Genomic DNA, 64,021 nt, shown 5'->3' with positions numbered 1-64,021 from the left:
ATGCTTAGATCTTTAATATTATGCAACGAATTTTGATGCGATTTTTTAATAGATAACACATCCTTAACTATATTTAGTATCAAGATTGCCCGTACGAAGTCGGGTCGGGTTGTCAGTTTTCACTAAAAACGAAATCAAAAATTATAATATCATAAGAGAGAGATACAGCAAAAGGGAAGGAGACGGAAAGATCGCCTGGAGATATAAGGCTTTTTCTTTAGCGACGGTTTTTCCCAGTTCACTCAAGCGTAAAGCGTGTTATAGAACTTTGTTCCAAAAACATTCATTTAGACTATATTAACGGTACCACGGCACTTCCTACTTAATCGAAGACAACGTAATTAAAATGTTGAATGAAATACATACATAAATATGTGTCGCCAAATCAAATCAAATTCATTTATATAATATAGAAGTATTACAGTCACTTATTGTTTGTCAAATTAAATTCTACCGCCCGTTCGGAAAAAAGTACCCTTGATAAGAACCGGCGCAATAAACTAAGTGGGATTAATTTTTTTATTATTTTCAACCGCCTTCAAAAAAAGGAGTAGGTTCTCAATTCGACCCATATGTTTTTTTCTATGTTTGTTACGCGATAACTCTGCCAATTATGAACCGATTTGAACAAATCTATTTTCTGTGTGTAGGTAATACCTCAAGGGTGGTCCCATTTAAATTTAATAATAAAAAAACAACCCCTAAGGGTGGAAAATTGGGGACGAACTTATTTATACGCAATATCTCCGCCGATTATAAACCAATTTTAACTATTATTTTTTTTTTGAATAGGTATTATAAAAAGGGTGGTTTCATGCGAATTTGAAGAAAGTATTTCACTTCCAACGCATTTGAAGTAGGTTTTTTTTTAAGTTAATTATCAAATCTATGTCAATATTATAAATGTGAAAGTAGCTCTGTCCGTCTGTCACTCTTTCGCGACCAAACCGCTGAACCGAATATCATGAAATTTGGTGTGAAGCAAAATTAAACTTCAAGGACACAGGCTACTTTTTGCCTGACACATGACAACCAACGCCTTAAAAAGCAAGCGAAGCCGCGGGCGACTACTACTATTAATCGTATAAAAGCCAGCAACGCAAGCGTCCCTGCATTGCAGATGACCATAGGCGGTGGTAATCCCTGCTCGTTTTTCACCTATAACATAAAAAAATATGGAAAGAGGTCACTAGGACGTTATAGTCTCAGTCCCAATACCAACCATAAACTCACTTATATAATAGATTTTGGCACACAAACACACACATGCTTCACAGACGTTTTGAGCTCGCATTGGATGTCGTGAGGAAAAAGAAAAAGAAATGTACCATCATACTCCATACAATGTAGAACCATTGTGTCATGTATGGTTTAGTATAGGGCTTAAAGTAACAGCCTGTAAATTCCCACTGCCTCCTCTTCCATTAAGGAGAGGGTTTGGAACATATTCCACCAATGAAAAAGTTCCAATGCTGGTTGGTGGAATGTACATGTGAGAGAATTTCGAAGAAATTAGACACATGCAGGTTTCCTCGCGATGTTTGCCTTCACCACAGAGCATGAGATGAATTATAAATAAAAATTAAGCTCATATATAAGATGCACGATTGCACGCGTTCTAACCACTGGGCCATCTCAGTTCTAGTATAGGGTTTAGTATAGCTAAATGGCATGGAATCAAATGCCAACTGATTCATATTAATTTCAGATGAGTTGTAACACAAATTAAATACAAGGAAATTTATTGGAATTTAATTCCTGGCATAACGGTTCCATTCGATATTCAAAAAGTAATTTTGATAATAATCTGTATAAATCACACTATCTCAGTGGAACAAATGACGAGTTACACATTCTCGCCTCATTAATTTGGGTCCAGCACAAATTTGCTTGCCTGTTCCAACCCTCGCCTAAAATAATTACCCTCTGTCGGCACCCGGCTAGCGCTACGAGATTTACAACGCAAGAGGTTTAAATGTGAAACTAAAATTAGGCCTGTATTAAGAAAGTTTTAGTGTTATTTTTTAGTGTATAATTTAAGTGAAATTCTTAGTTTAAAAGCCACTAAGCCGTTTCGGTTCAGGTCATCTCGAATCAGCTGTGCATTGGAGTAGGGTATTTGTCAATTATTATTGTAATCAGTGTTTGCCTACTGCATGTGAACTATATGTACCACAGGTTACAATACAGACAATTGACTTCACCAGTCAAACAGCCTAGTGTGAATAGACGATTGAAAGTACTTTTACGTATCTATTTGAATGAAATGTGATTGGTTTTACATTTTTTTGATTTGTCTATCAACAGATAGCCATTGGATTAATGTGATTATGTGTCATATACTAACTGTCATCGGCTGAACGGAGTATTAAGTGAATAATGCTATAGCGCCTTCTAGCGAGGAATTACAAATAAACACATCCTTTAAGAAATTACGGTGAATATACATCAGCGGTTAAACAAGAATAGAGATACAGTATTTATATAAAAGATTTATGTATTGAATACAAAATTATTGTTTCAAAATGTAGTCGCTTTTTGTTATCAGAAACGACGAGTCTAAACGTTGTATTGACGTCGAGAACATGGCTTTGGGATAATGCCAGCTAGACTGTTATGTCGGAAACCAAGCCGGTATATCAAAGTGTTTTAAACCAAATTTATATTATTTCGGGGAAAGTTCTTAGAACGGTATTTCAGTTCTTGAATATGATAATAATTATTATTATGTAATACGAATATTTCCATACTTCCTTTATATATAAAGTATGCATGTGCATGTAAATCGTCGTGTCAAATTAACGAATACATAAGGTCATATGATATTACAATTTATTACGTTTGTGTAAAGATAATATTCACATAAGAAATAAATATTGATAATTTGGGATATAGTACTTAATTCGAATGTGTGTTCCGGTTCGAAAGGTGAGTGAACCAGTGAAACTACAGCCACAAGGGACATTATATCTTAGTTCCCAAGGTTTTTGACGATTTAAGGAATAGTTAATATTTCTTACAGCGTCATTGTCTATGGGTAACTTACCATCAGGTGGCCCATATGCTCGTCCGCCAACTTATAACATAAAAAAACAAATACCCTTAATTGGTAATTGACAAAATTTGCTGAATGCTCGACGTAAAATACCCGTAGTTGTTCGAATGTCTGCTTCTCTGCTTATATTGTCTGGTCCAGGGAAAAGGGCAATAACACAACCAATTTTCCATTTTATGACCTTATATGTAAATGTTGAAATAAATGCTGAGTTTCTTGTCGGTTCTTCTGTGCTGTAAAAGCCTACTTTAATAAGGTATATTTTAATTTTATATAGCCCGGCTAAACACGGATGAAAAGCTGATACTAAATATCTTGAAAATTCAACGATTACAGCTCTTTTGTCATAAGATAATGCAAACATGTTTACTTTAGAGGTTACTCTTGAAACAGTGATATTTAATTGTGTGAAAATCTAACCCTCTAATCTAAGCCTGTGACGTTGAAAGTTTTACCCGACGATTTATCAATGGTCATTGCGAAATATATCTTTACCGGAAATTGTAGGCGTTTAATTCGGAACTGTAAATCAGATGGTATCAGGGGTGTTCGGGGAATCAATACATCTTTATCGTCACCACATCCGGTGAGAATCGTGCGGTCTATTTTACAAGTTTTTAGTGATTTTTCCAATGTTTTGATGGATTCAGCTTTCTTACTAAAATAACAGGACCACCAATATCAATACTATTTGTGGGATTTAAAGAATTAAAAGGTCTGCAGGAAAATGAACAGATACTTCCAATTCGAGATCAGTACCAAGTAGTATATTTACGCCCGTGCCGCCTGAAAAAAACTCTAGAGCAAAAATGTATTATAGTAATTTATTGCTGTAGATTATAGCTGTGGCACGTATGCGTGCGTGGATATGCGTGCGTTCGTGTTTTTATGTGTGTGTGTGTGTCTGTCTCTGTTTGTGTGTGTGTGTGTGTGTGTGTGTGTGTGTGTAATTTAGACTCGTTCGTGTAAGTTTTGGGTACTATACCACTCGCTGTTATTTACCGTAATTTCCATGAACCACCAATATTTGTTGCCTGTTAATGTTTTGATATTACTGTTGGAAGAAAAATTAAACATTCCTAACCTCTAGTGCCACTTAAATTGGTAACTAAATTATTATGTCCCTTCTACCTGTAATTTCGCTGAGTCACTTACTCATAAACCGCATACACCAACACTTAGCATTGCTGTTTGACCGTAAGATAACCGAGGTTTTGGTATTACAGAGATAAGTTTCCAAAAAGTCCTATAACCTAGTTGACAGTGGTTTCGCCAATAGTTAACGTTTACTTCTTTTTATGAAGCTTTAAGAACTGTAAGAACTATTAACAATTCCATCCATGCATGCATCATAAATCTTGAGACCTAATATAACATGTCATTTATGAAGGTTGTTATATTGGCTTAATCGAACCTTTTGGAGGTTCCCCGAAAACCCCAAAACACGAACAGTCAGTATCGGCGGTAGAATTTACGTATCCTTTATACAATTGGAAAATAGCCTACAACCATGAAGTCTGATTTAATTGCCGTCAATTATTAAATAAAATAATCTATTAAAAGCAAAAATGTATTTAAATTTTCAGTTCACTCGGTTGTATACAATTGGCTTAAAATCCACAAGCTGGTTAATCGTTTCTAGAATTTATAACAATAAGATTATTAAGGACTAAGAAGCCATAATACATGAAACAAACGCTTAATCCAACCAAATAAAAGTCACTTTGGCTATGAATATCATAAAACCGAATCAAGGCAGACACGTGCCGAGAAAGCCGGTTAAAAGCGGCTCGAACCAGCTAAAACCGGCTCTTACCGGTGGGCGAGCGGTGGTATACCGGCTTAAGGGATTCGTCGAATGATTCACGAGCCACTGAAAATAGTAATATACTGTAATAACAACGAAATAGGGCAACAGGATAAACGTAATGTAGGCAGGATTTTTGTTATTACACATAAGCTTTTATTCAGATTTCATCTATATTCTTTAAGGGAGGATTATGTTATTAAAACAATTGCTTAATAGTAATTGAAACATGTGCATGGGAATAATAATGCACGCGTCAACAGTGCAATGGTGTACAAGCCTCCTAGCGAAGTAACAAGCTGCAGAATCGATTCTGACCCCTTCGCCTATTGTCATCCCACACAAGTGATAAGCTTAAAAGGAGGGTTCAATAGGATTATTAGTAATTCCTTAATTGCGATATGCTTTTATTAAAAAAATATACAACACTTTTGCTAGATGGTGAATTTATAGGAGTCGAGATGGCCCAGTGGTGAGAACGCGTGCATCTTAACCGATGATTGCGGGTTCCAACCCAGGCAAGCACCGCTGTTTCATGTGCTTAATTTGTCTTTATAATTCATCTCGTACTCAGCGGTGAAGGAAAACATCGTGAGGAAACCTGCATGTGACAAATTTCATAGAAATTCTGCCACATGTGCATTCCACCAACCCGCATTGGAACAGCGTGGTGGAATATGTTCCAAACCTTCTCCTCAAAGGGAGAGGAGGCCTTAGCCTAGCAGTGGGAAAGGACAGGCTGTTGTTGTTGTTGTTGATCTAAAATTGAAAGGTCTTTAAATTTTTATTTCATTTTCACCAACATGTGCTTAAAAGATACACTCTTTGAAATTATAATTGATATCAGCCAGGTTGGATGTAATAAGGATAGGAAAACAAGGTTCTAAATTATGACGGATATCTCTTAAAGGACAACTATTTCCCAATTTTTTTTTTCAGAAAATTTGATTAGCATGTCAAACTAACTAACGAAATATCCAAATATGAACACAAAAATAAGTAAAAAAAGAATAGGTTTTGTTGTTTCTGTTTCAAAGATAACCAATAGGCCTCCAACTATAATAGCCTGTCGTAAAATTTTCTATCAGTGAATATAATGCACAGGAAAATGTAACTCTTTTCACGTTGAAAAATGTCTTTAGACCAGAATGTACTATCAAATATATCTAATGAAAGAAACTTGGTCGACTCGACCGCTGGATTTCTACTATTTTATTACAAGCATTTCGAATGTGGTATTATACAAGCAAACACGTTCATTACAGATTTTGATTTATTTCAGTGATTACTGATTACATATTAATATAATAACATATAATAGCTTAACCTATTGATTCTAAAAAAATCATTTCCAATACCATCTTATCTAGTTATTAAATTTTTTTGATTAATCCGTTAAAAAGTACCAATTAAGTTAATTATTAGCTTAAATTAAACATGAATATTAAATATAGAGTCCTTGTTGGAGATACAATCTGAAACAAATGTAACTGTGTATTTAATACCCATCTAGGAGTTAGACGAGTGACGTACTCGTCTGATATTCATAAAAAAAAAATATCTTTGGTTTACAATCAAGGTTAACAAAAAACTTAGTAAATAAAATGATTTATAGATTAAAAACGATACACTCAACAAATAATACACGAACGATCGTCTTATAAATGGTCTGAACGAAGAGGCTATCATTCTGAATGCGTTCGAACAAACAACTTTGACATCGCGCAATATCATACGGGATTCCTTATATTTATTATCTAGAACATTTTTAAATAAACTCGTTACATTTTTAATTTATTATAACTACGGCTAATTCTCTGAATTGCAAATTTTATCGTATAAGTTAACAAACAACTTTTTGATTGATTTTTCCTTTTAATTTATCACTAAAACTACGAATTACGCTCTAATTTCCTATTTTAAAAACTATTCTTGACTAAGAGAGGACAGTTTTAATGAAACTTATAAATGAAAGAGATGAGAGATATGGTTCAGATAAGTTGAAGAGAGATGAAGCGATAGACGTTGATAGTGAACATTAGGAAGGATATAATGAAATCGAAATGAGCCTCTATGCACTGGTTATGGGAGTCGAGAAGTTAATTCGCGATTCAAACTTTATTGTCGGTATTAGCAACATTTCTTCGGATAAACGACAATGAGAAGCATCTAAACAAACGGGAAGTACTCACAGCCAGAATGATTTATCATAGTTCATGTCTAGATATGGTAAGGAGAAAGGGACTTTTTTTTAATAAGTTTTAGTTTAAATTTTAGTTTTAATTTTAATCTATAAATAACTACAGTGCTTTAGTTTAAATTTTCTATTTAATCAAAATTAGGATTAGATGCAATCCTTTTTTAATGGAATGATAGATTAATAGCACTACATGAGATTAATTTTGCTACAGCCCTTCATGATTAATTACAATACCTCCGAAACGACGGAGATGAAAGTTTTAATCGCGAAGATTTTTCAATAGCGTTTCAAATCCAAATCTTAGATATATTTTAGAAGAAGTTTATTTTGGTAACTACGATAGACGCGTTAGTGAGTAATTTTCATGAAAGGTAAAGTTTAATTCATTTTAAATTTTGAATTATTACTAAGCTATCCAAGTGCTAGATTTAAAATTGTAGTCAATAGATTTATTTATCTAAATTTTAAATGTCAGGGAAGGGATAATGATTTATATAAATACATATTTAAATAAAACAGCTATAATACTAAAGGAGTTTATAAAGAAGGAGTTTTTAAGTAATTAACTTATATAATAAGATATAATGAGGAGCGTAGAAGATAAGACGCTAAGATTTATTTTATAGAAGCATTACAAGATAACGGCACCGCGGAATGTACCTGATTTTATAAAAAATTATCCTAAATAAACTTATCGTTAGTTTTCGAACGAGATTATGTTGCTTTTAATCCATGATAGTTACCTTAATATTAATTTTTCAATGCGCTACGTTTAACATTTCATTTTAATTCATCGTCTACGATTCCTTTATTGCCAATACCTAATTATAATTCCTGATAGTTTAGCCTTATTTCTGTGATCCAGCAAATAGATGTTAAGTTGTGATGTGCGATATTACCCTATATTTTTAATTATCTTTATTAAATATTACATAATAATTTAAATATCAAGATTCACGAGCTCAATGAATCTTCACATTTAAGTATCGTATTTTAATAACTAAATCGCGATGGCAAAGTTTTTGTTCTTGTTTAAGGAATTGGAAAAATTTGTTAGTTATAAAACTAACCGAAGCAGGAGAAACGAGTTTAGCATACTTAGGTCGTTTAAAATCAGAATCCAAAGCGGATCCACGCAAATATCTAAGAGGAAGTTGCTTTGCTTTGCGTGGAAGTACTAGGATTCCGCAAATCGTTTGCTTTCGTTTCGACCATTTATAAGAATCGCTCGTATAATTAAATTATAATCACATTTAACACGAAAGTAAAATACGTCGGTATGAACATACGTTTTTAAGTTTAAATTTACAATTTTTACTCGTCCAACATTTTACTTTTCATTTTTATCCTCTACCGATAGATTCGACCGAACGTTACTTTACTAGAAATACAAAATTTAACGTATTTACAACCATTTTTTTTAAATCTTTTAACAAAACATTCATAAGTACATACTTGCTTCGCGCACAGTCTAAATGTACACTCTTTACAATATTAGCGTTACGAGGACTAGATTTAATTGGGGAACAAAAACCGTGTACTGAAAACGTCGGAATACGATTCTACAGTTTTGGCGCGGCGTACTTCGTACGTCCGGTGGACTTGTTACTATGGTACTATTTTTGATTCTTCATATTGTCTGGCAGTTGCATTTACTCAATATCAATCGGAAACCTTCGATTTCCCTTGTTCAATATTATTTCCCATTACCAGCAATAAGTCGATGGTTGGACCAGACCAGCTAATTACTCGTGCCAAAACGTATGTCTTTTTAGAATTTTTTGGTGATATTTTTTATTTGTTTACTTAGATTACACGATTACATGATGATGCATTTTCCTTTTTCAGCCCAAGGGTTGTTTTTCTTGTCAGGGGCATGTATGAGAGGATCATTCTTCTCGTTTTCCTCTACGTATTCTCTCATCCTGAAACAAAATAAAATTTTAATTGTAACAATCATTTAGAATTTCATTCAAAGTATTATATACCATAAATTATAAATTTCCTATGTTTTACTGAGTATTATTTTAAGCGGAAAGTAGGTAATACTGACAAATTTACCACCTGGTAATAAGGGGTCAAAACCGGTCAGAGAAATTCGTGCTAAAATAATTCCTTACATCGGCAATGCGCCACTATTCTTGGGATCTAATAATTTATGTTCCTTGTGCCTGAGATCACGTTGGCTCACTTACCCGAATCAAAATACAACTATACTATGTAGTGCTGTTTAAGGGTAGATTAAGTGACGATTTTCTACGTACCTACCCAAACTAGCTTTGATGTATGTTAACTGATTTTCATGGCTATATTAAGTAGCCAAAAGTGGTATACATTTCCATTATTCTCTAAATACGCCACGCGCTAATGCATGTGGGCGATTACACGTGAATGAAGCAATCGATTCCATTGCGTAATAAATCACGTCCTATAAGTTTTATAATGGCGTCAATGATCTACGCAAAGTTCGCGAAGATATTTATGGCGTCACCTAAATTTTGAATGTTTTGTAAACGTCCGCCTCAAATATTTTTCTTGATTTTAAAATGGGTCTGTTTATTTTCATAAAATGCCTATTTTCCAAATTTAAATTCGATTTCATAGCAACAAACTTACTAGTCAAACTGAAAACTATCACCGATTTGGAAAAGCACCAGAGCAATGGTTACAAGTGGAAGAAAGCAGTGAATTCTTATTTTTGTTGAGTTTTTGACACAGGTACTCGTCCTTACTAGTAACTTACTAGGTTTTGATTCCTAACCTATACATTGATGTATATAGTACAATACACTTATCTTTACTGGATAACATATATTAATAAATTCATGTATTGTCCGATTTTTCTTCATATTGTGAAAATAAGGGAACTAATTATGCTCTTCGTCTTATTCCGTATGAGTGAAGTAAAGAGTAAGACATCTAGTAAAATCGATTTAAGAATCTCAGAATGTGAGAATAAACAATAGTTTTCATCATTGAAATTGATTTAATAGCATTAGCGCCAATTTCTTAAGCCCTTTTCGTGACGGACGTAATATAGCTCGCATGCACGCAAGATTGTTTTGTAGCACACCACGTGTGCATTTTATTTAGAAATAAATTTCGAAGAAATCCTGCAGAAAATTGGTACCTCTTTTATTTATTGCACTTCCTTTTTCGAAATTTAAAATTAAAATCGTTATTATATTAAAAAATATCGCTTTCAAGTTTTCTTTTAAGAAGGATTTATGCTCTTTATTCGAATTTACTTTAAAAATATAATAAATTTCTTAAGCGACGTTACTCACATGTAATACTACTAACTAATACTCGGCATATAATAAGAACCGATAGTACTGTCCATATGAAATGAGGATCTTCATGAGATCTGGCAGGTCAGGATATCAATCCGTGTTAGTGAGCATAGTGTAGCATCTTTCCTAATAGAGAATATAATAATGGAGGACATAATTGCCAAAATTTTAAAAACAATTACATGAAAATTAATTGATTCATTTATTAATCGATAATCATCGTTATAGCAATCTATTAACTTGTAATCATAATAATACTCAAAATCACATTCGAATTAGGCATTGCTTAAATTTTTTTTTATGGTATAGGATGGCGGACAAGCCTATAACTATTCTTACATTGTCAATGTGCCACCAACCTTGGGAACTAAGATGTTATGTCCCTTGTGCCTGTAGTTACACTGGCTCACTCACCCTTCAAACCGGAACACAACAATATTGTTGTTTGGCGGTAGAATAACTGATGAGTGGATGGTACCTACCCAGACGGGCTTGCACAAAGCCTTACCACCATGAAAATAATAAATGACACAATACGATAGTTTTATTATTTCCTGACCACTTACGACGAAATGATTTGTCAGTTCTAGACAATCACAACATGAAGTAAAGCATATAGTCTGTTACATTTGATTCGGATATTTTGAAAAGATATATGAGATTTTGTCGCCCAAAAATTGAATCATGTTTCCGATTTTGAACCCGTTTCGTTTACGATTACTATGGTGTATTACTGGGCTATATCGGCTTACGTAATTGCATGCTATCTGTAATGTATTTCAATACACTCCAATGTATTTTATGACGAAATTGGATTAACAAGAACAATTTTCCAAATGGCTCGGTAATGGGTACAACGTACATCAATTCGAAGACATTTTTGTACAGTGAATAATTTATGAAAGGGTGGAACGATATCTTTTAAGAAATGTTTTCGTGAATGCTCCAGGTTTTTAAGGAGATTGAATGTTTTTTGGTAACAAATGACTCTTCGCGAGACTATTTATAAAATGAAAAGCAAATGGCTTTTATTTTTAAATGTATGAAATAGTGCTTTTATTTTGGCTTTAGGTTTTTGGCATTTTTCATGATATAATTAGACAGACGGGAAACGGGGTACCCTAATGGTAGATCGTTATCAATGCTCTCAGACACTGGTGCCACTTTTTTTTTCGGAAACTGTCAATATTTGTGTATTTATGTAAGACTGGCCCGCTCGGCTTCGCAAAGGTGGACATAAGATATTTTTATACATATTTGTAACTTTTATTTATATTTATTTTGATTAATTAATATATTTAAATATCTTTTATTATTGAAATGAAAACTCCCTGAGGGCTAGATTTTTTCCGACATGTTTAAAAATGTCGTTCTATTTCAACTTATTCACACAAAAACCTTAATAATTTCTAAACCTAAACCTTCCTCATAAACCACTCTACGTATTAGTGAAAACCGCATTAAAATCCGTTCAGTTCTTTTGAAGTTTATTGCAAACATACTGACAGACAGACGCGGCGTTGGGTGGATATGTAGTACAATATAGGTACACAAAGGTAAAAAGAAAAAAAACATAAGATAAGTTACACAAGACACGAATCTAGGAGAATACAGATAAAAATATTAAATCCGATTCTAAATTCAAATTATTTTTATGAGTAATAAAAAGATTTTAATACTTTAATTTTGAAATTCTTATCTATCACAGGCCGATCATATAAGATTAAACTAGTAGTATCTATTTATAAAGACCAGATACTGAGTGTATTGTGTCGCCATCTGTTATTTGTTTGTTTAATCTAAGTCCAGCTGTACAAGCAGATAATTTGCTAACACAGACGCGTCTATAATAACAAACGCTTACTGAGCCGCCATCAAACTATTCCTTCGATTTAAGCACTTTTATAACCCAACCTAAATTAATATTCAAATCTTGATTTATTCAAAGGTTGATTCTAAATTCTTATATAAACCCTTAACATATGGCCCTGGCATATTTTTTTATTTGTAACATTTCAACGGTACAGGGCATTTAAGACCTCGTATGGAAGGTATCATAATACAGATACGGGGCTTATTCGACCCCGTAACGCTTAAGATACGAAAACTCGATGTGATGTGATGCTGTGATTTGATCGAATTTTATTTCTTCAGAGCGGTACGTGGTCAATGAGAAGGGTCTCATTGACCACGTACCGCTCTGAACTCTATGGTGTACCTACTTAATACAGGGGTATTAAGTAGGCACACCATAGCAGTCTGTTTTCAATAGGCATCATATAAATATATCACTTTCCTGCATTATATCGAATACGGCCCCGACACAACAGAGAAACAACTTGGTGGTAGGGCTCTGTGCAAGCCCGTCTGGGTAGGTACCATCCACTCATCAGTTATTCTACCGCCAAATAACAGTACTCAGTATTGTTGTGTACCGGTTTGAAAGGTGCGTGAGCCAGTGTAACTACAGGCACAAAGGACATGACATCTTAGTTCCCAAGGTTGGTGGCACATTGACGATGCTAAACTCATGCAGGTTGCATGTGTCTAATTTCATCGAAATTCTGCTACATGTACATTCCACCAACCCGCATTGGAACAGCGTGGTGGAATATGTTCCAAACCCTCTCCTTATTGGCAGAGGAAAGATTAGCCCAGCAGTGGGTAATTTACAGGCTGTTACTTTACTTTACTACTTTTATAGCATAATGGCAAGCCTCCTAATTTCTCAAGGGTGCAATTCATTAATAAAGAAAACGCGACGCGAATTAATTAGATATATGTATTTCATAAATGAGAAATATGAATATTATGTTTAAGGTACTTATTATAATTTAATTAAAAACATAGATTATTACTGTTAATTTTAACTAGCAACACTGACTTTTTATTGCTACGATTTTTTTCGTTGCACAATATTTGGAATTGGTGATATATTCTTAAGTATTATTTTGAACGAGTCATTTACAAATTTATCTATATATATAGGAATGTACTCAGTAGACAGACTCATGTACACACGGACCATTCTGTAGCCACATTTTTGATATCTTTTAAGGCTTAGCCAGCGTTAGCCAAGTGAGTGTACAAAGACTATGATTTTGACAAAACTGTATAAAATATTTATAAATACCGTTTAATGCACCTTTTAATAGTTTAGAAGATTTTTACTTTACTTGACTTTATTTTATACTGAACCGATTTTGTTGTGCTACATGTAATAAATCTATGTTATGTATTTTAAATGTTTGGGTAACTCTGTCTGACTGTCGCTCTTTCACGACCAAACCGCTAACTGAATTTGGTAAAATTTGGTATGAAGTTGAAGAACCGAAACTCTAAGAAAGGACATAGTCTACTCTAGACTCTGGATTTTACCTGACACGTGACAACCAACACCCTAAAACACAAGCGAAACCGCGGGATACTAGTCGAAACATAAAATATATACCTCATTAAAATTTTTACAACCACTTTTAGAATAGAATAGAATAAGCTTTATTCGGGAACACACACATTTACAAATTAAAGAAATACAAAAGATAAAAATAAAAAAAAATAGTAACAAATTTAACAGGCAAAACAAACGTATCATGCAATTATTAAATAAAGAAATACCTACAACAATGAAGAGAAAAGGAAAGAAAACATGATTATATAAAAAAACTAATAATAAAAAAAAAACGAGAATTAATAGTTATCTATCTTTAATGGTGCAATGTCCCCGAAAAGGAATGTCCCTCAGTTATTGTTGGAGTTTTGCTCCAAAACTGGTTTTCAGTGACATCCATTTCTATTTTGAATTGTCATTTTACGAAACTATATTAAATGACGCTACAACCGGTTCAGAATGTAAATTCCACCGAGAAGAACCGGAAAGAAACTCATTGTATGTTAATGAATACATATTAGTGACTAATAACAAGTTATTGTAATTATACATATATAACTTGTAGAAACTTGTTACTGGAACATCTTAGGTAGTCTTAGGAAATCCAATCAAGGTGTTTGAAACATCGTAATAAGTTTGAGGTACACCAGTCTATAATAATCAGATTAATTCGATAATCTATTCAAGATAGATTGTCGAATTAATAATTAAAGCCTCAAGGCTTTAATAAGAGGAGTGTTCTACAGGAGGTAAAGTTAGACCGTAATATACATAATTGAAGTTCTTTGGAAAATATATCAATTTTTATATTTTGTTAATGAAACTTAGGGAATTGTCTGAAAAACAGCTGAGAAAAAGGCTCCGAACTGTTTTGTTTTTTTCTTTTTTTATATATAAATTTAAATAATTGCATTTGGAATCAAACAGTTGCAATTTTTTTTTTTCGCTAAAAAAAGTAGAAATATTTGTTGTAGGTATTGTTGTGCTCCATTGTGTTGGTGGCGCATTGACGATGTAAGGAATAGTTCATATTTTTTACAGTGTCTTTGTCATGGGTGATGGTGACCGCTTACCATCAGGTGGCCCATATGCTTGTCCGCCAACCGATTCCATAAAAATAAATAAATAAAATCAAAATCGAGTACAGCGACCTTAATATACTGTTAAAAATAAAAATATATATATAACATAACGTATAAAATAACATTTATTACATGAAGATTTATTTTACTCAAAGCAACAATATCATATATTTCCCGATCAACCAAACGAGAACGTGTTTTTGTAGTAGTAACGACACCCCAAGGAGTTCGAATTTACGGAAATGTGGTTTCAAATTGGAAATTAAATTGAGCCCTGTGTATATCAACTTTACTCCGAAGTTGATTTAGGATAAATAATGGAGTTGGATTCAGATAATTCAATAAAAACACCATAAAACCACTGATCTGTTTATATTGTCAGGAGATTAATAAAAAGAACTGTTATCATTGACTCCCTTCGGTATTCAGCTGTTTAAAATTTTGGACAAGATTAAATAGAGATTCTTGTCGGTTGTTCTCGGTAGAATCTGCGTCTAACCGATAATAGGTTTAGGTTTATTATAATTCTGGAAAGTGACGGTTCAAAAGTGATTGTAAAATACTTAGGTAAAGATTATATTGATTTTGGTTCAAAGTGAGCAGGGTTCACTGAGACATCCAAAGCATATTTGTGTTCATAATTTATCTTTAAACCTGTATCTCTAGAATGAAATACTGTTATTTAAATAACAATGGTTTGTACATGAATGATTTTATGGAGTAGCGAATAAGCAGTCATCACCGCCTATAATATTGACGCCGTAATAATTTTTTTACCATTTCTAATAACGCCAACGCATCATAAATCTTGGTATCTTAGATATTACGTCTCTTGTGGTGACCCGAACGGCTACAAGAAAGTCACCAGTGAAATAACCTCCGAACAATCTCTTTCAATTTCATCCACTAATGGCAAATTTGTGCTCTGCGAATTTACTCTTTTCGTTGTTATCAAATTGATGGAAGTTCAATGTTGTGGTCATGCATCGTTCAGAAATGTTGATAATTGGGTAAATAAATAAGCCCAATAAATGAGTAGATGTATATTATAATTTATATTTTTATCGTAATTTGAGCTGAAATGCGATAAGAGCGTGGTGGAATATGTTCCGAGCCCTCTCAAACTCAAACTCAAACTGTTTTATTCAATATAGAAGTATTATACTTTCTTATTGGTGGTCAATTGAAACAGTACCACCGGTTCGGAAATGAAAATAGCCCCTGACCTGAGAAGAATCGGCGAAAGAAACTCAGCAAACTCTCCTTAATGGAAGAGGAGGCCTTATCCCAGCAGTGGTAAATTTACAGGCTGTTACTTTTTATCGTAATTTTTCATGACAAACTAATGCCGGTAAATGTAATAGTATCCATTGCTCCAAAATTGTCACGAAACTTAAGTGATTGGATATGCCAAATTGATATTCGAAACGCTATGAATATGAAGTACCTAGTCTTGAAACGTGACACGAAAAGGTTTTATGAGGAGAATGGTTACGATTAAAAAACGCATCTATCTATATAAAAATAGGGGTTCAATTTCCATGATAAATGTGTGATATTTAGTCTCTTTTATCCTAAGAACTCGTCGAGGCATACATACGTAATAAAGATGACTTTATTATACAGCGTGTGTATTAGTTTTCTTGGCAAGTTTTTATATCTTAGCTTGTAATAATATAAGTAACTTTCTATAAGATTAAGAAACACGCTAGAAGTAAAAATAAAATTGGTTCAATAATCATAAAGAACGATATGTTATCACAAGCGAAAGAAGTAATATGATTATAGACTAGCGATATGCCCCGGCTTCGCGCGGTTGTAAAACAGATACTAAATATACTGTAGAATGTCTTCCAATATTCACGGTATTTAATTTTTTTATGTTATAGCTTGGCGGACGATCATATGGGCCAATTGTAAGTGGTCACCATCACCCATAGACAATGACGCTGTAAGAAGTATTAACTATTCATTACATCGTCAATGTGCCAGCAACCTTGGGAACTAAGATGCTATGTCATTTGTGCCTGTAGTTACACTGGCTCACTCACCTTTCAAACCGGAATACAACAATAGAGAACTGAGTACTGTAGAATAACTGATGAGTGGGTGGTACCTACCCAGACGGGCTAGCACAAAGCCCTACCACCAATCTTTATTGTGCATTAATTGTACATATTAACCTTTATCTTGAATCGACCTATCTATTAAAAAAAATGCTACATATTTCGTTGTACAATTTTAAAGATTTAAGGCACTGCGATAAGCGACTTTGTTTCATAAATGTAATGATGATGTAACTGAAACTTATATTTATTTGTAATAAAAATATTGGTACAAAGTAAATATGTATAACTGTTATTTATAGTTATGTTATAATAAATAAGTCATATTACCTTCATGTGCACCAATAAATGTAATTTAATTTAATTTAATTTAATTTACGTATATTGATATTGATAGAACTGATGGAACTCACTGCTGGTAGTTTAACATTTACAATTACTATAACGTGATGGAGTCGAGATGGCCCAGTGGTTAGAACGCGTGCATCTTAACCGATGATTGTGGGTTCAAACCCAGGCAAGCACCGCTGATTCATGTGCTTAATTTGTCTTTATAATTCGTCTCGTACTCAGCGGTGAAGGAAAATATCGTGAGGGAACCTGCATGTGACAAATTTCATAGAAATTCTGCCACATGTGCATTCCACCAACACGCATTGGAACAGCGTGGTGGAATATGTTCCAAACCTTCTCCTCAAAGGGAGAGGAGGCCTTTAGCTCAGCAGTGGGAATTTACAGACTGTTGTTGTATAACGTGATGATTTCGAATAATTTATGAGGGTTTTCCAATATAGAATATCCTTCGATCACCCATGAACATCTGCAATATCTACTCTTACGTTATCCATAAGACCAGAACACATGAATCTGAATTGATATTTATGACTCATTGTTTTATTTTGACTATAATTTAACACGTGCAACAAATCCACGTTGAAGAAGCTTAGTGAAATTTTCCCTAAAACCTTCGCCTCAATAGAAGAAGTAGCTTATAGTTCAGCAATGGCACATTTACAGAGTTTTAGTTTACAAAGTCCAAAATCATATTCTCTGTCAATTGCGTTAATTTAAAAAGGGGATTAGTAAACTGCATATAAAGAATAACCAAATCATGTAATTTCTCACTCAAAAGTTTCTTCCTCAAATTTCTATGTAAAACCATAATATATAATTGTTGTTATTCTGTTGGACTTATGGGTTAAATTTTTGTAATAAAGTAAATGCCAAATCTATTAAGAGAAATATCTCTTACACAAATATGTAATCTTGGAAGCTATGCGATATCCTGTTCTGAGATGGTATGTGTCGTGCACGAAATTTCACCTTTGTGACCATCTCAAATATCCTTTGTGCGAGTATGTTTATCGATTATAAGCATCCTCTGAGATGGATCGCCTTTGACTAAAGGCAACTTATATCTGACGCAAAGCATACACGTTTGGCAATATTTTCCAATTTGTAATCATGTTACAACCGTTTGATCATTCGAAGATTTTTTGATGACAATTAACAGTATCAATATAGAAGATTCTGATGGACCAATAAGATTAACAATCATAGACTTAGTAAGTTTTATTAAAATTCTATAATATTTTTATCCACCAACTAGTAGTGGACCAGCCTGGTCAAAAGTTCTAAACTCTCTCGTTAAGAAAGAGGCTTTGACATTTTTGGCTAGGCTTTGGCACAATAACAAATATGAATTAATAGAAAAACGTTATTAGCCTGTCAGTGGTTATACGTTTCCAACGAATAATATGTAACAAGATTTATCATGATAATAGTCTGCAGATTGTTTTCTCTTATGGTGAATCTCCTAAATGTAGAAGAATTAACTTGCGGCAGATGCTATAGGGCAAGATGTGTGACAAAGCAGAGGAGCATTATTGAATCAAATTCTCATAAGGCACTGAAACAGCAATTCAGGCGCTTTCTGAATTACTAAAAATCGACTAAAAATTCTTTAAGGAAATGAACTTCTAGACCAAAGGGCGTATCTTATATGTTCACAATCTACACTTTTTGTATCAAATGTCTTTCATAATAGCAAAGTTATGTCAATATTAAACAAACAATGAAAAACATTATAAGTTGCTCCAGGCTAAACAAAGTAATATGTCCCGAAGGAAATACTTTACGATGCGAAACGAAAACCGTTGTAAGTGTATACAAAGTTATGTATGAATCGACAGCTGCGTCGTATGTTCCAACTAAATTGTTCGTATTTTCCAACATGTTAGACGAAGGGAAGAATTCCTGTCTCGAACATCGAATTTGATAAAAAAAAAAGAAAAATAAACATCCAATTAGTTAATTTTGAAATATATGTTATACATATATGCATGTTAATAAATATTGTACTTGTATATTGTTTAAATTATTATTTAAGGATCACACTAGTGTAATAAATAAATATAAATATTGGAAAAATCACATACATTAATCTGATCCCAATGTGATAGCTAAAGCACTTGTGTTATGGAAAATCAGAAGTAACGATGGCATCATAAACACCCAGACCCAAGACAACATAGAAAACTAATGAATTTTCTACATCTACTCGGCCGGGAATCGAACCTGGGACCTCGGAGTGGCGTACCCATGGAAACCAGTGTACCCACTACTCGACCACGGAAGTATACCTACTTACTACCGGACTGTAGATTTAATTTAATTTATTCTGAGTAAATTATTTGTGAGTCATACTGCCACTGAAGTCTGGACGTTTTTACGCACTCGGACCACTGAAATCGGCGTAGAGGTCATAACCTTGACTGTGGTTGAGTGGTCTTCCGTTTAGAAATAACACTCGTACTGTTTATGTATTAACTGCTGTTTTATATTATTTTGGTGATATTATAAAACTATGACTACTTTTTTAATTTGATTTAAATAATTTTCGTAATCTTATGATTACGAAAGCTTTAGATTTGTAGCGTGTATATTTTTGTATTCCCTGTATCATAGTATGCTTGTTTTAAGAATAAGTATTAATCTATTCTCATTCTAGAAAGATCCTACTTCTGGGCTAAGATTATCTTCTGACGGAGAACTCTAAAGAAAGAAGGAGGATTTCATCTAATTTTAGCAAGCTACTCATAGGAAAATTTGACCGAGGAATACTTGTAGCACCGACTTCATTGTACTATGATACTTATTGTTTTTTTAATTAGATGCATCAAAAATATTGTCATTTAAGTCACGGAACTCTCTTTTATAGACTTTAAATATCATAGAAAATGATTAACAGAAGCCAAAACTATGGATATCTCTAATGAGCAAGAAAAAGGCATACAGAAAAGTGTAACTCAGTTTCTTGTAGGTTATTCTTGGCAGAATTTACTTTTCTAACTGGTAACTTTATATTTATTTAACACTGTAACATGGCAATCTAATTGATTTTATGAGCCTACTTGAATAAAGTTTATTTTGATTTTGATATGTTTATAAATTCTGTTATTCGTAGTTCGAAAATAATTTACACTAAAACTTTTACTATAAAGTGTGTCCAAAATTATGAAATATCCGACTATCCGAAAGTTTCAAAATTGTGTTGCACAACTAAATTAAATTGATACTCGTAGCTTCGCTTTAGGTCAAGTTATAATAAGCCGTGTAGTATCCAAAATCCCGTGCTTCCTCTAGCTAAAATATTTCCTAGAAACATATGAATATAACGCAACATCTAAAAGCATTTAGTCCGTCTGTGTATGACGTATCTGTGACCCTAACTTCGCTCTCTTTAACCCTAAAGTCGTAAACCATGACAAGGGTCTTGTTGAGAAAAAAGGTTGAGGAGAGATGTGAATACAAATACGACGGAATCAACTTAAACCTAAAAATATATATAATTTAATTTATTTTCATCTGATTACGGTACGTCTAATGAAGATTGGATAATTGTTTTAGAGATATTTAGACTTAACTAAGCTACATTTTTTTTTTAATTGTATTATAAGCTACCCACTTGTTTCGGCTTCACATGGTCAAAGAAGGTCTATAACACTGTTTATTGATGATCAAATATACAATGAAAAATCTTGATATTTCTGTCAAGGAAAATGATTTTCATATTTTTTAATTATAATATAAATAATACATATAAATCTTTGTCTTGAATCATTCCTTAGTAATGAAAAACGCTTTTAAATCCATCGTGTATGTAGTAAAAAATAAATATGGCAGGATGCGATTTTGTTTATTCTATGCAGATTTAAAAAATATATAACATAAAGTCCTAAAGGCCAGTATAAATGAATGATAAATTAACAATTTAGGTCTGAGAAAAAAACGGACGATACAATGTTTATTGTTTAAATATTTGCACTACAAGTAATGACGTCATAATTAGTAGAAGATTATCTCACGGAAGTAGCACTTAGTACTACGAGATCGTATAGCTAAAGTATTTTTTTATGAACGTACGGCTTCATAAAGTAACAAACTTTGATTATTAGCTCATCTAGTATGGAACATGTTTTAGATACATATTTTTTAGTAAATAATTTTAAGTCTAAGTTCATTTTGATTCTATAGGATACTCGTGGTCGCCCGAAGGTTCGCACGCGTTTTAGGATGTTCGTTGTCATATGTAGCCTATGTACATTCTTGGAGTTCAAGTTTGCATCGTACCAAATTTAGTCAAATTCATTTTAACGGTTTAGTCCTGTAAGAGCGACAGACAGAGCTACTTTTTTATGGTATAGGTTGGCGGACGATCTTATGGGCCACCTGATGGTAAGTGGCCACTATCACCGATAGACAGTGACGCTGTAAGAAATATTAACTATTCCTTACATCGTCAATGTGCCACCAACCTTGGGAACTAAGATGTTACGTCCCTTGTGCCTGTAGTTATACTGGCTCACTCACCCTTCAAGCCGGAACACAACAATACTGAGTACTGTTGTTTGGCGGTAGAATAACTGATGAGTGGGTGGTACCTACCCAGACGGGCTTGCACAAAGCCCTACCACCAAGTAAAGTAAGTACTTTCACATTTATAATATTAGTATGGAATATAAGTAATATCGATTGCTAGGTGAACGAAGAAATTGGGTGATGGCAAGTGGTCACCTCTACCCGTAGACAATGGCACTGCAAGAAATATGCCAATTCTTACATCGTCAATGTATCACCAACCTTAAGAACTAAGAATTCAAGCCAGTATTCTACCTGCATACTGACTTTCTCGCTGTACAAACATACTACGATACTTTGTACTGTTGTTTGGCGGTAGAATACATATATATGTCGGAGACGGTCATGAATTCCTTAGCGTAACGAAGCACGGCACGAATCCCGCGAGGCGGCAGCACTGTCGTGACGTCACGACGCGACTAACTTCGTGCTACGACGGAGCCTACCCGGTGGAGGCGCTCAGAGACGACTCACTTACGATTCCGCTCTCGTGAAGATCAGTACCTCCATCCTAGGAACTGTCATTCGCTTCGTTGCCAAGTGTGATACTGAATTCCTACTAAGTGTATTAAGTACTTTAAACGTAGAGTAAACGTGTTCCTGTATTCGCGGTTTCCTCTTTGCTCGATCACCCTAGTAATACGCCCCTATGATGCCTGACGATCGTACTGATGTCGCTGTCGATCCGACATCAGAAGTGGGATCCAATCGAGTAAATGAGAAACCAAGTGAAAATAATATTCAAACAAGTCAATGGCAGAAGATGCTCGACATGCAAAATGAGCAAATGCGCGCGCTAATACAAGCACTGAATACGCCGCGATCCAGCAACAACGTGACTCTGCCCGAGTTCAATCCTGACAAGCCAGAAGCGGACCCTCAATCGTGGTGTGCAACCGCAGACCTGTGCCTTTCGGACAACCCACTCGAAGGATCTCAGTTAATAGTCGCGCTCAGCAAAGCTTTAAAAGGAACTGCGTCGACTTGGCTGTCACAAGTTACTTACTCTGGAATCACATGGCCTCAACTCAAAGAGCTTTTTTCAGCGAGGTTTGTTCCGACGGAGACCATCCCAGCTATCCTCATGCAGTTGAACACCAGCAAGCCTAACGATGGAGAAAGCTACGCCGCCTATGCTAGCCGAGTACTGTCGTCATTGATGAATCGATTGAAGAATGCAAGTACTGAACAAATTGCGGTATCGGTTGTGCTAGCTCATTTGGCACAAATCGATTCTAGATTACAACGACTTGCGTTCACTACCGAGATTTATACACGCTATAATCTACAGAAAGAATTACAAGCGTACTCATATTTGAAACGCAAAGTGTCACAAGACGTAAACGACGCGGCGGACACTGCGCAGCGAGCCCGTATGTCAACGTTACCGCTCAAATGCTACGTATGCGGGAAACTCGGACACAAGCAAGTCGATTGTCGCTACAGAGCGAAGGAAGTTAAGAAGCACCCCCTGCCAGTAACTACACAGGCCCGGTCAATGCAGCAGTCAACACCGAAAGGAGCCCTCATCTGCTTCAAGTGCGGACAACCGGGACACATCGCCTCGCGCTGCGGGAGCGTCGCCCCTGCCGCTGCCTCCGCCACGTCAAGCGCCGTGCCCCGAGCTGAACGCTGAATCGACCTGTGCATGGTCAAGCCTCCCTCAGGATTACTAACGCATAACGGTCAGTCAATAATTTTTTTACTTTGATTCAGGAGCCCAGTGCTCGTTAGTACAAGAAAGTTGTGCTAAGAATTTGTGTAGTAAACGTTTAAACAATGTTGTTACGTTGTTAAGAGCACTGTACGAATGTTGTGTAGTATAGTGATTAACGAGTATCCGACAGAAATCTTATTTCATGCCTTGCCTAATGAGTAGACTAGAGTAGACGTAGCGATACTATTATGATAGGTCGCGAAATTTTGTTCTCGGGTTTTATTGTTAACATAAGTGCGAACGAGCTTACTCTAACAAAAAGTAACGTTATTAATTCGTGTGTTACAAAACATGCCCTGACCTGCACAAATAACTTTGACGAAATAAATACTGACATTTCAAACGAATGTAAACAATCACTTGTCGACATGTTACAAAAATATTCCGAATATTTCACCACAGGTTTTCCTACTACACGAGTTAACACTTATGAGCTAGAAATTCGCTTAATAGATCCGAGTAAAACTGTTCAAAGACGGCCGTATCGTTGTTCACCGGAGGAACGAAAAATAATGCGAGAAAGAGTAAATGAGTTATTAGAAGCAAAAATTATACGTCCGAGTAATTCACCCTTTGCAAGCCCCGCTTTATTTGTTGAGAAATCGGACGGTACGAAGCGTATGTGTATTGACTACCGTGAATTGAACAAAAATACCGTCCCGGATAGGTACCCGATACCGTTAATTTCTGATCAGATTTCGCGACTTACCGGTGCAAATTTCTTCACAAAATTAGATTGCGCAAGTGGTTTCCATTTGATACCGGTAAATAAAGAATCAATTGAACGAACCGCGTTTGTAACGCCTAATGGGCAGTATGAATTCTTAGCTATGCCTTTTGATCTTCGTAACGCTATTTCAGTTTTTCAGTGTGCTTTGATGATTGCGTTGGATGATTTAAGCTAAAGCTACATTGTAGTGTATGTTAATGACACTTTGATTTTTTCGGAAACTGGAGAATAGGGCTTAGAGAGATTAAAAACGGTATTGGAGGTTTTATATAAAGCAGGTTTCTCACTTAACTTCAAAATAATGTTCATTTTTAAAGACGCGTGTACAGTTCCTAGGTTTTGAAGTAAAGGCAATTGAAATTCGCATGTAAAAAAAAAAAACCGAAGCTTATCGCGGTTGAATCGAGCGATAAGTCGTGGCAGGATGCATTAAGCGACGTAAAGCTTGCGTTAAATGGTACAGTCAATAGGGTGACGAAAACGAGTCCACTCGAATTACTTATCGGTAAAGTCGCACGCCCTCTTAATTTAAAGATTTATGACGATAATAAGGACGTAGATATCGAACGAGTCAGAGAAAACGCAGCTCTATCGATTTCAAGTGCGGCTCAGTATGACAAAAAACGGTTTGACAGTACAAGGCGAGGTTGAATAAGTTTTCTGTCGATGGCTTTGTGTTACTTCATAACCAAGAATTCAAACAAAATAAATTAGACCCCAAATTTAAAGGGCCACTTAAAGGGCCACTTAAAGGGCCACTTAAAGTTGTTGACGTGTTAGATGGGATACGCCATAAATTATGAGCACTAAACTGTAAACGTACTTACAAGTACGCGCATGATAGATTAATATGAATGCCCGAGGGCCAAGTACCACTGGAAGTTGAAGAAATTGAATTGAGTGATGACGGTAATGATGGTGCATCTTAGTTCGGCTGGTCGGACCGTACCAGTAGCCATTTCGTAGCCGTAGTCCGTTAGAAATCGGTATCTGCTTTAAGTAGTCCGTGGATACGCGGTGCGCGAGTGGCTCTGGCGGAGGTCGGGTCTTGTAGAGACCATAGACTCTGGGAGAGTCGGCATTGGTAGAATGCAAGAGAAAGAACACAGGATGTGTTAGAGGGGCTTATGGAAAAGCCACAGGCCACGAATAAGATTCATTGTTCAAGATTCATGTATCGTGAATTCAGATCAAGTCTAGTAAATTTTAATGATTTAATGATTGTGGATAGTGACACAAGCGGTACTTAGCTGCTCTAGCATTTCTGGTTATTTTAATTGTAATTTCATTAGATGATTTGTTTCTTTCTGTTTTCTTTTGAGACTTAAATCATAATAAATCAAAATTGTTACAAAAGCCAGGAAGTTTATTTTAATTTCATTACAATGGCAAGTTAGTTGTAATGTTTAGTGTCAGAAGTGACCGAACGGTGTATACTGTGCTACGATTTCATTATTTCAGAATAACACACGGGGACGTGTGTAAAGCAGGATGGCCGTGTCGGAGACGGTCATGAATTCCTTAGCGTAACGAAGCACGGCACGAATCCCGCGAGGCGGCAGCACTGTCGTGACGTCACGACGCGACTAACTTCGTGCTACGACGGAGCCTACCCGGTGGAGGCGCTCAGAGACGACTCACTTACGATTCCGCTCTCGTGAAGATCAGTACCTCCATCCTAGGAACTGTCATTCGCTTCGTTGCCAAGTGTGATACTGAATTCCTACTAAGTGTATTAAGTACTTTAAACGTAGAGTAAACGTGTTCCTGTATTCGCGGTTTCCTCTTTGCTCGATCACCCTAGTAATACGCCCCTATGATGCCTGACGATCGTACTGATGTCGCTGTCGATCCGACATATATATATGATGTGGTGGTACCTAGGCGAGTTAGTAGGTCTCCCACCAAGTAATTATAATAAATAAACAAACAAACATGTAACAACACGTATTTTATAATTGTTTTGAATGTCACGGATCAATAATTTTATAACAAACAAACGTTTTAACAGGAAAATAATAATAGGATAATTACTTACATTATAATTTCATAATATAACGAAGATTTATTTTCCTTGACTTTTTTTTTAAATATAGCATTGTTTTGAATATATATTTGTATTTATTCAAAATGCTTCCAACAACAAAAACAACAGCCCGTAAATTTCCCACTTCTGGGTTAAAGCCTCCTCTCCCTTTGTGGAAAAGTTTTGGAACACATTCCACCAGACTGTTTCAATGCGAGTAAGTGGAATATACATGTAGCAGAATTTCTATAGAGATTATATATATAGATTCATAGAAATTAGACACATGAATTACAAATTAAGCACATGAATATTCAGTGGTGCTTTCCTGAGTTTGAACCCACAATCATCGGTTAAGATACAAGCATTCTAACCACTGGACCATCTCGGCATGCTTCCGACATACTCTAATTTCGGTGGTCGGAATTCCATCTGACTGTACCTACCTATGAGGTCCATAGCATAGAAGCTATGATAGACATCATCTTGACACACGGTAGCGTGTCCAGCCAAGTTATAGGAAAAAGACTGGCGAACAGCACCGTATGTAATATTTTACGTTATACAGCATGTTATTGATGGTAATTGGTGGATAAGAAAATGGGTAGCCTGATGATGTGCTATCATCATCCATAGATTTTTTCTTATAAGAAATATTAACCAAATCACAACAATACTTGGTATATTGACAAGAATAGAATATTATTATGAGGGAGACTTATCCAAAACCATACCACCAAAAAAGTTGTTCGCCTGTCAATGACAACTTATAAAGGACTGAAATAATAGTCGTATTATAATCATTGTACAGATTAGAGATACTTACATGCAGAGCAAAATAGATACAGCCGTTCTTTTAACTTTGATGTAAATAGTTTGTTAGAAACATTTTTTTGGTCAATAAAGCCTTAAAAATATTCCTCCTTCCTTCTCAAAATTTCTTCAGAGTTGAAGGATGACCTTGTCCTGCATTTTCATTATTTTTGGTGACCCTTTGGTTCAAGGTTAATATAAATTATAATATGCAACATATTAGCAGGCAATGATGTTGTAGTAAACAGATATGTTATTAACGTGCAAAAAGTGAAGACTAGAAAACGTCCTAATTGGGACGTTTGCCTTTAGTTGTTTTACGTAGTAATACGTTATAATACATCATAATTACGTAGTAATACGTTTTGCGTAATTAAAACATCTAGTTATCCTTTTTACTTATTGTTTTTATCAAGCTATCCTTTTTACTTTTAACGAAATGTAAAAAAAACGGTCCCCGGCGCGGCACACTTTTTTCTGTTGTTTAGTATGGATATAACATATCTGTTTATTAGAATATCATTGTTTGCAGGATACAAGATAATACGATTTTTCGTTTTAATCGAAGGACTACAGATGAAGATAAAGACAGATAATATATATTTTAATAAAAACAGTGATTTCGTTGAAAATTTAATGAAGAATACAGCGGCTCTTTTTTATTAACTCGCGAAATGGAGTAAAAGATAACAGCGGCATTGAGCCTTTGGGTTTTTTCACTTGCAATAAATTATATAATTCTGAGTAATAATATAAAGCTGCCGTTACAGATATCTATGAAAACATAAAATCTGAAAAATTGTATAATTATGTGATTGTATTGAATTCTTACCTATTTAATTGGCATTGCTTATTTTTAATAATATATAATAATTAATCAAACGAAATATACTTTATTCAAGGAGGCTTTTACAAGCACTTTTGAATCATCATTTAACAACTATATCAAGTGGAGTCGGTTCGGAAACTAGATTTTAGACGGCAAGAAAAACAGTAGTTACTCTTTTTCAACATTTGAAAATACAATCATCTCAGATACATACAATTATATGTGTATGTAATATATCCTGCTTGAAAGTCAACAAGTTTTAATTCCATCCAAGTTCATTTTCAGTCTATTTTATTTTTTTGTGATTATTTTGCTGAAAAATTCACATAAAGTACCAAGTTACTACCATAATATTATATGTTTATGTGATGCACTCTTTACAATATTTTTCATACTTTTCCATTAATATAATAATGACGAATACAATATTTACGAAATCGAATCTATGATGTTTATAATGGATTGGCAAAAAAATGGTGTTTTTAACGTCAATGAATCTGTCTAAATTTTGGAAGTCAAATAAAATGGAAATAATTAGTTAAGTAAAAAAAAATATGGTGTATTAGGTTTATACCTAATACACCATATTTATGTTTTTTATTTACGTTTCTTATCGGTAAGTAATTTATTTATTTAGGTTAATAGCGATTTTGTTAATAAAATGATGTATAAAGTAAAGAAACAGCCTGTAAATTACCCACTGCTGGGCTAAGGCCTCTTTTTCCATTAAGGAGAGAGTTTGGAACATATTCCACCACTCTGTTCCAATGCGGGTTGGTGGAATGCACGTGTGGCAGAATTTCGATGAAATTAGACACATGCAGATTTCCTCACGATGTTTTCCTTGACCGCCGAGCACGAAATGAATTATAAACACAAATTAAGCACATATATATAGTGGTGCCTGCCTGGGTTTGAACCCGAAATCATCGATTAAGATGCACGCGTTCTAACCACTGGGCGATCTCAGCTCATGATATATATACCCATGAGAAAATTGAAAAAAATCCTCAATTGCGGTTCTTTGAAATTTCACTTCACAAATATTTTTATTTTACTAATTAATAAAATAATGTCAAGTACTGTCGTTGTACTATTTCGGTAATGAGATTCTATTGTGAAGATGGATGGTGAAAAAATCTCACTTATAAAAAAGCAACTTACATATTTCGTTATGAAAAATCAGTATCTCAGTAAAGAGTTTATCGTTCAATCTAAATTATTGTTTTAAAGATTCAATTGACTTCTCAATTTGTATTTAAATATTTTATTACCATTCCATTAATTATAATGTATCAGTAAAAGGTTAAAGAAACCACCAAAGTTCATAAAAATAATTCTTTACAAATTCAGTAGAGTAAGGTCATATACACTGGTAATGAAAGGTAGGAAGAACAATCCCTCATCTGATAAACCCTGAAATAATAGAAGAAGAATCCAAATGTATATAAAAACTAGGCTACAGCTATCAGTTTTTTATCAGAAATTATGTTCTTTAGATAGCCCAAGTATTGAAGAAAAATCGGCTATAAACTGTATTCATTCGTGGGTATATAAACAGAGGGGTGACCATAAACGTCTCTTTATGTGGTATACTGTATGAAACGAACCTTAAAATAAATTTAAAGCAGGTGATATCACAAAATAGTATTGAGTGAAGCATGGCACTTTGTTCCTTAGAAGTTAAAATTTCAAAATCCTAAACGACAAGGAAATATGACAGGACTGGTAGATGTTCAGATACATAACCTTATTGGTTTCCCTAGACAAACATGTGAATTTTCTATATATTCGATAGAAAAGCCTAATTTTTCCTATTTGATCGAAACTCATGGTGGTAGGGTTTTACCCGAGCTTATCTTGTGGGTATTCAACCCACTCATATATTTTACCGTCCAAGAGTTATACTTGAATATTTGTGTTCTGGTTTGAAGAGTGACCGAGCCAGTCTCACTAGAGACACAAAAGTATAACAGTTTAGTTCCCAAGGTTTCTGGCGCAATGGAGAGGTAAATAACGCTTAAAGTGTCCTGTGAGAGGCCAATCAGAAATCTAAGGGCTTGAAGACCTCTTATCATAGGGTAAACTATTTGCCTCGACCTATATCATAATATTAAACCGGGTTTGGGCACAAGTTATCAGTCCCTATTAGAGGAATAGCCTTTAGATTGGCGAATATCCCATTGAATTATCAGCAGCAATACTATGTACATAAAATATTAACGATATAATTCCGGTGTGTATTATACATATGTAAGTTTCCTAAACTTAGTACTTTGTACAAACTATTTAATTATTACATAGTTATAACTCGACATTTTGTCAATAAGTATCACTATGGATTGATATTACTCCCGTAAGAGATTAGTATGATACAATCAGAAGTCATCACGCGCGATTGAACTAACTACTATTTTTATTTACATTGAATCTCGTAATAATTGTACTTAGTAAGTGAAATGAATATAATTTCTTAAAAAAAATGATGATTATGATGATATTGAGATAACTATCACCATCAATATCGTATATTACAAAACTAATCTTATGTGTAGAGATTATTTCTTAAAGGAAATTTGGTAGTATTTCTTCCTATAGCTTATATTATTACTCTATGTATTTGATTATATTATTACTCTATCTATGTAATAGTTACTTAAACAAGTGTAAAAGTGTCCTATATTTATTTTAAACATTTTTCAGTTTATTTTTCAGTTTTGGTCTGTTGACAATTATTGCTGTAATATGCAAGACTTAAACGAATATTCCTAAGTTCTTTTTGATAAATTTTTGTTTCTATAAATATTAATTTTATCATTCTTTGCATCATTTAGAAAATTTACTTTGTTTAATATCTCACATAATTGAGTAAAAAGTAAAGAAAGAAGTGTATGCTAGTATTTGTACTTTAATTAGAAAGAGTTAGAGTTAGAGTCAATTCAATGAAATATTAATAATAATATTGTAATTCTTGTATTCTATTAACGAGTCGAGATGGCCCAGTGGTTAGAACTCGTGCATTTTAACCGATGACTGCGGGTTCAAACCCAGGCAAGCACCGCTGTTTCACGTGCTTAATTTGTCTTTATAATTCATCTCGTGCTCAGCGGTGAAGGAAAACATCGTGAGGAAACCTGCATGTGACAAATTTCATTGAAGATTTTTTTTTGATTTTCATTGAAGAATTTCAAGAAATTCTGCCACATGTGCATTCCACCAACCCGCATTGGAACAGCGTGGTGTAATATGTTCCAAACCTTCTCCCCAAAGGGAGATTGCCCCGCAGTGGGAATTTACAGGCTGTTGTTGTTGTTGTTGTATTCTATTTGTATATTATGATAACACTTATATACAAATAGAATACGAATACGTTATGATAGTGAGACGCTTCTTTGATCTTGTCGCATATCCACTTGACATTTCACGATCGAGTTCCTCAGTGAGTTTCGAGATTGTTCCTACAGATTAATAACAGTAACTCAATAGTTAGATAAATCGAAAAGTGAGTAATTTGAACAATATTAAAAGTCAGTGACAAAAAATACACGACAATCTCTTATAAATAAGATCTCATTGAACGAAAATTTTTTTTTTTAAATCTATTTATGCAAGAATCATTTCAATCGCTTGCTCTGTGAAATAACAACAAAACTAAATCATAACTTTCAAATGTATAATAAAATATAATGCCTGTTATATATAACTCCCGGGATTAAGGAAGGATTCCTTCCACTAGAAGAGGTATAGAGAATATTCCACCATGGTGTTTAATTTTAATTAGTGGTAACAGTCAAATGGCAGATTTTATTTTCATACAGAGTTAATCTTACTATAAATGTAATGTTGGTGGGGCGGTAAAATGACGGTAAGTGGTCACAACCAATAACCATTGTATATACGCCACTAAACTTGGGAGCTAATATATGATGAGCATGTGGTACTTACCCCAGATAAACTTATGCAAAGCCTGAATAGTACTTCTAGCCTGGGTATGAACCCGCAATTGTCAGCACAAAATAACCTTTACTAACCTCTGAGCCAAGATCATCAGCAGTAGTAATAATTTAGAAGCGAATTCGATATCATATTATGTACTAACTAATATCTTTGCATAAAATAAAGCGTTACAATTATTACTTTGGTATTTATTTCTCTATTCTAATATCATAAAGATGAAAGTAACTTTGTCTGCTTGTCGATTCTTCACTACAAAACCACTGATTCGATTTTGATGAAATTTGGTATTGAGCAAACTCATCTCCAAGAAAGGACATAGGCTGTCTTGCCTAACATATGACAACCAGCCCCTAAAACGTATGTAAAGCCGTGGGCGACAATTAGTATTAAGCCTGTAAGCTAAGAGTATTTATAAAGTATGTTTCACGCTACATAATAACCAAAACGCTATAGATCAAAGATTAATGATGCTTCAAAGTAGCCAATTGATTTAGTTCTATTATTATTATTCAAATTATATAAACGCGATATCATGACGAATATTCTATACAAATATTTCGTCGTTCGAATTACGTCAATCTTTATTTATATTAGGAGGCATTTGTTTGGTTTTATGTAGGGAATAATCTCAGGAAATAATGATACAATTCTAATAAAATATTTCACTGGAAGAAAGCTATATTATATAGAGAAAGCTATTGTATAGATGTAAAGATAGTACTCAGGAATAACGTATATTTATACACATATAAAATACATTGATATTATATTATTTTCTTTATTAATAAAATAAATAAGATATGCGAAGACGGATGGGTCGCTAGTCGATATATAAAATAAACATATTGTTTTAAATGATCATCATCGAAATAGTAGCCAAAAGATATAATAAATGACTTTGCTTTTATTAGTATTTCAAAAGTGTTACATTTTTCTTTCAATTTAATATTATTGGCTAAATTTCCTAATTCATATTCGGAGCAAATACTACGCTTCGGGCAAAAACACGGGCTTGGCCAGTCATAATTTCATAATTGCTAACAATTAATACAAGACAGTCTTGAACTAATATTTCTATATACTTATTTATGAATATTATTTTTAGAACAGATACAATCTACAATTATTTTTAAATTTAGAACAAGTTCCATTTATCGGGATTTTCTTGAAAAATACACGTCGCACCACAAAAGAGTTATTATTCGGTGGAATTTCTGGAGTTATATTGTTGTTTCCACAAATTCATTCATATCAGAGAATATTTATCATGATTCACAATTGAATATAAAACGATAATAAACACATTGAGAATTTGTTTCAACGTTCGCAGTTGTGTTGATCACAGATCAATATCACTTTTAACAATTTCATAAGATTTGAAAATAGAACGTACAATTTTTTTAACGTAAGCGTAACAAAGAGTTTTCTTACAGCGTTGTAAAATTTCGTTTCAATCTGCGTAAGTAATACCGAACAATGCGTTTGAAAAATATCGTAAGATATATCTAATAAATACACAAAAATAATAATAGCCGAAACTATTTCATAGATAAAATAGAAAATAAAATTAGACAAAATTATTTATGATAAAAAAAAACGCAGAAATAGAACACGTTTAGTAATACATGAACATAGACGGTGTAATGATCTCAAATCAACATAATACCATAAAATAGTAAACATACAAAATACCTCATCAAATCATTCAAAATGACCCTTTAAACAACGATACCAATAGAGACGAACGCCTTACACGCTTCACGCGATAATATACCATACATGTTATAATAAAAGCGCCGATTTCGCGTGCACACACATCCAACCACTCCCGGCCAAACGTCCTAATTATTTAGCACTTCACGATAATGACGTCACTACGCGACTTCGATTTTTAAAATAAGAATGGTTTCTACTCACGCTGCAATGCTTTTCGATAGCGGCCAGCGTTCCATGGAAGCCTGGTACTTCATGTTTTCAATCTGCTTTTTCAGTGCCTCTTTGTCCATGGCTGCGAGAATACTGGGATCCATCGCGCAGAATCTGTGGTATAAAACACCCACACACAGGTTAGTGACGTGTATACGTATTGCCGTCTATGTAAGCGGCGCTGCGTACAGTCGAATACGAAATACATTCAATAAAACAATAGACCTGTTTTACATTTACATTATAATTACCTTGTGACTAATGCATTGACATAAATTGCGGTTGAAACGATTAAAGAAATATGAGGATAATTAATTCGAGTATCATATTTGATACATATTGTAAAAATAGAAGAGTTGTGTTATTGAATGTACGTAAGCTATCTCGCTCGCTGTAAGGGGAGAATTTTGAGGGTGTGTGTGTAAGTGCGATGCGCGCGCATGGTGTTACAGTTTCTATGACAACCCCTCCACACACACAGCGATATCTTGCGCAAATTTAGTTAATGCGTTCGTATATATAAAGTGAGCTTAATCGCTTTAATCATAGAGTTTATATTTAATTGACGTGACGCGTGTAAAATTAATGAATTAGACGTAATGCCCGGTAGTCGGCTGTGTTTTGTATCCCATTATTCTTCATCTCGTGCGGATGTCTGAGGACCATCTGTCAAAATCGACAGAGGTTTTGTCGTCACTATGGGTTTATGAGAAAGGCGACTTTTGCGCGTCATCTCATCCATGCAATAGACTGCTGTTTAAGTGTGTCAGCACTCTGAATATGCATCGTACGACGCAAAGACGTGTGCTGAATATATGTATATTAATATTATCAACAATTGTTTTGTAATTAAATCATAAATAAACCGTAACTATATGTTATAAATTATATGTTTGTTTGTTACGCTTTCACTTATTAACTACTCAAGCGATTATTATAGTTGGTAGTAGGGCTTTGTGCAAGCCCGTCTGGGTAGGTACCATCCACTCATCAGTTATTATACCAACAAATAACAGTACTCAGTATTGTTGTGTTCCGGTTTGAAGGGTGAGTGAGCCAGTGTAACTACAGGCACAAGGGTCATAACAAGTTAGTTCCCAAGGTTGGTGGCACCTTGACGATCTAAGGTATAGTTAATATTTCTTACAGCGTCATTGTCTATGGGCGATGGTGACCACTTACCATCAGGTAGCCCATCTAATGCTCGTCCGCCAGTTTATACCATAAAAAAAGAACATTATATAGAGTTACAAAATTCAAGTTCATCATTCAAGAGATCAGGCAAAGCCAGAGGCAGAAACTAGAATGTTACATATGAAAGTACGTATAAGTAATCGAGTTAATTTGTTTCATTTACCCGATAGTCAAGTGGTAAACGCTTACGGTTGTATAATAAGGTGGCCGGTTCGGACGATTGTAATTATGTATGATTGTTGTTTTATGCGCTATTGAAAGTATCACACTTCCATATTTAAATATAATTTTGACATAATTTTTATTCTAACTATATAAAAAGAACCGAAATGGCCCAGTGATTAGAACGCGTGCATCTTTACCGATGATTGTGATATCAAATCCAGGAAAGCTCCATTGAATTAATGTGCTTAAATTTGTGTTTACAATTCATCTCATTCTCGGTGAAGGAAAACATCATGAGGAAACCTGCATCTGTCTAATTTCACATAAACTCTGCCACATCTGTATTTCATCAACCCGCATTGGAACAGCGTGGTGGAATATGTTGTGAACCTTCTCGTCAAAGGGAGATGAGGCCTTAGCCCAGTAGTGGGCAATTTACAGGTGTTGAATAGTTTTTAACATTACATATACTTATTACAATAAATATTCATTCACAAATTAAGATACTTTCTTTTATATCATAACAGCGCAATATAAGACAAAAACCGAAAAAATATATTTTCGTATCCGTATATTTTCTTTATTAATTATTTGTTTTCGGAAGATCAAGTTGGCATCGTGATGGTTCATAGTCGTCCAACATAAATATAATATTATCGGCCAAATCGTTTTGATATTATAAATTAAATATTATATAATATTTTCAAAATAAAATTGGTAGTCGGACAAGTGGTGAACCTGATGGTAGGTGGTCGTCTCTACCTATCGACACTGGTGGTATAAGAGATATTAACTATTTTTAACATTGCCAATGTGCCACCAACCTTGAGCACTAAGATGTAATTTTCCTTGTGTCTTTAGGTAGCTAACAGTAACTAAGTAAGGTTAGGTAACTAACAGTGTAAACTGGCTCACTCACCCTTCAAACCGAAACACAACAATTCTGTTGTTTGACGGTAGAATATCTGATAAGTGGGTGGTACCATACTGTCAAAAAAGGAAAGCTACATATTAAAGAAGAAATATAAATATATTGTGTTTGTAGAGAAAATATGTAATACACTAGCTTTGCGCGCCATTTCGTGCGCAATTTCATTTAACAAAAATGTAATTCTTGTAGCATAAGCCAATCTCTATTTCATCAGCTATATGTTTGTTAAAGTTCCTCCAAAATCTGTCCAGCGATTCGATAGAACATGTTATTTTGGTATATGTACTGTATATACATACATATTCAGAATAAAGCGAATATTCTAAAATTACAAACGGACACTCCAATTTTATTATATGTATAGATTACTCTATAGTTATTGTTCGAAAATACGAAAACGTGTACGGGCGTATTAATTAATTAGCCTAATAGAAATATCCTTAATACACATACAGAATGATTATATGAGCTACCGTATCAAGTATGTTGTATATGTTGTATATATCGTGTTGTGTTTTATATTCAAATTTAAAACCAAGGGCCATAATAATAAAAAAATATCAAGTTTTTGAGATTACTGATAACAAACAAACACTTCCTGCTTTAAATGCGTAGATACGATACTTTCCTAACATTGTTTTAAAAAAAGAGGTCATTGAACCTTACACGTTTCTATTTTAGTTAATTGTTTGAATGTATTAAAATTCAAGCAATTAACATATTTCTCACAGACTTCTTGTATGTTAATTAAGAAATAGATTAAAACGTTATAATAACATTCCGCTAACTTCATAACTTTAGTAACTACTCGTTATCTGTTAAACAGCTGAATATTTATTATTGTGTTTGAGAGAATATATCATTATTTTAACAGCCTGTATATTTCCCACTGCTGGTTTAAGCCCTCTTCTTCCTTTGAAGTGAAGGTTTGGAGCATATTCCACCACGCTGCTCTAACGCAGGTTGGTTGGTTGGTTAGACACATGCAAGTTTCCTCACTATGTTTTCACCGAGAACGAAATGACATATAAACACAAATTAAGCACATGACAATTCAGTGGTGCTGGGTTTGAACACGTAATCATCGGTTAAGATGCACACGTTCTAACCACTGGGCCATCTCGACTCTATTAATTATTATTGTTGGGTTGCTTTTGTGAAGCTATTGCGTTCGAAGCGCTTGATTGCAGCAGGCCTTTAAGAGTATGGGCAGCAGGGCAGCGTTTGCGCAAGTAGCTCATAACGTAATATTGATCGATAAGTACACTGGCTCACTCACCCTTTAAACCGGAACACAACAATACTGCGTACTGTTGTTTAGCGGTAGAATGTCTGATGAGTGGGTGGTACCTAACCAGGCGAGCTTGCACAAAGTCCTACTACCAAGTTTTTTATCATCATAAAATAGGTTTTTTTATCAGTCTTAAATGTCTATATTCTGCTGTGATCACTTGACATCGGATGGCACATACCTATGACAAAACACGGCAGACTCGCATATTGACCACCTGTGGTAAGAGGTCATTTTGTTACCGTAAAAATTAAGTATCGTCAATGTGTCTCCGTAGTACAGGCATTGATGTGTTCTAAGTATTTATGTTTGTCGGTACAATATGCACAGGTGGTACAAGTAACAGTCGATACAAGTACTTACAATATGTTTCAAGAGGAACTTTAATCTTCAAGATCTAAGAATAAACCACTTATAAAGTTTTCAAATCATGCTATTAATAACACAACCTTGTAGTCTTCACTATACAAAACATATCACAATTAGTTTTTTCTGATATTGTGTGGTATAATAATAATTGTTTAATTTATTGAGTTGAGATCTCATGGCTTAATTTTCATGTAATTGACTTGTGATAACTAACCACATCAAACCAAGATAGTATTATACTTATTGATTGTCAAATTAAATACTACTACCGGACTTGAAAAGAAAATACCCTATCCTGAGCAGAGCCGGTAAAATAAACTCCATAGACCAAATAGAACCTCGACCTCAGACAAGTGAACTCATAGAAGACCCTAATCTAACAGAAGATTAGAGGAGCTTTGGCGCACATTGGGAAACGCCTTGTGTCCAGCAATGAAATGGTTGATAGTGATGATGTTACACTGTGATTATAATTCATTTTGTATCCGTGTTAAATACAACGTCAAGAAAAGTACAAGTGTTACATAAATCTACTACATTTGTATCAAACAACAAGCGGAATAAAGCGGTGGTATACCGAAACAGTAAATTGAAATGAATGGGAATCTTTATAGTAAGCTGAGTAATTTTCACCCTTAATTAACATTAAGTATAGATGATTAGTTTTATGAAATATAAGAGTGTCGTCATTACTTTACCAACCTTAATAGCAGGATTCGAGCAATTTAGCGAAAATAAGTTGCTAAGTATTTGCTAAGACGGTGCTAATTGGACGTAATTGTATGCAGCGGCCAGTGCTCGGGTGACAAATTGAGTTACGTCGTCATATCCGATCCAAGCCTCATAGAATTAGATTGCCCCATTAATATTTTATATTAGTCCGAACAGTTTGAGAGTTAAAATTCTTAAGCCGCTTCATCATCAACGAAACCGTCATATTTGAAGCATTATATGAAAATCAAATTAATACGTTTGTCTAAGCCCTCTTCGAGCATTTTATTGTACTCATCAAATATATATAACGATTGACTTATATATTATATGATAGAAGAAAATTCTGTCGTAAAAGCTGATTGACCCAGTGCCACTACAGGAAGGGACATAACTTATTACTTTTAAAAATTGGTATTGACGGAAATGTCCAGCATAAATGCTGGACGAAAGACAATTATCTTTAGAGCTACTATAAGAGAATGGCCAAATTTCAATTAGATGCGTGCTTGCGGAAAAATACGAAAATCACAATCATTTATATTAATGTAAGTTAATAACAATAAATCATTGTTATATAATTGCCAATATGTCCCAAAAGAAAATTGAATCTGAACTCTGAATTTGGGGGTAAAATTCATAACGTGTATAATTACTATAATATTAGAATCTGTCACACGTGTATTCACCAATCCGGTGGAGGTCTGAGGCCATTAGCAGTCACTTTACTTATCTATAAAAGACTATTTCAGTAGTATAATGAGCATTGCTTATTCAATATTTCATCGAAATCATATTATGTATTCTATCTTAATGTTGCGTGGGCGTTCGCGCTGGTCATGACGTCATCGTCACTGGTAACGACAGCGCCAGGAAAATAAAATTACTTTTTTTTTTCTTAATTTAGCTTGTAGCTTCTAAAAAGGTATATTTTTTATTGAATGCCAGTTTTTGCCCGCGGCTTTACTTCCTATATTCCTATGTTAGGTAAGTAGTTAAGAAGGTAAAGCGTAACAAGCAAGCAGAATTATAAATAATAATAGCAGTTAATTTAATTCAATTTAAGTATCGTTTAATAGGAACAAATTAAGTAGTTAACGATTTTTGTTCGCATTGTGTATATCTCAGTTAAATTCCCGTTTTCTTAATTAGTTTTTATAATTCATCTCGTGCTGGTGGTAAAGGAAAACACCGTGAGGAAACCTGCCTGTAATTACATTAAAATTCTACCATCCTTTAAATTAAAAAAATAAGTGTAATTTCAAAGAGTTCGTATATCAATATAACAGCAGTATTTCGATGTTACGATTTTAATTTTTTATCTGCAAAATATTGATGGAGTTCGTATATTCTTTATACCGACGGCTAGTTAGCCTGGATCGGTGTAAGCTGCAATATGCTTTGCGATCTGGCATCGTTCCCACAGGGTCAGCACGTTGAATTGATACAGTTAGTCTTTGTAGGTTCACTCTTTGATATTTTAAACACTACCTACGATATACTCGGCCCGGCTTCACACAGAGGCAATTGAATTTTTCAAACAGATATTTTAAAAAAAACGCTTGCTTTTTTCTTCAACATATCCATACAAATAATTAAATTGGAGTGTCTGTATGTTATATTATAGTAACCAAATTATACTAAACGCATATGTCAAATACATATGCGTTTAGTAAAATTACATATACGGTACATTTGCCAAAATAAAATAACATATTTTTTTTTCAAATGTTTGTCTATCTGTACATATATCTGTTTGCTCCGGCTAATTTCGGAAACAGCTGGACCGATTTTAGCGGAACTTTTACTGATGTAATAAGGAATAGCTTAGGCTACAACAATAACTTTTTTGTTAAATGTGTGTTACATGGTCACTCCGCCCAAAAAAATTAAATTAAAATATCATCTAGTCTTTATAGGAGTGTGCCATTAATGGGATCAAAGATATGATGATGTTTCTTGTCCACACACACACACACACACACACACACACACACACACACACACACAGAGCTTGTCTTTCAATGCTCGTCTTAGAGGTTTATGGATTCCAGAATTCAAAGGCATTTACGTAGAGAATGAATCAATTACTGATTATTAAATTGAACTAATTGAATACGACTCACATTCACTAAAAATATTGAGCTAACCTGTTCCATAAAATTCCATAAAATTATTTGAAAGTATCGATAAACCTGTTAACGCTTAGATCTAAAATGTTCACATACAATGTATTGGTACATCAGTTTAATAGCAATAAGGATCAAATTTCTGTGGCAGATAACAAAATCGACTCTATCTCATAAAATGTACAACAGCTACATTGTATTTATCCATTTTGAGTCTACAAAGCATCATAACGTGATACTAAAATTTTAATCTGATATTTAGCGGAAATCCGGTTAAAACAATAAATTAAATCTCTACACGATGTGAATGATACATATATTAAAAGTTGTTAAGCGTGGTCTGTTGATACGAAACAGTTTGTAATTTATTCTTTAGCCGATATCAACTCTAAATTAAAAAAAATATATAAGACTATCTCTGTTTTACTTAGATTATTTTGAAATGTAATACCTCAGAGAATATTTCAACATTAATTAATATTAATACAAAAAAAATCTGTTCATTTTATTAAACTTTTTCAAGAAACCAAAAATATCGATGGCTAACTATATAAATATATGGTTAAAGATCTTTATTCTCATAAGAACATACATATAATACAAACAAATAATGTTAAACACATACGTTGATATTTGATACATGGAATGGCTAGTGCTATTATAAATATTGTCTAATATATATTTTTTAAGTTTATTTTTAAAAGTATTTAAACATTCACATTATTTTATGTAGTTCGGCAAATCATTATATAGTTTTACTCCATCAAAACGTATATTTTTGATGGAGTAAAACTATATAAATTTTAATATAATACGAAACGTCGTGATATTTATTTTTACACGATTTAAAAAAAATGCATATATTTTCATATCTCCAACGAATGGAGATGTGTATATGTTAGAAAGAGATAAAATATATTACAAAGCTCATATTCAATTTAAATAAACGTGTCTTCCAGTGGTCAAGTGCAGCCACTCAGCGTAATTCAATTATAGCGAGGCTACTGTGACTTAGGACTTGTTCACATTAAATTGAAACGTTTTTTTATGAATTAATAATTATTATACATTTTAACGTCAATATTAATTGACATAAAATAGTCTTTCGAATAATTTTTCCAATAAAAAAACAACAGTTTTGAAGTATTTGTTTTGTAAAATATTTAAATGATACATATGATTCACGATGGAGGTATTGTACTCTTACCATAGGTATTCAACCAGATAATTTAAATTAAATCTAAAATGTCTAAAACTTTGCCATTAAATTTAACGAACAACAATAGGTATTAATATTTTTTACTAAAACACAACAAACAAATATTTTGTATGTGTAACACAATTGGTTTCACTTTTTTTAAATCTGTAGAGCTTTCGAAATGAGGGACAGAAGTATGTAACAGAAAACCGGAAATCCGTAGTGAGTGAGTGAGTGAGTGAGTGAGTGAGTGGGAGTAGAGTTAAAATGCTACCCACCCATTTTCCAAGAGCACATAATTATATTCAGATGTCAAAGGTAAGTTATTATTTTAATTGAAATTAATAATGGTATAAGTCTGAAGTTTATGTAGTCAGACTAACTGACCCAAAATTTTAAATGATTCATACAACTCAGCATATCTTCCATCTAGACATATATGGTTAAATCATGACATCCGTCTGACACAGCCCAGTGACAGCCTCGTCATGTGTAATATTTAATTTTAAATGAAATTAATATTTGAACTATAATGCACGCAATTAATATTTGAACTATAGTACTGGAACAAGAAACGTAACAATACAAAATATTTAAATAAGTATTGCTGAAAAAATATCACAGCTAATATTTTTCAGCATTATTATGATGAGACCCAAAGTTCTAGGACATTTATTATATGGAATATAATAATTATTTTCTGCCATACCTTTTACCCGGTGCCAAGACCAAAACATCTAGAGCCGTCGTCTAGTAAGTGTATCATAGGATATAGAAGAGATTTTTTTTATATATAGTCCAAAATCAACGAGAAAATTTAACCTCAGAATTACGCATACATCAATATCACTGTGTATATATTGTATTTGTACGTGTGTGAAGTAACACAGCTGTAATGTTTTATATGTTGTGTGTTTACGAATGAGCGTGATCGCGATCTCTGTTCTCGGATACAGACTCCAATGGCTCTTATAACGTTTATACGAGACGTAATGCCTTTTATGTCTGAATTTACCTTCCTCTAATGGTACGTATAAAAAAGCAATGACGTCAATAACACTTTGTTTCATACGAATTGTTCTGAATGGCAATTACAACAGTATTTGGCATTGTTGTGTTCCAGTTTGAAGGGTGAGTGAGCCAGTGTAACTACAAGCACAAGGGACATAACATCTTAGTTCCCAAGGTTGGTTGAGTTGGCGATGTAAGGAATGGTTAATATTTCTAACAGCTCCAATGGTATTGAGAAAAATTTCATTGTTTTTGATTGTCAGTATTCTTTAGATTCGTGAATACAGTGTGACTTCAAATCTAGATAATAAAGTTGTCCAATTAAGTGTCAAGTTGGTCGAAATAGACAACATCAAAGCTTATCTTATTTTACGTTTTCTGTTTTACAAATTTTGACTCTGATAATTTTTAGTGAGTATTATATAACCGCTGGAAAAATCTGCCATTTTAAATTAATCTATTTTGTTACTATTAAGCATATTATTATTATAGATGATTTTAATAACGCGTCAACATTATAACTTAAAAAAATATATACCTATAGTTGAAATGGGCAAGTTTAAATATAAAATTTATTTTCGTAACCATTATTAAAACTCGTTGTTATTTCATATTTATTAATAAATTGACGGTTAACGAGCAAATATGCCACTTGATGGTAAGTAGTCTGACCATTAACTGCATTCCTGACATTGTATATATTCCGTACCTACTATTATAAACAAAAATTTTATATTAGCTAAAGGCATGCCCAGCGTTACCAGCGTATAATTGTCCCACGCGTGGGCACAGTATAAATCATTAATCAATGTACACGTATTACGCTACATTTATGTAAATGTTACGGATTTTCACCCGATGTAATCATGCAGGTTTCCTGACGATATTTACCTTTGAAACTGAGCATGGGATCATTTATAAAGAAAAATTAAATACATAATAACTCTATAATGATTGAACTCAGAACTCTTCTTCTTCAGAAGTCTGCGCCTTTAATTATACTCACTTTGAATTAAATAATATAAAAATCTATTACAAGATCATAAACATATATAGGTTTCTATATAAAGATACAATCGGCTTATGGCGATTATTGTTATCGATTTGATATTTTAATTAATAACGATGTCTGGTTTTACTTGGTGGTATAGCTTTGTACAATCCCATCTGGGTAGGGGGTAAGTACCACCCACTCATTATATATCATACTGTATGTGTTACAGTTTGAAAGGTGAGTGAGTCAGTGTAAATATAAGGCACATAACATCTTAGCTCCGAAGGTCGGTGGCTTATAATTGTTATGTAAGGAATTATTATTATTTCTCACGTCATAAATGTCTATGAGCGGTGGTGACCACTTACCATCAGATACCCATTTGCCAGTCAGCCTACCTATTACATAAAAAGACGATTGTACTATCCGTTAATTAAACAAATTGTAACTTAAATATTGAAATTGAACACAGAAGTGTATTACAGTAATCATTTTTTGTAACTGTAATATATGGGCACCCGTCTTCTATTAACGATTGTATCAGCCAAAATCCGTTGTTTTATTATTATTATTATCAATTTTATTCTAACAGGTAGGCTAACCGGCAAACGAGTGGGCTCTAAGTTAAGTGTTCCTCAAGCAACTATCAATAAACTATGCCTTATATCGTACCAAGTAACAATGATATTATGTCCCTTGTAGGTATACACGGGCTCACTCAGACTTCAAGATGGAATACATACTAATTTGCAGTTGAATAGGATGTATGATGAGTGTACTTAATCTCACCATCACAAAGCCCTACCACCAAGTAAATTAGTATATTAATATTATGATTATTACAAAACCCTTATATAGTGTAAAGTCGATAAAGTCTAAGAAGTATGTTTAAATCAAGTGTATTATTTAAATTAGTTGCATAATAGTGAAGTTTGTGTACACAGTAAAAAATTAAAAGAACTTACTTTTTAAATGGCTCCTATATAAAAGTAACTAGACGTCCAGATGCCGTTGCAGTGGCTGAATAAAATCTGAAACAATTTCGTGTAATTAATTATATTTCCTGTTCTCAGCGACAATGTTTGTGAAAACTTAAAAACCCTTCAAGCTTTTGTTTTTGAATTCATAATTTGTGGAGTGTATATTAATTTGATTCACTGTTGATTTAAATATACCTCAAGATTTATACAAATGTAATAGTATAGTTACAGCCCTTGCTGGGCTTACATGGTAAGGAGCACATTCCACCACGCTGCTCCAGTGCGGGTTGGTGAATTCACATGTGGCAAAATATCTTTGAAATTAAACACATGTAGGTTTCCTTACGACGTTTTCCTTCACCGCTTAGCTCAAGATGAATTATAAACACATATTAATCCCATGAAAATTTAGTAAAGGTGTATCCGCCGTACCCACTGGACTATCTAGGCTCACATATGTAACGTTACAACTTAATATTTAACACAAAATTAAAAAATCCAAGTGAAGAAGATTCAATTAACTTAAGTACTAAAACAGAAAGTACAATAAAAGAAATTTAATATAAAATTTTTCGAGCAACTTTTTAAACTTAAGTGATAAAGCAATAATACAAACCCATTATTTTTATCTCTTACTTAAGATATCTGTATAATTTAATCTACGAGTATACTGATATCATGAATACAAATGGCATTCAATTTTTCTGTCTATCTGTCCGTTTTCCACGGCCAAACTACTGAACCGATTTTGATGAAATTTTTTGTGAAGCAAAATTGAGCTGTAAGTAAGGACATATGCTACTTTTTATGACAACTTGAAAAATGTGAAATTATGACTAAAATACTGGCATTATAATATTGAGGGTAGACATTTTTATTATTTTATTACTTGGTGGTAGGATTTTGTGCAAGCCCGCCTGGGTAGGTACCACCCACTTATCAGTCATTCTACCACCAAATAACAGTGCTCAGTATTGTTGTGTTCAGTTTGAAGGGTGAGTGAGCCAGTGTAACTATAGTCACAGGGGACATAACAACTTAGTTCCGAAGGTTGATGGCGCATTGACGATGTAAGGATTAGTTAATATTTCTTACAGCGTCCAACATCAAGTGGCCCATATATAAGTCCGCCAACTTATACCATAAAAAAAATTTATAGACTTAGGAAAATTGTAGTGTAATGTCGATAATACTGATTGTTCAGTTCAATTCTTGGTTTAATGGCATACTGATTGTTATCAGTTGTATCTCTGATGACGTATGATTCGATTTTTGAAAATAAATTATTTTACACAGCTTCCAGTAAATTTAACTGGCAGGAATCCTCACGTACGAGAAAACGTTACGACTCCGCTAGGATATCTTTCTCTCTATATCATGTATAATATTATTTTATGCATTTTAATTACAATTTTATTCCTTGTCATTTAATTATTATCAAACTTTTTAGTTTATTTTTTTGTGTATGTTGTTTATACACATAATATACAGCTAAAACAGCTTCGTTATAAACGAGTGTATCTCGTCATCTGTCGTGATGACTGAGCTACCTGATGATGTAGTATCATCTTAACATGTTGGCACTTCAGGGAATATAAACCACTTTTAACACCAATTATTTCTTGCCCTTAGGAACTATGAAATTATGTACCAAGTGTCTGTAATTACACTGAATAATTCACTTTTTAAACCTTAACAAATGGACATAATTATAAAAAACTCATTTTCATTTTTTTTTAAGTTTGACACGTGCAATTGATCTTTCTGCCACAACTTACGTAATCGATTCCTTTCAATCAAACGAATATAAAATGTAAATTGCAAATCGTTGCGTGTTTAAGTTAGCGTGCAACTCACTCAATAAAAACTAATAAGATTGTTTAGTGAAGCATTATATTCATCTAAAACGTTATCTAATGAGATATTAATGACAACAGTACTGTTCTTGTGTATCGCGGAACTAACGGGGTAAGTTTTTTTTCGTGTGAAATTTCATACAGGTACATTGTTTCTTGGTGGTAGAGAATTGTGCAAGCCTGCCTCGATACCAGTATACCAGTTTGAAAGTTGAGTGAGTCAGTGTAACTACAGACACAAGGGGACATAACATCTTATTTATAATAATCAAAATCAAAACTATACATTATTCAAGTAGGCTTTTGCAAGCAATTTTGAATCGACATTTAACAGCTATATTAAGTGAAGCTACCACCGGTTCGGAAAGTAGATTCTACCGAGAAAAACCGGCAAAAAACTCAGTAGTTACTCATAAAATGAGATGACCCGTTTGAAGCTATTCCATAAATAAATAAAAATATAACCGTTCTGAAATCGAGAGTGAGTTATAACTGATTCCAATTGATTAATAAAATTAGCTCGATACTAACAAAGGTTCTTAAAGAGTACTCAAAGAACTTTACTGTTAATAGCTTGCTTTTTTATTTTGTACTCTAGCACGCCGTTTCTAGGTCCCGCTAACAAGATTACAATTATTAATTCGAGGAGACCTTTCAATACTGATTCATTCAATTAAGCCATTAGCTATTACTTTATAAGACTACATCGTTAAAAGTCATATTTAACGAGCAATGTACATGATTCTTGTGTTTGTTCTCAAATGTCACGAACTTTAATGACCAATTTTTTTTTTATTTATATAATAACTAGGCAGATGAGTAAATAGGCTTAGTGACGGTTTGTGATCACCATACCAAACTATTCCTTACATACACCAACAACAACAAAACAACAACAACAGCCTGTAAATTCCCACTGCTGGGCTAAAGGCCTCCTCTCCCTTTTGAGGAGAAGTTTGGAACATATTCCACCACGCTGTTCCAATGCGGGTTGCCTCACGATGTTTTCCTTAACCGCTGAGCACGAGATGAATTATAAAGACAAATTAAGTACATGAATCAGCGGTGCTTGCCTGGATTTGAACCCGTAATCATCGGTTAAGATGCACATGTTCTAACCAATGGGCCATCTCGACTCTTACATACACCAATGCACCAAACACCTTTGGGAGCTAAATAAAAGCTACATTTACACTTAGTGTTATATTAACGTCTATTTACAGGCCTAGTTTAAATATAGTCGTTCAGCTGATTAAGAAATAGCATTTTTTTATGGTATAAGTTGTCGGACGAGTATATGGGCCACCTGATGTAAGTGGTCACAATCACCCATAGACAATGACGCTATAAGAAATATTAAGTATTCCTTACATCGTCAATGTGCCACCTTGGGAACTAAGATGTTATATCCTTTGTGCCTGTAGTTACACTGGCTCACTCAGTATTCAAAATAATGATCATTACTATAATGCACCATCTGGAATTGTCTAAACGAGATAAACGATATTTATCTTCATCAGTATAACATTTAAATCAAATCGAAATAAACTTTATTCATGTAGGCTTTTACAAGCACTTTTGAATCGTCATTTTACAATAAAGTGAAGCTACAATCGATGAAGCCAGAAGTGGATTTAATATCGAGTTTATTATGAGATGGTTAAGACCAGCAGCAGTGCTATCAAGAATCTGTCAGCAGCTACCCAATCTACAGTTCCAGAGCACGTGACAGACCGCCCATGAGTTAGACAAAGGCGGTGATGAATGTCCTCCTACACGAGTACACACGGAAGAAAACTCCAACGTGACATTGGCGAAATATTTCTGGTGGGCACTAAACGCTGTTAAGAATTGAATTGAAGGAAGACAGTTGTCAGAGAATAGAGATGCAATCACAAACACGAGCACTCAATCAATAGCGAAATCAAGGTGAAGAAGAATTTGTACGTCGACAGTTACTCTCATGAAAGAAGGTAAAACTGCACAAGGTCACGCGCTTTGTTTTTTGGATCATGTTAGATAGATGAGCCGAGATGACCCGAGATGACCCAGTGGTTGGAGCGTGTGCATTTTAAACGATGATTGTAAGTTCGAACCAAGGTAAGCACCACTGTATTGCATGTGCTTAATTTGTGTTCATAATTCATATCTCGTCTGGAAACTTGTATGTGTCTAATTGCAAAGAAATTTGACCACTATACCCAGCAACCCGTATTGAAGTATCCAAAACCTTTTCCTTAAATTAAGAGGAGGCTTTAGCCCAGCAGTGGGAAATTTATAGATATATGTTTGACTCAAGACACTAAGTCTACTTCATATGTAGGTTAGTAGACTGGGTTAAATTAAGTCATCGTGGTCTTGATAGATTAGGAATTTATCATTATTTGACAATAATGGGATATATTTTTTATAAACTAAGTTATATCTAGCCAAGCCAAAAAATAAGCTACACAATAATTAGAAATTACTTTACGACCAATAACATGGCTCCTTTTTTCGATTTAAATTATTATGACTATTACAATGAGGTAGTCTATTTATTAATAAATACTATTATTAATAATAACCTCCTAAAATTACATCTTTTATTAATATTGATTTTATCTAATATAGAAAAAACGAATTGCTATCATATGTACCTTTGTTTAAAAAGATAATCGACCAGATATACAAACATATAACAAAATGTCGATTAATTAATTATTCATTTAAGTGTTTTTCAAGAAAAAGAAGATATAATAAAATTTATTAACATATACCGTACCGAAATACCCAATTTATGTACAAAGATTTTTTTTAATATTAGCGTCTAAGGTTGTATTAATAAAAAACGAATATAAATATTAATTTATAATATAATGCCTAAGCAAAGTGCAAACGAAAAGAAATAAAACGATTCCAACCATTTCCTAAGGGAGATGATGTATTATATTAATGGAAGGCGAAGCAATAGCTTAATTAATTAAAAACAATTAGATTCATAGATAGCAACGGAATTTATAATTAATTCTCATCAGAAAATTTCCCATGAGATTAACTGTCATTGAAATTATCTATGGTAATAAAACTGCTTACATATTTCCTTTGAAGCACTTTGACAATAATAAATTATTCTTATAATATAATGCTTTGATCCAAAAATATACACAAGTCTCATAAAAAAATATCCAATTTAAAAGTATAGACAAGACCGCAAAACTAATTTAATTAAATCTAATTCTATTACCGCAAGCCTCACACACATACATAAACACACACTACGATATATTGTATGTAATATTAAACTATTAACACTATCACTAAATAAAAACGAAAATCCTGGCACACTACACGTTTAGAAAAAAAAAAACAACAAACTTTTTTTTTTAAATCATTCAATTCCATTTTCGTATTTGGAAAAATGTTGCTTTGTATTATTCCATTGTTTTTTTTTTATTTAATGTTTTTGCAACAAAGTTATTTCGAATTTCGAATATTTAATGGATGATTGTTGTTGTTTTTTTTTTTTATTTTGTAATTTTAAAATTTTTGATACCGTGATTCGTTGGCTATTAAATAAGCAACCGGCGTTCTTGAGTGCCACTCGTACTGTAATACAAACCTGGTATGGTTTCGATGTCCACGCTCCATTTGACTGAGAATGTGTTATACACAAGTGTAAAAAATATTAATTGGGTAATTTTATTACACTTGTTAATATTCGGTAGCGTGTTTTTAAAACGCTTATCTCCTTATAATCCTACTTAATAATTTCACGTCTTTCAAGTGAAATAATTTTCTAAGTCGCTTCAGTAGTTTTTAAGATTAAGATTAATGAGTGAAGAATTTTAAAAGCGTTAAACGAAATCTTAATTGATGATGCATTTATCATAAACCTATAATAGGTTACTACTACTGGACAAGCTTCCAACCTTTTTACGATATAATCACGAAAAAAAAAATAATATGGAATACTATTAAATGTTTTGGAATTGCTCCTATTGATATCAAAGGTATCACAAATCTTAAAAATAAAATAAACAAAAATGTAAATTAAAAAAAAAAGTAAAATGGAATTGATAAGACCTTTTGTATCATAACATCAATATTTATTACGAAAAATCACATTAAAAATGTAATAAGAACCAATTTAAGATGTAATATGCTATTTATGATGTTAAGATTTTTGTGACATTAATTACAGCCAAAAACATTAAAAAAAGACCTATAGTAACATCTATCAAACAAAAACCATTTTACCAATAGTTGATCAGGCTTTCTTATCAATACTTAAAGTTTATTAAAAACGGTTGCATGATGATAGGCTACTAAGAGATATAATGCTGGTAGACGAACAATAATTGTACTGTCACTAAATACTTACGTCTTCAAACTTTTTTAATTATTATGTAATGCACATTTACTGCATAACACCGTCCACAAGGGCCCTGCACACTAACAAGACACACACAAAGACCAGCTCACACACGAATGCATATTGACCGTTTAATGCCTATGAGTAACGTAAGGTGATCTAGTGTACACTGTTGGATGACACGGTTTTTTTATAATCGGATCTGATCATACCGTCAGAATTGTTAGGAATGTGTTCGAAATGCAAAAATCATTTGAAAGAGTGGTATGTCAAAATTTGACTTCCATTTTTGAAATAGTTCTATTTATGAAAGTACCACAACTGTATTTTTTTTGTTTATTCTTATCTTAGTCATCACACGCATACTAAGACATACTATAAGTCATCACTCGTACAAATGCACGCTGATAATATGACGTGGAGGGGGAACGCCATCTTGTTTGAATAGATTTTGTAATTTTTTATAGTTGATCTTTTAAAAACATTATTAGCTTATTGAAGTTAATTGTATCTGATGGTTTTATTCTTTTTATTGGGTCAAATTAAAAATAATCTGTTTTTCATTTATGATAATACTCTTTGATTTATGAATCATTGTCTGCCATATTTGATTTTCTGTGCCGAGGTGTTCAAATAACATATTGCAAAATTAAACTGTCAAGGTCTTTAATGGCTCGAGGTATTTAAGTAAAATAACGCCAGAACGTGTTCAATGGAAAAAAAAGATAAAGATATATAGTTTGTTCTTTAAGTCTAAATTTAAATGTTACCATTATGGCACTTAAGTTCTTCTTCCTTTGAAATGGCGACGTCTGTATGATTTAAGACGTTTTTTTAAACTTCGTTTTTTTCTCTGTATATTTTGAAAATTTTATGAAAACGGAAATATAATTAAACAAATTAATTAATACGTTTTAGCTCTAAATACAAACTATCAATATTTTATTAGCTCAATAGAACATTTAATTATGAAAAAATAAATAAATTATTCATAATTAAATGGAACACCTCTATTATTTCAAATTATAACACCAATTAATAATTCTAAGCGCTCGAATTCAAGCTGTATTAATAATGAACAGCTTGAATGCTCTAAAGAGAACAATGGAAACGAACTCAATCCCCTATAGCGGTGGACGGCGCTGCAACATCGCTGTATAATTTATACGTCTGTGTATATAGCGCTTACAGGTGCAAAATTGTATAAATTTCCCATAATATCAACTGTTCTACATTCGTATGGAAATGATAACTTGTTTTAAAAGAAAGAAAAATAGCCAGCGCTTTTAATTGTGTAACGGGATAACTATTTCTTTTATGTATACAGTATAAATAATATTTGTCATTTTTCCCGAATTTCAAATCATAGATTGAAATGGAACACCAAATGGTAAATGGACATCACTTCCCAGAGATAAAAATAACCATTCTTCTCATCACCAATGGGCCAACAAATTTGGAAAATTACGAAATATGTTCGTACGTAACTACTCACTCAGATGAATCAGATGACAATACAAAGTTCCTAATAAGTGCGTTATAGCAACTCACATTAACTTGCATACATCACTATCTTTTTGAGTCATTTCTTGAGTCAACTTTTCACCGCCTAGTTGTGACATCTATCCCAACGCGCACAAAGAAATTTGGCAACTCTTTAATTTGTCGCACCGCCAAAAAATGGAACTCTTTACCAGCACACGTGTTCCCCTCCTCTTATAACCTGGGTGCCTTCAAACGAAGCGTGAAGTGGGATCTTGCGAGCCGGCATGGCGAAGGTGACTAGTGCAGCTCATTCTTGCTCTGCGTACTAGTCTTCTTCGCGTTTGGACTCCACTTAAACTTACCATCAGGTGGAGTGGAGTCATATGCCTACCCGGATAATATATATAAAAAAGACATTCCGTGTTATATTGTTGCTGAGTTATCTAGTAGAAACTGCCAGCCGCGAATAATTAGCGGGAAGCGCACCACGGTTATATATAATATAGTCTTAAGGTCCCCTTTGCATTGCTCATCAAAGACCTTCACTGCTCGTGTTGTCTTCCTGATTAGCCATATTTTTTGAAAATCTGTTCACGTTGCTTTAGATATTCGCTCTGATATAGATCTCACTGCAGATCTCGACAGGCCAAGGTCTTTCAGAAGGTTGTAGAGGGATTTCGTTGCTACCTCTCTCTGCTATAATTCAAATTTATAGTAACCATAGAATAGTCTTAATACAAAACATATGTAGATATTGTGCGACGACCTCCGTGGTCGAGTGGTGTGTATACCGGTTTTCATGCGTACGCCACTCTGAGGTCCCGGGTTCGTTTCCAGGCCGAGTCGATGTAGAATATATTAGTTTTGTACGTCGTTTTGGGTCGGGGTGTTGGTGGTACCTTCGCTACTTCTGATTTTCCATAACACAAGTGCTTTAGCTACTTACATTGGGTTAAAAGTAATGTATGTGATGTTGAGCAATATTTATTTATTATTTATGTAGTCAAATCCAAGTATGAAATTATCGGTGTCAATTGCTTTTAAGTACAGATTATATATAAAAATGAAATTTTGACACTCAAAATATACTCGACATTTTATACGGCTTCGTCTGTCTTGGATTGTACTATTCTTATAATTGGGTTATAACTACATCACGCTATTTAATAATAAGGTAAAATATGTTCATTACTATTTTCTATTTTATTTGCTTTTATAATCATTTTTGCGATACTCAAAATGATAACCACTGTTGTACATAATATATGTTTTATCTACAGTTTTTAAATTTATATTACAAAAATAATTAGGGTTCAAAATACTGTTGACTTAAACGAAATTACTCATTAAAACTGTAATAGGATATATGATCCACAATGGCTCAGTTGCTAGGCTGTTTTAGAATGTTGCAGGTTTAAAACCGTTTTAATATGCTGAATCCATTTTAATTATTGTAGTTAATATTGTGCTTGGTGAAAGAAAAAATCGTAATAATGTATGTTTTGGACGAAATCTCTAAATATATGTATCTTTGTAGTATATCTATGAACTCGCATTGATGTAGCATAGTGTATTTGGAGCTGATCATCAGCTCAAAATGAGAAATTGACTGCAACGTACATCCCCACCAAGTATACGCTTTATTTCTGCTCACATTACCCTTATTTTATTTCTCGGACTGTAACCTTTCAGACCTGGGTAACTAGGACCATCGGAGAGGAAACGGATTATATATAATTCCTATCCAATAAAAGTACTGCGATAAACATCTTCAGCAAAATACTTTTTTGTTCCCTTTGCTGTCGAAACGCTCGGCCCTTGGAGTAGTGCAAAAAGCTTCATCAAAAGTATAACACCTCGCCTCATTGCCTCCACTGGTGACAGGTGGGCTGGTTCGTTTTTGGCTCAGAGGAATTGTTAATAAATTAACTTTAGAATAAATAAACTAAATGTGATATAAAAAAGTTTGTATATATTTAAGCATTTAATGTTATTAATTCTTATGTTAATAAATGTATTTCTTCAGCACGGATAGCAAAGGTTGCGGGATCGTGTCGATATAACACATCAACACATTTAATTTTGTTTTTCCATGCAGGTTGGTGGAATGCACATGTGGCAGAATTTCGTTGAAATTAGGCACATGCAGGTTTCTCCACGATGTTTTTCTTCACTGCCGAGCACGAGATGAATTATAAACACAAATTAAGCACATATATATATATATATATATATATATATATATACCCAGGCAAGCACCACTATATATATATAATATATATATATATATATATATATATATAGTGGTGCTTGCCTGGGTTAGAACCCGCAGTCATCGGTTAAGAAGCCCGCGTTTTAACCACTGGGCCATCTCAGCTCTGTGGTTTATTTATTTATGGGAACAGGTAATTGACACGATAAAAACCTTAAAGCAGGTAAAACTACGTGTAGCAATTTTTCGTCCCTTGTACCTGTTCACTGACTCACTCACCCTTCAAAACAGAATACAGCAATGGTATACTTGATATCAAATATTACTGTTTGGGGGTAGAAAATCGTATCAGTGTCACCTACCTAGAAGGGCTTGTACAAAGCCCCACCTAGTTTTTTTTTATGCTTACATTGGTTAAGTAGCCTTTCAATTCAGCATCATTATATGCCTTGTCATACATATATTGTCATTAACATCAAGAATGATTTATAAAATTGGTGAAACACCAAAGAATTTTTTTTTGAAAATCGAATAAAAATTCAGATATATTGCAAACTCACACTTACATACTTGATTACGTGCGGAGAGTTATCTCAATTTATAGTTAAGACAATATAATTAATCTATGCATGTCATCATTCAATTAAAACGACGCTGCAGGGTGCAGCGTAATATAATTGCGATTTTTACACGTTAATTGTTTTATATTGTAGTGTTGTAGAAGTAAAATGACGTGTCTGATGTGCTAGTACGTATAGTATAGTATGTATGGTACTTGAGTTAGGATATTTTGGTTTTGTTATTGAATAATTTGCTATTGTGACTTCAACCACATTTGAGATTGGGGTACCATTTTCCATGCCTGTCATGAGATACATCCTGACACACAGACACACTTGTAAAAATTACGCATCTAGGTATATTTTTTACATCTATATATCTATAGATATTTAAAATAATCATACACTCACAAAATAATATTAGGAAACAAACATTGTAAATAAGTTCCTTTGAAATCCCTATGTAATTAATACGAGAAAGGCTTTAAAATCCAATACTCAACGGTAGCTGTTACGACTTAGAACTTATGCACATTAACGAAACGGCGCTAAATCAATACGTAACGTGACACGGTTCCATATGACGTCTCGTCTCTATTGTGTTGTACCCTTGTCGCTGTTGGCAGTTGAACAATTATTGTCAGTCCAATTGTGTTATAGGGATGTCAAATGAACGCCTCTCATGTAATGTGATATAATTTATTTATATTACAATTATTTATACTAATATTATAAATTGTGAAAGTAACTTTGTCTGCCTGTCTGTTTGTCGCTCTTTCACGACCAAACCAATGAACCGAATTTGATGAAATTTGTTTTGAAGAAAGATTGAACTACAAAGAATGACATAGGCTTTTTACCTAACTTATGACAACCAACCTCCAAAAATGCAAGCAAAGCCGCGGGCGACCACTAAGATAGTATAAAAAGGAACATTGGGAAATATGTCCACCTAATTCGTAATAGTAAGTCTTCACTATTACACATTATTATAAAAAGAGTCACCTATGCCTGTTGTTACACTGGCTCACTCACCCTTCATATCAGAAGACACAGTACTAGGTAGTCTTGCTTCGCGTAGAATATCTGATGAGGTGATATCTACTGTGGAAAGCCTAAACAATATGTTACCACATAATTGATTTATGCATCCTGGTCTGCGTAGGATATATTCGTACGCCATTCACGTGCCAAATATTAATACTAATATACAGAAATATGATACGAGCTAGTCGAGGATTAAGGGACTATATTATATATATATATATATATAATATAGTCCTAGTTATATATATATATATATATATATATATATATATATATATATATATATATATAATCATGGAAATGGTTTTCTTTTCACGGTGTTTATATCTGTAAGCGTTTTCGACCATAATTGACCTCATCAACAGGCGGATCGACTACAAATGCGTTTTTGTTACACATACGAAATGCCCTATAATATACATATATATGTAATGACATATGTGTGTTATAGAGATAAGTGAACAAAAACACTTAGACTTAAACAAATGAGGTCGTTTGATTTGTAGTCGCGCCCTATCTTTCAAATATGACTTTAACCGAAGACTAATATATTTATTTATTTTTTCGACTTCTTTTTCAATTTGGTTCCAAAAGTAAAACTGTACATCCCGTTGGGGTAAAGTTTTTTACTTTTTTGGTGAAGTTATTTCCCTATTATTTTAATACTGGGAGAAATTTATGCGTCAGAATTTCATTCCACATGAGAAGAATTAAACATCAACTAATAAGATAAAAATTCAGGACGAATTGCTAAGATTTGAACCCGTAATCTTTGGTTAAGTTCTGTTTCCTAAAACAAGGGTTAGCTTAGATTAGTTGAAATTTTAGTTATAAAATTACAAGAATTTCACGCTCCTTACGGGAGAATTATCAATTCCTTGTGTTGCAATAGTCTTGCTTTCGATTATTATTGAGTGAACGGGCTGACATAAATACTATATTTTAAGTATGTCCTGTCTTATATATTTTAATATTTTTGATGTGAACCGCTGAGATCCACATGCAACCCCCATGTGAAGAAACGTGAGGCGTTTTTACATCGAGAAATATAAATTTTTATAAATAAAAAAAAACCGCCTTCAAAAATGAACTAAAAAGAAAAAAATAATCAGTTACATCCATATCCAATTTACGATTTTTTAATCACCTCTCAAAGTCGGTGCCAAGTGCCAACATTGCTAATATATATACATAATACATACATACAAAAACTAAATCTATTTATTGTATAGATGACACCATTAGACAAACCTTACTATCGATACAAATTAAATGATTTCAATATAGGAATTTATTTACTTTGTTGGCACCGACTTCAAAAGGTGATTAAAAAATCGTAAATTGGATATGGATGTAACAGATTATTTTTTTTCTTTTTAGTTCATTTTTGAAGGCGGTTTTTTTTTATTTATAAAAATTTATTTACTGCTTTTCAGTGTTGTTTTGTTATTTATAATTACAATTGGTAGTGTTTGTCATTCACTTTATTATACTCAGTACATTTCGGCTTTCGACTCTAAGCATAACTCAACGCCGTTTCAATAGGATGTGTACTGCAACTCAAATTAAGCGTTACCTAAGTTACAATAGCCTCATGTTAACTGCTCATCGCCTATTAGACAATACCACCATTTTTCCCGATGCAATGCCGTTAATCATTGAGGAGTTCTCTTGGTAGTCCACCATCAGCTAGACTTCATCATAGGCATGTGTACTAACATCAATTGCTTGACGACTATCTTAAAGAAATAGAACTAAACCCGTAAAATAGTTACTTACTAATTGGTTCTGATTATCAGTTGTGGTCTTCATCATCAGTTCCACTTCATCAAATGTCACTTTTCGTGAGCATATGACCAAGGCACTTTGAATAAAACCAAAATCACTATAGGTGTGCCTATAAAATTTGAGGAGTTCCCTCGATTTCTCCAGGATCCCATCATCAGATCCTGATCTCCTGACAATGGGACCACTTGTAAAACATGCCCTTTCAAACAAAAAAATAATTGTCAAAATCGGCCCAGCCATCTTCGAGTAATTCGGTAACATACATAAAAAAAAAAAAAAAGGCCCCGACGAATTGAGAACCTCCTCCTTTTTTTGAAGTCGGTTAAAAATACCTTTATTCCTCCATTTTGATTCCGGTGATGGTAAAATTTAATAAAAGTAACCCTATTTAAATTACTATTCTATAGCACAGCTCAGAATGACTCTGGAATACAACTTAGAAAACCAAATTACCTGACTACGAAATAGCGGATAGTTTTACAAGACTGAATGTACTTTTAAAATTCTTCACAGAATCTCGAACCGTGATGAAATTAGTCCCCAGAGGTCGATGTACGTAATCGCACACGTTTGTACTAGCTTGCTTCAAAACTCCTGGGAACCGATCCCAATTTACTTGAGAGACGAATGCCTCCCATTCATTCCTGTCAGTTTAAACTGGTGTGTATTTTTTGCCGATGCATTTTAAATTATGTAACGGGGTTATATATACTGTAGCATAAATGAACATATATCTATATAATATTATAAAAAAGTTATATTTGTTTGTTTGTTGAGGGTGATCTTTGGAAACAGTGATCCCAATTCCAACTTTATTTACAATGGCAGAATGCTATATTATTTCTTATTTTTATATGGGATATTTTCCTTTTAATAGATTGCACCGTTTTTTTTTTTCACGATGGAAAAATCACACAGGTGCATGCACCGGCATATCCCGGGTGTGTAACTATTGCTGAATACATTTTTAATGATAATGTAATCGTTTTTAATTCAAATGATTATGGATACTTGCCAGATTGTGCGACATTTTTGGCGTTGCCTTGCAAATTACGAAATAAAACGACAAATTAATAGAAATAATATTTTTATGATTATTTAAATTATAAATATTAATTATAGTCACACCCCTACTAGAAATAAATTCAAGTAACTTGTAGAATGCCGCAGTTTCTATACAACGTCATAATGGTATTCGCATCTATTTATGGACTGGCTTACTTATCCTGCTCTCTTTATTGTATACATGTATGAGCTGTAATGAGTGATTCAATAGGTATTTAGGTGCGGAGTTCAAAGAAGGTTTTCATCTATATTAATATTATAAATGTGAAAGTGACTCTGTCTGTCTGTCGCCCTTTCATGGCCAAACCTATGAAACGAATTTTATGAAATTTCGTGTGAGTAAAGTAAAAAAAGTAAAGTAAAGTAACAGCTTGTACATTTCCCACTGCTGAGATAAGGTCTCCTCTTCCATTACGGAGAGGGTTTGGAACATATTCCACCACGCTATTCCTATGCGGTTTGGTGGAATGCATATGTGGCAGAATTTCGATGAAATTAGACACATGCAGGTTTCCTCACGATGTTTTCCTTCACCACGAGATGAATTATAAAGACAAATTAAGCACACATATATATATATGGGTTTGAACCCGCAATCATCGGTTAAGATGCACGCGTTCTAACCACTGGGCCATCTCAGCTCTTAATTTTTTCTAAAATTTCGTGTGAAGCAAACTTGAACTTCAAGAAAGGACATAGCCACGTGTTTTGCCTAACACATGACAACAAATCCTCTAAAACGCGAGCGAATCCGCGGGTGACAACTAATAATTGTTTATTATTTTTTTTTTTTTTTTTTTTTTTTATGGCATAGGTGGCAAACGAGCAGGAGGCTCACCTGATGGAAAGTGACTACCACCGCCCATGGACATCTGCAACACCAGGGGGCTTGCAGGTGCGTTGCCGGCCTTTGAGAAAGGAGTAGGAGTTGTAGGAATTACAAATATACAGTAAATATTTGTGACGAAGTACTAACACAGTTCCTCTGTTAACGTTGAAAGTTCAATTCTGAACGGATAACACGCCAATAATATATGTTAGCTATAGGCTATGTGTCAATTTCCATGGATCTACCCAAGCTGTTATTGGCTCTATTTACTGTCATGACACGTTATGCTTTAACCAATTTTATGTATTCAGCGTCATTAATCTTCCCACATTTAATTAACGCTAGTATTATTAAAGCGTGATTTTCTTTCCAAACTTTGCTTTGATATTTTCAGGAAACAAACCCATATCTTATAAATAATTTAATGACCTGATTTGACACAGCATACAGAACATAAGAGTTGAGATAGCCCAATGGTTAGAACGCGTGCATCTTAACCGATGATTTCTGGTTCAAACCAAGGCAAGCACCACTATATAATATATGAGCTTCATTTGTAATAATTCATCTCGTGTTCGGCGGTGAAGGAAAACATCGTGTGGAAACCTGCATGTGTCTAATTCCATCGAAATTCAGCCACATGTGTCCACTAACCCGCATTAGATCAGCGTGGTGGAATATGTTCCAAAGTCCTCTCCTTAATGGAAGAGGAGGCCTAAGCCCAGCAGTAGGTATTTTACAGGCTGTTACTTTACTTTATTTCTTTTTACAGAACATGACCTTAAGACCTAACTCTAAGCAACAACACAGAACGTACTTTATGTTAATTTGTAGATGAATGAAATATAGAAATATGATACAATCGTTAAACGACTTTTAAGTAGTCTAATATTTTTCATTTCATTTAACTTAGGAAGACTCTAGAAAATATGTTGAATACGCAATTATTTTTGTTACTTTTTCGTGCATATTCATTTGTTTTAAAACAGTAGTTTGTTTGAAGTCGGTTTTTCTTTTTGTAAAAATTTTATTTATTTTTTGATTTTGAGTGAATCTGATGTTGACTAACTAATTTTTTTTTTATATGGATAGATTAAGCGTTCCGTTTATATGAGTCAGAAACTACTTCGAGGACAATTTCAAAGGAAACTTGCGAATAAAGCAAAAATAGACTTTCGAAAATGGGGATTTAATACGTCACGCGGCGTAAACTACAAGGATCCCTCGAAAGAGCTGTAATCGAACTCAGCAAAAAAACTTTGAAAAAGACCAACTATATTTCGTACATCATATGACATCACATCACATACACAAAATTTGATTAAAGATAGTAAGAAATTCTGCCCCATATCGCACCCTAACTGCGAGCCGTATAGGAGTTCCATCACTACATAGTATAAAACAAAGTCGCTTTCTCTGTCCCTATATCTTTAAATCTACGCAACGGATTTTGATGCGGTTTTTTTTAAAAGATAGTGTGATTCAAGGGGAAGGTTTGTGTATATAATACATGAACAATATAGTAAAGAAACGCTGATAATTTTAGAAGTTTGCGATGTGATGTCGTATATAAACAAATTCTGTAGTATATTTAATATCAGTATTGCACCCGTGCGAAGCCGGGGTGGGTAGCTAGGTGATTATAATATTCGACTATAATAATTACATAAACATAACCACATTACGGAAGGTGACTCAAATATCCAAATAACCTATAAATAAAAGATTCAACCGAGTATCGCTAACGTGCTCCTCAGAATTGTTCCGTTCCCTTCCGTTCCGTTACTTTGTCATGGATCCTGTGCTCAGAACCTTACCAAACTTTCAATAAATTACCCTTGAAGTATATATTTTATAATAAACAAAGAATTATCAAAATTAGTTAACGTGATTTTCAGTTATTCACCTATTTGTCGCGCATATACATAACGCAAATTTAAGACTTATGTCATTTTCACATGGATACCATCATCGGAAAAAAAAAGAAAAAAAATGGGACCCCACGGGAAGCACTACCTTTCAAACAAAAAAAAAAATTATCAAAATCGGTCCACCAAGTGAAAAGTTATGAGTATACAGACGAATTGATAACCTCCTCCTTTTGGAAGTCGGTTGAAAATTAGAAGTAACGACGGTACCACAAACGCCTAGACCCAAGACCACATAGAAAACTAATGATAATCTACATCGAGTCGGCCGGGAATCGGACCCGGGACCTCGGAGTGGCGTCAAAGGAAAATACATATCATGAAGGCTATGTACATCAAATATTCTTATATATATATCTGTGTGTCTATGTATCGGATAAATATCTGCCTCATGAATATACACCAGTATATTCAAGCACTATAGGAATAAGACATACCCTATACAAAAATATATAGCAGATCTTATCTCAGCATTATTTACAGATGTTACTTTAGCAAAAGTAAAATTACTTTCTTACGTTGCATGTTTAAAATGATTTACTAAAGACGAAACTCCGAGAAGTCCTCAGTCTTAAGAATTGTTGCAAATTGTTCAGAGACATTCCCGTAAACACAACGTTGAAACAAGTTCTTATAAACTTAACAAACTTATCTTTCGTTCTTTTTTCTTTTTGTTTCAACGTTCATTCATTGAGAATGGTTTCAGACGAAATACTTTCATTCCGTCGACTTCCTTCGTAGAATAAAAATCATAAATATAGCGCTCGACGTAGTCGCTTTAAAATTTTACTAAATTTATAGAGATTACACACAACTTTCACCAGAAGTTAAAGCGATCCAGCTGATTCATCTGTAGAGGTGTGGCCTCTACAGATGAATGCTGCGGTACAGTGATACAACAATGACTGCAAAGTTGGCTGTGCAAGTTTCAGTGGAACTTTAGAGGTTTACTTCCACTAGTGAGCGAAGCGAAATAATGCGTCACGCATTCTTTTGTAATGCAACGGTCACATATACTATATAGCTGTAATAAATCTTTGTTTTTTTAAACGCATATTAAGCGGATTATATTTCTATTGCTTTGTTTTTATTTCGCCGCTGCCCTCGAAAGCACTCTACTCCTTAGCTTTATATAGTTGAGTAAAAGTTAATTATCCAAGTGATTAGCTAAGACGTAGTAAAGAGTTATTGAATTGTTCACTGAACAAAATGCTATAGAATCCAACATTTTTTTATTTCCTATATAAACTTTTGTCTGAGAATTCACTAGTTCAGTGTGAAGTGTTTGAGGCTTCCAAGAATCATGTTCTAAATTCAATTACTTAACTAAGATAAGTTAATGCTAATTTAGATTCTACTTGTATAACCTAACAGTAAGTAAATAGTAACACTCTGTAAATATCTTACTGCTGGTTTAGGCCTCTGTTCCTTTTCGAGGATGAGGTAACTTCTTATTCGCAATGTGCAGGTTTTCAATATTATTCAACACGGAGATCAAATATAAACACAAACTAAGCACATTAAATTATTTCTTCTAAGAGGTTTAACTCAAAATTATCGGTTAAGACTGGTCCGTATTAAAATATCTATTACTTTATGAGTAATGCTGAATTTGTGAAATATTGGCTACCTTACATAATCATAAGGCGTCTTTTAAGGCTCGCTCGCTGGGAACCGCTCATCACTTATGCTACCACTTAATAGCACTACTTAACATTATTGTCTTCAAGTTTGAGGAATACTTGAGCCAGGGCAATAATAGCAAAGAGCGTAATAGTTCCCAGTGTTAATAACACATTGGCAATGTAAATAATGGTTTAAATTTCCTAAAGTGCCAAATGCTTTGGGCGGGAAATACCTTTATATCCAAAAAAAACGATCGAGCGATAAGTATGTACGGAATGGGTTATGTTTACTTAGTGGAAAATACTACCCACCAGGTATGTTCTACGATCAAGCAGGACTAGTCACTAACGGTGTACTTGAATTTGAATGATTAGTATAACTGCAGGCACAAGGCACATGACAACTTAGCTCCCTAGCTTGGTAGTACATAGGTAAGTCATGATTACAAATACAGCGAAAATATATTGATTTTTTTTTTTAATCTTA

General features: G+C 33.7%; 1 protein-coding gene across 3 annotated transcripts; it reads right to left on the bottom strand.

The window, feature by feature from the left end:
• Positions 1 to 6,122: 6,122 nt before the first annotated feature.
• LOC124529635 (guanine nucleotide-binding protein subunit gamma-e) lies at positions 6,123 to 50,275 on the bottom strand. Of its 3 annotated transcripts, none has more exons than XM_047103452.1 (4): positions 50,177 to 50,275; positions 44,771 to 44,836; positions 33,804 to 33,926; positions 6,123 to 8,987 (listed from the first exon to the last, which is right to left on the bottom strand). In XM_047103452.1, exons 3-4 carry the CDS (start codon positions 33,914 to 33,916, stop codon positions 8,882 to 8,884), a joined length of 219 nt encoding a protein of 72 aa, XP_046959408.1. In that variant the 5' UTR covers positions 33,917 to 33,926; positions 44,771 to 44,836; positions 50,177 to 50,275; the 3' UTR covers positions 6,123 to 8,881. The 3 variants fall into 3 exon arrangements, with proteins under 3 accessions (XP_046959408.1, XP_046959411.1, XP_046959410.1); XM_047103455.1 differs by having other exon boundaries at positions 50,243 to 50,261; XM_047103454.1 differs by lacking the exon at positions 50,177 to 50,275 and adding an exon at positions 49,717 to 49,861.
• Positions 50,276 to 64,021: the final 13,746 nt, after the last annotated feature.

This window comes from Vanessa cardui, chromosome 5 (assembly GCF_905220365.1).
Source record: "Vanessa cardui chromosome 5, ilVanCard2.1, whole genome shotgun sequence".
Lineage (NCBI taxonomy): Eukaryota > Metazoa > Arthropoda > Insecta > Lepidoptera > Nymphalidae > Vanessa > Vanessa cardui.
This window is presented reverse-complemented; position numbering and strand designations above follow the sequence as displayed.

Bases quoted from the DNA above. Each gene is read 5' to 3' on its own strand.
- LOC124529635 (XM_047103452.1), bottom strand. From the start codon at position 33,916: ATGGATCCCAGTATTCTCGCAGCCATGGACAAAGAGGCACTGAAAAAG. The intron at 8,988-33,803 runs GTGAGTAGAAAC...ATTTTGTTTCAG, and splicing joins CTATCGAAAAGCATTGCAGC to GATGAGAGAATACGTAGAGG.